This window comes from Furipterus horrens, unplaced genomic scaffold (assembly GCF_987537825.1).
Source record: "Furipterus horrens unplaced genomic scaffold, mFurHor1.1.pri manual_scaffold_6, whole genome shotgun sequence".
In the NCBI taxonomy this organism is placed as follows: Eukaryota; Metazoa; Chordata; class Mammalia; order Chiroptera; family Furipteridae; genus Furipterus; species Furipterus horrens.
Genome location: NW_028327176.1, coordinates 34957027 through 35029115, shown reverse-complemented (window position 1 = coordinate 35029115; position 72089 = coordinate 34957027). Strand labels below are relative to the sequence as shown.

General features: G+C 38.0%; 2 pseudogenes; both read right to left on the bottom strand.

Moving 5' to 3' along the window:
• Positions 1-2140: 2140 nt before the first annotated feature.
• Positions 2141-4913, bottom strand: LOC150005963 (nucleolar transcription factor 1 pseudogene; annotated as a pseudogene).
• Positions 4914-49816: 44903 nt separating this feature from the next.
• Positions 49817-50178, bottom strand: LOC150005962 (large ribosomal subunit protein eL34 pseudogene; annotated as a pseudogene).
• Positions 50179-72089: the final 21911 nt, after the last annotated feature.

Below are 72089 nucleotides of genomic sequence, written 5' to 3'. Positions count from 1 at the left end.
CAGTTGGGCTACACTTGTCTAGATGTTATCATTTGGGTGTAGGGTCTGGTGGTGGGAGTGGTCTGGTAGGTCCTGTTTTGTAAGTTCCCAGAGCACCTGTGCCTTCAGGGTGCATCCAGCAATGTTCTAGTCTGGAGTGCAAACACTCATAAAACAATTGGGGTCAGTCATGTTTTATGGGGTCCAGCCAACTCAGGAAAAGAGGGCCTGAAGAAGGGGCTTATGTCCTAATATCGTCGTCGTCGTCAGCAGCCGTCCGTCTCGAGAGACGATGGTGTAGCTTCTTAAGAGTCTATCTGCACCGCCGAGAATGGTTGCGCAGTCCGACTCGGGAGTGACACGGTATCTGTCTCCTCCCGTGTTGAATCGACATCTTGCGATGACGCTGGAGTCTCCTCTCCAGTAAAGCTGAAGCTACAGAGCCTGGGCAGGGTGATATGGAGGGTCTGCTGTTGCCCATGCAGCAGACCCCCCCTCTCTTCGCAGCTGAAGGGTCCAAGGGAAAGACGGAGTCAATACAGCTTGGCTTCAGGTGCGCCGCAGGAGTTGCCGGTATTGACTACAACGTCAAACCGCCTTAGGGACTCCGGCTCCGGATTTTCTGTCGGGGTTTACTCCCTTAGCCTTTCCCCTGAAGAGGTATGCCGCAAGGCAGTGGAGGTTTTTTGGAATCAGAGTTTTCCTTCTCTGATGTGCCCTGACTGGAAGATCGAACCAGCGACACTTAGCTCGCAGGCCGACGCTCAATCCACTGAGCCAAACCAGCCAGGGTATGTCCTAATATAAACTACTAAAATTCTGCGGCATACCAAAAAATGTTATTTTGCTGATCTGACAAAAAAAAAAAAAAAAAAAAAAAGATAGGTATAATTTTGAATGATTTACAAAAAAAAAAAAGTAGTTACCTACCCCTTTTGCACCAAAGTTTTTAAAATAACTCAGCTGCTTATATTTGTACGTAAGGATTTCTGGTGCTAAGAATTAAACAATCAGGCACAAACTTACTATGTGACATGGCCAATAAGATGCAAATCTATTATGCCACATGGTTCAAGACAGGGAATTCACATCAGACAGCAACTGTTGTATTTGCTGTTGTTATTTTTTTTATTTGACAATCTAAGGGAAAAAGAGGTCAGTGCCCCTGACTAAATAGTCAGGTTATTGCATGTTTAAAAAATTTTTGCAGCACATTGGTTGAACATCATTGCCCTAAACTCTCAGAAGTGGTGCACAGCTTCATTCTACTCCATGCTTACAGAGCAATTCCCAACATCAAAGCAGATTCGGGGGACGGGGGAATAGATTCCACCTCTTGTTGTGAAGAGCATCATAGTTCAAGGGCAAAGGGACAGAAGAAAGACTGTCTATTTTTGTAACTTATCACATTAGTTATTTGCTTATTTTTGGTTTTCAGCAGATTACCATTTGACTTTGATAATGATGTCATTGATGAAGTTATTTCAAATCTTTTCAAGGAGTGAACTGGTATGCTATATAAAAAATATTTTAATTAAACAGAAGACTGTTGAAATTCTTTGATAGCTAAAATAATTAAATTTTACATCAGAGCTATTTAAAGACTAGAGTGTAACATAGAAGGAAGCAAACGGTGACTGTTCATGTGGCACCTTGGTGTAGGACCCAATAATTAGTGCTGAGAAAAACATGTCTTTATTAACAATATTCCAACCTTGTAGGGGCGGCACAGCTATTATCTAGCTATCAGCTTGCCACAGATATGCAAAGTACCTTAAAAGCTGTATTATCTCCTTTCCCCATCCTCAAACCCTGGGCTATGTGGAATTTTGGGACTCCTCCCCTGCTCTGTTACATCTCTACATAGATAGATTTATCATAATTATTCATGGTTCCAATGAATGTGGATCCTGAAAATATTCCTCAGGAGCTCACTTTTCATGTGCGCTGCAAATGCATAGATATTCCAGCAGATCCAATCTCATATATTCTCTTAAAATATTTTTTGACTAGAAATTTGGTGATATTTACATGTAGACAGAGAAAGGGGAGGGGAGAGAGAGAATGCTTTCATATTTATGTTTGTATATGTTGGACGAAATAGGGCACAACATTTATCTTTTTTTTTTTTTCCGGTAGGAAACGTCTCGTTGACAGCTCAGAGCTTAAAATATATATATATACACATATATAAAAAACACCTCTGCCCCCTCCCCCCATGAGTGGGTCCAGGTAGCTCCTTCCTGCAGGGGGCAGGGGAGAGGTCTATGAGGCAGTGCCTATTTTCTCAGAGGCACCTGCCTTCCTCTCCCCATATTCCCTGCCTCCAGTTCCAATGTAGGCATCCAGGCAGCAAGCCCCTCTGGGAAGGGAGGGGTCCTTCCCCAAGCTTCCACCCCCGCTTAGGTTGGGATGAACTCTTGGGACTCCCCCCACTTCCCAGGCCCATTGTCCATGCCAGAACTGCAAGTGCAGAAGCGGGGTGGGAAGAGGGGTGGGACGGTCCAGTCTAGTCGTGGCTCAGTCCGATGGTTGCACTCCCTGGAGGGCCCCCAGGGCTGATGTCTCTGAGGCTGCAGAGTCCGGGCCTGGGCTCCTCCAGCCCCTCCCCCCACCGTATTTTGTTTTAAAAAGAAAGAAAGAAAAAAGTGGGGGAGGGCAGGGGACAGAACAGGGGGGGAGAAACAAAGGCGGCCAGTTGGAGAGGCGAGCCCCAGATGGGGCTGAGCCTCAGTTGGAGCCAGAGTCTGAGGTGTCCCCCGAGGAGGAAGAGCTGGAGCTGCTGCCCTCAGACTCATTGTCTTCATCCTCATCATCGTCCTCATCGTCATCATCCTCCTCATTCTCAGCCCCCTCCTCGCTCTCATCCTCGCTGCTGGACTCAGAGGAGTCCCCATTCTCATCATCTTCTTCTTCTTCATCCTCATCCTCGTCCTCATCCTCTTCAGACTTGGATTTGGACTGCAGGGTAGTCCGGCTGGACTTGGGGTTTGGGCCTCGCAGCTTGGTCATGCTCTTACGTTTATTGGAGATGTACTCTTTATATGCTGCACGGTCTTGGGGAGACAGACTCTTGACCCAGAGGTCCAGGTGCACTTTGTACTGCTTCTGCTGCTCCTCGGCCAGCTTTTTGTAGTGCTCCTTCTGGCTCTGAGAGATGCGCTGCCAGCGGCTGCCAATCTCCACCATGCGCTCTTCCAATGGCAAGTGGTTCAGCTCCCCATTGGACAGCAGCTCCTGGGAGAACTTTTGGTAACCGTTCATGGGAGGCTTCTTGGGTTCTCCCTGGAACTTCATCTTCTTGGATGAGTTTGCAGCAGCTGGGGGTGCCCGCATCTCATTCAGCTCTCTCTCATATCGCTTTTGGTCTTCGGCTGCCTTCTTAATCCACATGAGTTTCTCCTTCTTTTCCATGTTGTTCCAGGTCACCTCCATGGCTTTCAAGGCCTTTCCTCGATCATTCTTAAAGCGGGCCATGTAGTCACCGATGACGCTCTGTTGCCAGATCTCTTCCGCTCTCTTGGGTGACTCAGGTAGTTTGCCCTGGTCCTCGCGCTCCCCGCAAGGCTTCCTCTCCGACTGGGCCTTCAGGGTAGCTTCCCGGGCCTTGTACTTGGCCTTCTTCTTCTCGGATAAGTCGTTCCACATGCGGGCCAGCAGGCGGGTCAACTCACTTTCGGAGAGCTCTGGCCGTTCCTCCCGGAGCTGCCGCCGCTTCTCCTCAAAGAAGATGAACATGGCTGACAACGGCCTCTTAGGCTTCTCTGAGCTGCCCTTCCCCCCTTCCTGGGAGGGCTTCTTGGAGGCTGGGCTGGTGGTTTGCTTCTTGTTGATGTTTAGCATCTTTTCTTCCCCCAGGACCCGCTGCTGCTCCTCCTCTGGCAAGCTCTCTAGAAAACGGAGCAGTTCCATCTCATAATCTTTCTTTTTCTGGTCACACTTCTTGTGGTAGGCATCCTTCTCCTTCTGGGAGAGCAGCTTCCACTGCTGGCTGCATAGCACCATGCGCTCTGTGCTGGGCACATCCTTCATGTTGGCCATCAGCTCTGCGCAGTACAGCGAGTAGCTCTTCGGAGGTGGCTTGGTGGGTCGCCCATCAAACTTGTCCTTGAGCTGGCGTTCGGCCTTGGTGAGGGTGGACTTGGTGATGCCCTCCTCACTGATGTTCAACTCAGGGTGCTTCTGGATATAGTCACGCATAATCTCATCTGGCCGAACTTTGAGATACACCTTCTTCTCGTGGGTGTACCACAGCTGCTGGGGGGTTTTGGGCTTCTCGGGTATGTCCGACTTCTTCGCATTCTGGATTAAGTCAGGGTGATCCTCCCTGAATCGGGCCAGGTTTCGCTCGAACTCTTGTTTCTCCCTCTGGAAGTCCTGAATATATTTCATCTTCTTCTTCTCTGGCAGTTCCTTGTATTTCTTGGACAGAATCTTGGTCAGGTCCAGGTTACTCATCTTGGGATGAAGTTTTGCATACTTGGCCCGTTTCTCCATGAAGAAGCAGAAATAAGGGGTCAAAGGCTTCTTTGGGAAGTCCGGGTGTTTCTTGAGTTTTTTGCCTTTGTAAGGATTTTTAACATGTTCCTGAGCATCAAGGATCAATTCTGTCAATGTACGGAACTTTCTCACCTCATTAGAAATCTCTACCCATTTGAGCTTGCACATGTCTCCAGAAAAGTCTTTAAATGCGACTTTTTCCCAGTCCATATGTGACTCAGTGGTTTTGAACTTGGAACTATCGTTGGACGGAAGGTTGTTCTTCATGCATTCTAGCAAAGTCAGCATATCTTCCTGGGACCAGCGGTCTTGGCCTTTGGGGGCGGCCATTTCCAGGTCTGTGGGGCAGTCAGCTTCTCCGTTCATTCTCCAGCCGTCCAGCCACTTCCTCGATCACGGTGGCCGGGAAACCCGGGTTCAAAGCCACCTCACCTGCGGAGCCGTCGGGAGGACTGGGGGTGGGGGCTCGCGGGGCTGGAGCCGGCGAGCGCGGGTTGAAAGCTAGCCAAGCTCTGCAGTGCCCGACCTGGGCGTATACGCCGCCGCCAGTCCCCGCAGAGAAATCGTCCTCCTACCCCCGCCTCCATCGCTCTGCGTTTCTCTTCCAATCAACCGGCGCTTGGCGGCTCCTCCATTCTCCGGCCAAGCGCGCTGCCTACAGCGAGCTCCTCTCCATCTGCTCGTCCGGCTCCTCGCTCCCGTGCCGGGGCCGACGAGGCCAACATTTATCTTTAATGTTTCCTTGTTCTTAATATTTTTCAAACACTTCTCTCTCATGTAATAGGTATAAAAATTTTTTAAATATTAAAACTTCAAAAGTTTTTATGTTTTCCAAAACAATAAATAAGATTATATAATGTCTGCTTTAAATCTAAATCACATGATTAAAGAATTAAAAATTATCTCACCCAAGATTATAGAAATCCTGTTATGCAAATTTCCTATATGGCCATTTTTAACAAGTTTGATTTAGTAGAAACTTTTCATATCAATTGTTGTGACAATTAGAATATAATTTATTATCTGCAGCCCAAGGCAGCTCATCTACCTGATTATCTTTCATCTTGAGGATTATAGCCTTCACATGTTTTCTGCACACTTCTTTAAATATTCGTTGCTACTGTTACTATTGATATTAAGCTAGATGTTCATAAAGGAAAGAGCAAAGGAAACTAGATATTGACTTCAATGAACTGGGAAGCACAAGCCTATTTGCTTGCCCAGTTAAGAAGCTGCAGCTTCACATTCCAAGAGACCATAGCATTGTTCTCCACCAAGGGAATTAAAACTCCTCCCTTCTCCTTTCTGGTGCTGGATTGTTGAGGGGCACTGGGGAAGGTGCTGGATGATAGAGTCCTGTTAATCTAACCAGGAGGTGTGGACCCATCTGAAGCCTGTAAAAGTTTGGGAAGTTGATTGACTCTTTTAAGAAAGTTCCTGGTCTGTCCTAAACACAAGCTCCTGGTTTTAACCCCAGGGGAAAAAAAAGAATCTCTCTCTTGCTCCTGACCTGCACTTGCACCATGCACTGCCTATTCTCGCAATTGGCCCTAGTAGCCATGTGGCCCCTGGTCTTGCAACTTCACACGCAGGCTCCGGGAGGGAGCCTGAATACTGCAGCACAGCAACGGACTGCAGCTGGAAACATGCGCTTAGCCAGTCAGATGCTGGAATGGACAGAAACTCTGGGCAGTAGCCTTCATCCTAGCCCTACTGAAGACAAGATTGGACTTTTTCTATGGTGAAACAGATGGAGATGGGACCTTGGAAAGTCAGGAGGGGAACCCCTTTTATTGTACATTATCAATAAACCACACCACAAAGTCACGTCCTCCCGTGCATGTCTCAGGATGTTCTTTTCCTTTAGACACCGCAAGGACCCCACTAATACCGGTAACACTACCAGACTACTATGTGTCATTATTACTTCAAAGAATCCATTTTCCACATTTTCAACAGATAAATACTCCTTAACATATGTTGTTGATTAACTCAACTCAATTGCTTAGAAACTTTCAATGACTCCCTATTACTTGGGAAAAAAAGAAAAACCAAAAAGCAAACAAAAAACTCAGCTTTGGTTTCAAATCCAGTCAGGGGGGAAAAAACCTATTTTATTACAAATGCACTATTACTATGATAATGAAGTTATTTAGTTAACAAAGGAGTCCAGTTAAGTCAATGAGAAGTCTAGAAATCTCATTTCCATTACAATGCCAACTATGCTAAATATTCATGAGGGCTCACTTTTGGAGAGTATTCCCATCAATAATATTAAAGATAACACCTAAGTTATTTAAACAAAACAAAACAACATAGTATGTGGAAAGAGTGCACAGGATCTGAAACCAGAAAAGCCAGTGTTCATGCTGCCTGTCCTCTACCAGACCCAACAAGCAGAGGCAGGGATTGAATCTTTATGGGCACTTTATTCAGGTGGTTGGTGATCTGAGAAGAAGGTGGGTTTTTACCCTAATGGGCCATCTTAAATTCCATTACAAATGGACCCTTTTTATAAGAAGAAAAGTGTAGGTAAGGGGTTTGAAAATCAGGGAAAAGGTTAATCATAAAAGCTGCAGTCATCTTTCATCTGTGTCCTGGGTGGTGGTCCTTGTGCCCTTGTTACAGAGTGGGGGTCCCCCAAAATCCCCAGAGCCTGTGGGTTGGGGGATGGGGAAAAGGGAACAGCTTTTAAGATGCCTTTGCATGACTATGACTTGTAGCTAGTGTCTTAAGCTATGCAAATGGCTTTGGTTCTTCCAAGGTCCCAAGGATATGGGAGGGGTTTTGACTATGGAATGGTGTGGAAAGAGCACACAGAGCCTGTGCAAGGTTCTATGAATGGTCAGAAATGGTTACCACACCCACTGCATCACCAGATGCAGTCAGGGATTTAAAAATAGGTGGTGACCATTTTAGAGAAGAAGAGAGGAGGAGGAGAGGAGATCCACATGGTTTGCAGGGTTGTTACAGAACCCCTGGGCTGCTCCAACTGAAAACAAACCCACGGGCTCTTTAGTTAGGGGCCCGATTGCCCGCCGCCAAAATTATAACTCTCAATACCAGAGTTTAGTGAAAAAAAAAAAAGAATTGTTTATTTAACAGTTATATAGATTTAGTTATTTGCAGATTTCTGTTGCTAAGTCTTATATTCTTTAAAACACCTATAAACACATATCCTTGCCTCCCCACTACCAAACCAGGCTAGCTTTAGAAAAGTTAGAGAAACCATTTTCCTACTTTCCAAACACAGTTCAGCTTTACCAGCAGCTGCCAATCACTCAGTTCTGATTGGGGAGGTCCTTTCTGTGCTGTGGTGCCCTCCAGCTCTCAATGCAGAACCGCCTGGATTCTCAGCCTCCTTGCAAACTGCCTTCTTCCTGCAAACCACATGAATCTCCTCTCCTCAAAACTACATGGCAAGAGCCTCTTAAAGCAGCCTGGAGACCCCTTCTCCAAGCCACATGGAGAAGGCTGCTTCACCAAGCCACGTGGAGGGAGCACACGAGAGCGAGAGCCAGAGAGAGCTAAAATGTCCACAGCTGCTTATATATCCCTGACTGCGTCCTCTGACGCAGAGGGCATTGCGAACAGTTCTGACCATTCACAGAACCTTACGTAGGCTCTGTGTGCTTTTTCCATACCGTCCCCTGGTTCAAGACTCCTCCCATCTACCTGAGGCTTTGGATGCATTAAAGCCATTTTGCATAAGAAAGACACTAACCACCAGCCTCAGGCATGTGGAGGCATTCTAAAAGCTGCTTCCTTCTCCCCATCCCCCAGCCGCAAACTCTGGGGATTTTTGGACTCCCCTGTTTCTGTAACAGGGTGGAGAAGTCCCTGCAGCTTTGAAAGGAAAGGGAGAACTCCATGTGGTTTACAAGGAGGCTGGGAACTCCACGTGGTTCTGCATTAAGAGCTGGAGAGTGCCGCAACACAGACAAAACCTCCCCAGTCAGGCTTGAATGACTGGGAGCTGCTGGTAAAAGTAAACTGTGTCTGGGAAGTAGGAAGACTGTATCTCTGATTTTTCTAAAACTCACCTGGTTTGGTAGAGGGAGGCAGAACTATGTGTTTGTGGGTGTTTTAAAGAAAATAAGACTTAATGGCAGAAATCTGCAAATACGGTAATCTAAATCTATATAACCATTAAATAAACAATTCTTTTTATTTTCACCGAACTCTGGTATTGAGAGTTATGCTTCTGGCGGTGGGCGATCGGGCCCCCAATAACTGAACAGCCCGTGGGTTCTGTTTCAATCTGGACAGCGCATGGGTTCTTTTACACCCTGGGCTCTGTGGTCTTTGTGTCCTGGGCAGTGGTCACCCTGGAGCACAATGGCTAGATACCGTCTTGATTGTCTGCAGTCCTCTCGAGGCACAGAGATGGAACTACTTATGGTCTCCTGGAGTCAAGGTGGGTCATACATTTAGTTTCTCAAACAATAGCTTTTTAAATACATTGATTACTAAATTTATTAGCTGTTACCTAAAACTAAAAATTTCCAACATTTGAGTCCCCCATCAGATTGAGCCCTAAAGTATACAAGCCTTCTGAAAACTTACAGTTGTCTGAGGTAGAAAGTAAGTTAACAAGCTCTTCCAACTCTTCTCCCTTATATTTCTAAAAACTAAGCCCAGGTTATGATACACTATCTTTCATCTACAGAGATCAGAATGTTGACACATCCTTAGGACTATAGACTTTAGTAGAGGTCAAACAAATAGACTGATTTTAAAATATTTTCAAGCATAACAATTTCATTACACAGAGTCAAAAGGAAAGACATGTCAAGGAGGCCAAATAGAGGTGGGTTATACTGCTGAGACTACAGGTGCCAGCAAATGCTCTCAGGTGGTAGGGTCATTTTGAATTTATATTATCAGTCCTCTCATAATCTGAATCGAGATAAGTACTCACATTGACAGTGAGGGGGCAAATTCAGTCCATTGCTTGAAAATAGAAAGACATCTGAGAAAACAATGCTTTTATCAAAACATAATTTAGGCAAAAGTATGAGATAGAATAAAAGGATAAATTGCCAAAGAATAAACAAAAGAAAATATGTTCAGTGGAATGGAAACAAACAAGCAAACAAACAAAAGTACTGGATTTCATTAAGATTAAATATTGTAACGATGTAAATTGTATCTAAATTAACTCATTTGTTATGTGAGGTTTTATAAAGTGGGTAATAAAATAATAACCCAATTGTAAAATTATAGGGATATTGTATTACTGTTGGCAAAGATAAAGAGAATATAAAAATATCTTATACAATTGTTACTAACTTTTTAAAACTTAATTTGATGACTGGTATCAATAGGCTAAAAATCCTGCCTATTCTTTCTTCCAGTTAATTACACTTCTAAAATTTTATTTAAAAACAGATGTTCATAAAGATTAAACACAAGACTTATCTTTTACCAATAATGATAACAATAACAACAACAAAAACTGGAAACAAATCTCCTATGGATTGGCTAATATAATTAAAATGCATCCATATTAGGCATTAAGAGTTATGTTTAGAATTTAGAAGAATATGAGGAAATGATCAAATATAAGGTAAAAAAACAAGTTACAAGGTAATAGCGATAGTGTGATTTATCAATATTTCAGAGACTGAGAGAGAGAGAGAGAGGTGAGAGGAAAGAGGGCAAGAGAAGGAGAGACTAAATTATAAGAATGTTTTCCGTGGCAATTACAGGTTGCAAATTTTGATTTTATCAGTTAGGAATGAGTACAGAATGTCATCCATTGTGGAAAATGACACATATCACCTAGAAATGCTTTTTGGTTGCAGATAACAGTGATTTAAACAGAGTAAATGTGACTTCAAGAAATGTTTACTTTAAGAAGAACATCTGAACATTGGCAGTTGTTTCTGGCATTCACTTAGCCATTTGTCAGGGATCCTGAACAATGCTCTCAGGACCCCTGGTTATTTCTGTTTCTCTGCTTTGCCATAGTTACGTTGTGAGTTTTTATCCCATGCTTATCTCATCACAGTGCCAGATGGTTACAGGGCTTCAGCCATTATGTCTGCATTTAAGGTAGAAGAAAGAGACTAAGGAACAACACCAGCCATATCGGGTATCCTCAGGGAGGAAAGCAACAACTTTCACTAGAAGTGACTTTATATCTCTAACCAGAAATGGATCATGTGGTCACCTTTAGATTCAAAGCTGTGTGATAATGGGAGGACCTTGAGTACCACAAATGACTTAGAAAAATGGTTCTTAAATGTGGCTGCACACTTAGGTCAATGGTCATCCACCATCAGTTTAAAATACAAAAAGTATTTGTCAGTCTTGTGGCTAGGTAAGAAAAGGGAAACAGTCATTGGCAGAATTGTAAATTCGTTTAGTGGCTTCAAATGAAAAAATGGTCTTCCTTTCTCACTTTATCCTAGCCTTTTCAAATCAGTTGCCAGCAAGGCATTTAATTGTTTCAACAAACCATTTCCCTTATATAAAACTATGAAGGAGAACATTCATTTCAATTATCATGCTAGGAAAATGATTTTTTAAATTTATGAGAAAAATTGTGAAAGAATTTGAAATGGACCAAAATGATTACTCTAGTTTTTCTCTATGGAAAATTCAGTGTTGTCTAGGAATGCTCTTTCCAGATAACCTGATTCTGTGGATATCTATGCCTTATCTTATTTCTGAGCATTGTAAGTTATAAGTAATCGTTATGAATGCAAATGATTCTTGTCTACAGACACACAAATAAATTTTGTTTGATAGAATTACAAATGACATCTCTTCTTCCCCTACGAAGTAGTACATCAGCTTTCCATCTATTTGTAAGTTCACTTTTGATTTCCTTATCTGCCAATATTCATGTGGTATTTTGAATGCTTCTTCAAACCAGTGGTAACCATTTATTGGTTGACTTTTTAAATAATGAGTTAAAATCTTAGAGATGTGTTGATTTTATAGTAGTATAAGAATCATAATTATACTTTAAGTTATTCTTTAACAGTTGAAATATGCAGAGGTTAATTGGTAAAAAATATCTTTTTGACTTTACTGAGTATCTGGGTTGGTGTCACCAGGAATCTGCTTTATTATTATCAATAAAATATATAGTTGATTCCACTGAGTTAGGAGTAGGAGATATTTCACAGACAGTTTGAAATCTGAGATTAAAAAAATAGAAACAATAAAAACAACTTACCAACAAATCTGCAGAAAAAAGTAACTACAGAAAAATAAAATCAAATTTATCAAAAACTAATTTATATTTTGTACTTTATAGTCTTAAATTCAGACAAACATCATCCTCTTTCCTCCCTTCACTCGTTCTTTCACTCTGTCTCTTTTCTAGGTTAACAACAATGATAGCATAATAATTTTCAAAGTGGTTCAAACATTGATAGGTTGCCTTTCATATGCTCCCGACCAGGGACAGTATGCCCACTGGGGACCAAACTCACAACCCAGGTGTGTGCCCTGACTGGGAATTAAACCAGGGACTTTTTGGTTTGCAGAATGATGTCCAACCTACTGAGCCACACTGGCCAGGGCTTGGATTACTTTTTTAAAAGCTATTTTTAACTGTAGTCGACATATAATACTATATAAGTTTCAGGTGCTCAACAAAGTGATTCAATATTTATGTACCACAATCAGTCTAGTAACCATCTGTCACTGTAGTGGCATTAGTTTTCATGAAAAACAAAACAAAACAGAAAACAGGTGAAAAATCTTTAATTTTTGCTAAACTTAGAAGAAAAGATGATAGAATTTTACATTTTATTTAAGTCAAGGGTTTAAGACTTCTGTAGAAATTTAATAAATATACATTTATTGCCAAAATTCCATTTTTAAATGTTGTTCTATTTTATCAAGTATTTGATAAATGGAAAAAAATGTATTTATTCACTCTGAATTGTTAGTGACTAAAGTTATTCTTCAGTCTAAGAAAGGAGCTTTGAATGATTAACAATGGGATTTTAAGTACTTTGGAAGTTTAATGTCATTTATTTTGGAGGGTCAACATAGACATTTCATTAACCTTCAAATTACATCATATAGAATGCATATTCCAGGCAATATACAATCTCTGGTCTGTGTACTCACTCTCCGGTCTGTACACAGCTTTACTATTTTTATAACAAGAACATTCAACAGGGGTCTAATTTTGTCCAAAGCCAATGTGAATAAGCTTTAGACAAAATTAGCCAAACAACAAACACTATTGATTCTTCTGGCTTTAGCCAGTCAGCATGAAATTAAACTTACATCAATATTCCTGAATATTTGGTAAAGTATGAAATATCATCTCCATAGAGACTAATGTACACTATGAATTTTTCCCCATTTGTAAAATAGGAAATGATGGAATACTTCAATTATAACAAAAGAAATGCCATCATAGAACAATACCCCTCTCACACACACACACACAAAGGTAAAATTTTATCTTCATTGTTTATAACCTGCAGACAAAGTTTGGGAACAGCTGAGTCAAGGATCCATCTCGCCTTTAATGAAATCTGAGCCAGATCCATTGCATGCTGGGAGCATCGCTGTTGGAGATAGCTCTGTGGCAAATGAGTTGTTTGATTCACCCAAGTGGATCTAACAGCCATTTTCCTGAACAGTTGGAGTCATTTGGCTGGCCTCAATGAGGTTTTAAAAACAAAAACAAAATACCTAATAATAGCTCTACTTAACTACCTTGTCAAAAGTACAACTAACTGGCAAATCTATGTTTAATGAGATGAAAGATAGATAGAATGTAGAACCATGTAGAACCATTTTGAGAGAAAGGTACAAATTCTCTCTCAATAGCCATTTCTATATAGTTTTGTTGGGATCCTAGAATGAGGTAACTATCTCAGGAAGTTGGTGAGGGGTGGGGAAGAGAAAATCAAGTGGGTGTAGCTCTGTTTCCTAAGGAAACACCTTCATTTTTTCTAATTAAAAAAAATCAGTGTTCTATGAAATATTTAATTGTTCAAAGAGTTCCACTGATAAAAATACTATACAAGAATATTTCTCTAAACCAGTGCCTCTGAAAAGAGGCTATTTTGCCCTCTGGGGGCACATCTGATAATGTCTACAGACATTTTTGTTGCTGTCACAAGTTGGAGTGTTATAAGCATCTAGTTGGTAGAGCTCAGGAATCCTACACCATACACAGAATGGAATGGCTCCCCATGAGAAAGAATTATCTAACCCAAAATGTCAGTAGTGCCATGGTTGAGAAACTCATACTCTAAAACATAGCTATGATTTCCCTAGTGGCTCTAAATTCTCCTCAGAAGAGCTGGAGAATGTTGATTTACAATACCATGAGTTTATTTTTCTTTGTTTTCTATAAAAACCAAGGTGTTTTTTTTTTTTTGTTGTTGTTGTTGTTTTGTTTTTTTCCATTTTGAGAAATAGCTTAGTTAAATGAAGAGAGAAGATAGGAAGTTTTTACTTAAAAAAACAAACAAACTTGTAATTGCAAATTCTTTTCTGCTTATCTGAAATGTATATAAATCTCCCAGCCTCTTGTCAGTGTTGACAATCCAGAAATGTTTTTCTGGAGAACTTGGTAAACATCTTTTTGAAGTTCAATCATCAAGAAAGATAGAGCCCTATCTTCAGTTTCAGCAGGCAGGTAGGAACCTAACTTCAGTGGGCATCAATTAGCAGACACAGATGGCCTAACCACGGAGGTAAACATCTGCAAACTTAGAAGTGACTCAATGTGCTCAACTCATCCCATTGACCAACCTCCCCACTAATGTCATCCAGTACTTTGCAAGTAGCTCACCCTGGAACTTAAAAGTTATTTGCCTTTTATTTCAGTGGAGTTAAGTTTACTCTCTCTCTCTCCTTTATTGCAATAGCCTTGAATAAACCCTTCCTTGCATGTTTAACTTCGCCCAGTGCGTTATTTTTTTGTATCTCCCAGCCTTTTCTCAGCCCCTTATTTAAACCAGAGTGAGCTAAAAATATATTCTCCAGGGGCTGGGGAAAGGACTTAGAATGGATGACTTGAAGACTTGACTTCTCTGGGCAAAAAACAGCAGATAATAGCCTTGTCTAAGGAAGCAGAAAAGTCAAAGGTTGGTCCATTGCATCACTATTATTACATTTACAATTCTTAGAGTAGGTTCCAGCTAAGAAGGAGATTCCTGGAATTATTAACCCTGTCCTGAAAATGTCAGTCATCTTAGGACCCAATACTACCCTACAAGACTCAGCAGATAACAAACTACTTCGTGGGTTTTATCTCTCGCCTATACCAGGAGCTGTTTGTAGAAGAGCTTTACAGCTTTAACCAAGGTATTTCATTTCTCTTGAAAAACAGGACCTTGTATGTTATACAATATAATTTCTTAGACCTCACGCATATCGTATTTTACTCAGTCACTTCATTAAAAGATGATATAATGTAAAAAGAAAAACTAAAAACTCAGGAATAGAGTAAAAGTTTTATCTAGGAATCTGAATTGGCCATAGGACAAATATGAAGGCCGCCTGTTACATAAAATCCTGTTTTTGGAATACAGCCACATCCATTGGTTTATGTGTTGTCTGTAGCTACTTTCTCACTAGAAAGATTGAGGTGAGTCATTGTGACAAAGACCCTATAGCTTGAAAAGTCTAAAATGTACTAAAGTGTACTCATTGGCTCTTTATATAAAAAGTTTGTCAACTTCTATACGAAGGCACAAAAGCCTGTCGAGTTTCTGTAATTTAACTAGGATTACAGAGCAGGGCTCATTATAAATCTCTGGCCTGTAATGACCAGCTTACTTGGTTATAAATGGCACTTTTTTAGCCTCCCAGGGCTCTGAACAAGTTGAGACACAAAACTAAGAGTGGTGAATGGAAGCTCTTTTAGTGTTGATAATGATCCAGTGAGAGGGCATGGTTTAGGGTCAGCATCCTTGGACCTGGTAACTGAACTCTATGATTAAGTAGACCCACACCCCTACCACCACCAGGAGGGGCAGCAATACCTGGAGGTGGGAGTATTTGAGTTTAACATGCTGCTCCACAGAGAAAGTGAGGGAAGGACAGAAAGTGCATGCTGGATAAATCATCTCTCTGGGAAACCAGAAAAAGAAAGGGTCCCCTGCTAACAGAGTTCAGGCAAAAGTCTTACTAATTAAAGTGGGTGATGGGATTAGAGATGGTGGACAGTTTATGTAATGCTTAATGTTTTTTCACAATAAAAAATTATTTCAATAAAATGATTAAAATATGTAAACCAATGATATATACTAAGATTTTTCTAGAAGCTTTGTAAAGTTGAAACATTAAAAAAAAAAAGGTTTAGCAATATTTACATTTTCAAAATCTTGAGTAGGAAAAAATATTTTAGGCAATTTCTCAGCTCCTTTTTGTTCTTGTTATTGTGATGTTGTATGTAAATTTTGCTCCCTTTTAATCCTCATAACTTACTAACACTGAATGCTTTAACATTACCAAATGACAGATGAGGGGGAGATATAGAACTAAGGATAGTATTAATATATATAAAATATCATAGCCTCATGAGTTTATTAATCATCCCTCAAAACATTATTTTTTGTCTTGGAAAAGTATGATCTTATTCCTTATTTTGCTTAGTAATACTACTGAAAAAATTTTAAAGTATTTAATTATATTCTGCATGCTCCTGCACTTATTAGCTAATACTGACATATGCTGCTAAATTTCCCCAGGATTTAATGTAGTCTTCCTTATGTGTAATCTCTGGTGAGCTGTGCCTCTGCCTGAGGTCTACATTTTGCCCACACTCTTGCCTAATAAGAACACAACTCAGGGGAATTAATAGTTTCTCAGTACCCATGGATCCAATATTCTAGTAAAAATGGTTTTGCTTTACAGTGTTACTTATGGAAAAAATATATATGATGGATGATTTTCTATTATTTAAAGGAGAGTGGTGTTTACTATTGTATAAGATAAACATCTCATCCAAGATTATAAAAAACAAAATAAAAACAAACAACCAAAAAATAAAAAAGAACCCTAAAACTGAATAGTAATGCTAGTTCAAGTTCTTGTTGGATATATATGTATCTGACAAAGTAACTAAGAATCTGCACATCATCATAATCTAATACCTTTGCACCAGTGTCACGTAAATGCATTAATATAGTTTGGTGTCCTCTCACTAAATATTTTACTTGGGTTAATGATGTGAGTTGTATGAAAGGGATTTTTAGTCAAGTTTTATTTTATTGTATTTATTTTTATTTTTTAAATTTTATTCACTGGCATATTGAACAAAACACAAGTCCTTTGGCTATTGATACACACTATATGACAATATAAATGCTTTATTGGAATGTTCAATGTAAAAACAAAATATATTATTATTCCCAGGATAATCACAGGGAGAAACTGTTTTCTGGATATAAATAATGTAAAAAATATCAATTGAGCCATCCTTCCTCATTCCAATAACAACTAATTCCCAAACATGGAAATAATCACTATTATTATTTATTGTTATCATTATTATGTTAGATAAAAAGAGACCCTTTGCTGAAAGTATGAATCAATTTATTCATGCAAGGCCTCAGGAAGTTAGTTTGCAGTTCAATTTCTGGTACACTATATCTGGCTCAGTAATGAGAAAACAAATTATTCTTAAAAAAATCACTAATTTTACTCAGAGTTTGTTGTTACTAAAGACCCTCTTGACATTGTGTGCTTCTTTGGGACTTTGAATTTTCAGTTTCTTAGTCATGTCTTGAGAAATTTTCCATCTCATTTGTATTGGCTGAGCTTATTCTTGGTGTCCTGCCCTTGGATGGTTTGGCTGAGAGACAGTTTTCTTTTGGCAAATTGTCACCTCAGTTAGTCTAAAGAGGAGCCTTGACTGGTAGCATAGCTGACATTCTGATCTGATCCCAGCAGGCAAAGATAGACAAGCTGTCACCCTCCCTATAAAACGGCTGCTCTGCAGAATAATCCTGTCTGGTGGAAAAATGCTAGATTTCCCTGGAGAGTGACTACTGCATGTGGGTTTATATTTATTGCAGATTCACGTGATTTGGTAGATAGATTTGGATGGAAATTCTTATTATTAGTCAGCCCGATGTTTCTTTAATGTTCCTCGGTGGTATTCCCCCCGTAGCTATGTCTTGGCTCTGCAAACACAAAATCTCAGTTTAATGATTGGTATCCTCCCTGGAGATTTTCATTCTCCTCCCTATTCTGCTCCTGAAATTCTCCATAACCTTGTGGAGCAAACCAAGTCAGCACCTAGCACATGTATGCACTCAAGAGTTTCAGATAATTTACAACAATCTTGCCAATCAGAGGTGACAGGATATTTGAATATTCAAAAAATATGTGTATCTCAGTTGTTTGATTTTATAAGTGGACTCAAACTTTGCTAGAAGCATCTAAGTATGCATCACTTTGTACACCTAGTTATGTCTGCTTTGTGTCCTGCCAGTAACCCAATTATCCTGTCAGCTTTTTGGCCCACAATTTATGCTGTCTGGATTAGAGAGGATGCTTACTAAAAATTGCTCTAATGAAGAAACCGCAAAATTCAATAGTTCCAAGAAAACAAAAGTTTATTTCCCTCTTGCACAGTGGTCCAGTATGGTCGCCTGTGAGTGTTACAAGTCAGCTCTGCACAGTCATTTAGGAGCATAGGTTGAGGTGCCGCCAACACATGACTTATGATTGATGTGTCTATGGTTATCACCATCTTGCTATTAGAAGAGAAAAAATTAAGAACTAGTCTCAAAAAGTTCATCACTTTGGCTTACAGTTAATTGATAAGACCTTAATTACTTGGTTACCTACAAAAGGATTTAGGAAACTAAGCCTTTACCTGTCAGCCATATCCCAGCCTCAACTCTATGCCACAGACTAAAGAAAGACATGGTTTGCTGGACATCAAACAGTGTCTTCCACATTGTCTTCATGTCCCCTTATTCTGTGCTTCTTTGCATCAAACAATGGAAACAACTGGGTTTTTTTCTATGCCCTCCAAGGGACAGGAGAAATTCTTTTCCCTGGGCCCCCTATACTGTAGTTCATCATTGGTCCTATGCAGAAGTCTACCCCCTCAAGCCTTCCATCATTAGAAATCTCCAGCTGAGCAATAGGTACCACGCTCTACCAATTTACGTATATGGCCCTACATTTCTGGGAACATCGTCAAGTTCTTTAACAACACTATCACATCTTTCATCTGTCCCCATGGCTCTACCAACAATAACTCCAAAAGAGGCCCATAAATCTCTGCTTAGTGACCTTCCTGCCAAGTGTAGAGAGTCTGTCTTCTAATTTTACAGGTACCTCTATTTTCTACAAATTAATCTTTCAGAGATCACTCTCAGCTGGTTTGGTGGCAGGTGGGGTGGAGAATTCTCTAAAGAAGATCTTATTTCCTATAACTACATCAATTCCCCAGAAGTAACGCTCTCTATCTCCTTGGAGACTTCAACGCAAGAGTAGGAGCCGACCACATGGCCTGGCCCACCTGCCTTGGAAACTTTGGGAGAGGAAAGATCAATGAGAATGGTCAGCGACTGCTTGAGCTTTTGTGTCACCACGGCCTGTGCGTGACAAACACATTCTTCAAGTGCAAAGAGATCCACCAGGTGTCATGGAGGCACCCCCGCTCCCGCCATTGGCACCAGCTTGACCTCGTCATCACCAGAAGAACGGATATTGGCAACACCCTCCTCACCCGCAGCTACCACAGTGCAGACTGCGACACGGACCATGCCCTCGTGGTAAGCAAGGTGCGCATAATGCCGAAGAGGTTGCACCACTCCAAGATGAAGGGTCGCCCACGCATCAACACCAGTTGTGCCAGCAACCCAGTTAAGACCCAGCAATTCATCAACAAGATGGAAGATGCACTCGGCGAGGGAGTGGCGGCAGATGACATTATCGAATCCAATTGGTCACGTCTCCGCGACGCCATATACAACTCCGCCATTATTGCTTACGGGAAGAAAGAGCGGAAGAACGCTGACTGGTACGAGGCTCACTGGGAAGAAATGGAACCCGTGATCGAGGCTAAGAGGAAGGCCCTACTGGCTTACAAGGTCACGCCCACTCCCAGTACACTTCAAGCTCTACGGGCTGCCAGGAACAAAGTCCAGAAGACTGCCCGCCACTGTACCAACACCTATTGGCTAAACCTGTGCAGAAGCATTCAGGAAGCCGCCGATATAGGCAACGCACGAGGAATGTATGAGGGTATCAAGAAGGCAACAGGCCCAATCCCCTCCAAGATCGCCCCCCTTAAGTCCAAGACAGGTGAGGTCATCACTGACCAGGAACAGCAAATGCGGCGGTGGACCGAGCACTACCTCGAGCTGTACGCAACGAAGAACACCGTAACAGACACTGCTCTTAACGCCATCCCAGACCTACCAGTCATGGAGGAGCTAGACACCCCACCTACTGTGGCAGAGCTCAGCAAAGCCATCGACCGCCTCGCTTGCGGGAAAGCACCAGGAAGCGACGGAATCCCTCCAGAAATCCTAAAGAGCGGGAAACCAGTCCTGCTACAGCCGCTCCACCATCTACTCTGTCTCTGCTGGAAGGAGGGTTACATCCCCCAGGATATGAGAGACGCCAACATTATCACCATGTACAAGAACAAAGGAGACCGCAGCGACTGCAACAACTACCGGGGCATCTCTCTCCTCAGCGTCGTCGGCAAAGTATTCGCCCGGGTCGCTCTTGCCCGCCTGCAGACCCTTGTTCCCGCGTCTACCCAGAGTCCCAGTGTGGCTTCAGAGCTGGCCGCTCAACAGTGGACATGATCTTCTCCCTACGCCAGCTGCAGGAGAAGTGTCACGAGCAGCATAAACCACTCTACCTCGCCTTTATTGACCTCACGAAGGCGTTTGATCTGGTCAGTCGAAGCGGACTCTTCAGCTTGCTACGGAAGATTGGCTGTCCACCACATCTGCTTGCTGTGGTCATGTCCTTTCACGACAACATGCACAGCACGGTGTCCTACAACGGCGCAACCTCTGAGGCCTTCCCAGTCAGCAGCGGAGTAAAGCAGGGCTGCGTCCTCGCGCCTACGCTGTTCGGAATCTTCTTCTCCATGCTCCTCCAATACGCCTTTAAGGACTGCAGCGAGGGTGTCTTCATTCACACCAGATCCGATGGCAAGCTCTACAACCTGGCCCGTCTACGAGCCAAGACCAAAGTCAAAGAGGTGCTCATCCGTGAGATGCTCTTCGCCGATGACGCAGCTTTGACATCACACTCCGAAGAGGGACTCCAGCAGCTAGTCACTTGCCTTTCCCACGCATGCAAGGAGTTCGGACTAGCCATCAGCCTGACGAAGACGAACGTTATGGCTCAAGGCACGGGGACTCCCCCATGCATCACCATCGACGGATACACCCTGGAGGTTGTCAATGACTTCACTTACCTCGGGTCCACCATCTCGAGCTCTCTGTCAGTCGACTTGGAGGTCAACCGGAGAATCGCCAGAGCAGCCACAGTTATGGCCAGACTGAACCGGCGAGCGTGGAACAATTCCAGCCTCACTGAGAAAACCAGACTGCGCATCTACCAAGCCTGTGTACTCAGCACTCTCCTCTATGGCAGCGAGACGTGGACCACCTACGCAAGGCACGAAAGGAAACTCAACAGCTTCCACATGAGGTGCCTGCGACGCGTCCTGCATGTCACCTGGCAGGATAAGGTCCCCAACACCGAGGTGCTGAAGCGAGCCAATATGAGCAGTTTGCATGCAGTTCTTAGCGAGAGATGCCTCAGGTGGCTCGGCCATGTCAAAAGAATGGATGCAGGCCGTATCCCCAAAGACCTCCTCTACGGCGAGCTAGCAGAAGGCAAGAGGATGACAGGGCGCCCAAAACTGCAGTTCAAAGACATCTGCAAAAAGGACATGACACAATGCTCCATCAATCTCAACACATGGGAAGTTCAAGCAGACGACCGCCTAGCCTGGAGGCTCGCGGTCAGGCAAGGTACGTCACGCGCGGAGGCTGCGCGCAACGAGGAGGCGGTCCAGAAAAGATCGAGGCGGAAGCAGCGTCAGCAGCAGCAACAACAGCCATCTGCCTTCACCTGTACCAAGTGCGGCAGGGATTGTCACTCCCGAATCGGACTGCACAGCCATTCTCGGCGGTGCAGATAGACTCTCAAGAAGCTACGCCATCGTCTCTCGAGACGGACGGCTGCCGACGACGACATCAATTCCTCTCTCTGCTTTGCAGTAGTTTTGGAGAAATGAGGCAAGGTATGGTTGAGGTGATGGTTGGGGTTCCAGAAAACTTTTGTTTTCTTGGAACTCTGAAGGAAACACCTGGATTCAGTTGTAGATTGTGGGGAATTTATCTTTCCTTGTTCCTCAGCTTTGGGCATTAGCTGTCAATTCTGGGATAAGAACACATACTCAAAGTAGCTCCTTTTACACCCACGCATTATTTTATAGAGTTGTCATCACAGCACAGATCCAACTTTTAGTTAATAATTGGTAATTGTTCAATGGTGTTCTACCTTAATGATTATTTAAATCATATTACCAATGTCATATGCCCTGGCTGGTTTAGCTCAGTGGATTGAGCGTCGGCCTGCGAGCTAAGTGTCGCTGGTTCGATCTTCCAGTCAGGGTACATCAGAGAAGGAAAACTCTGACTCCAAAAAACCTCCGCTGCCTTGCGGCATACCTCTTCAGGGGAAAGGCTAAGGGAGTAAACCCCGACAGAAAATCCGGAGCCGGAGTCCCTAAGGCGGTTTGACGTTGTAGTCAACACCGGCAACTCCTGCGGCGCACCTGAAGCCAAGCTGTATTGACTCCGTCTTTCCCTTGGACCCTTCAGCTGCGAAGAGAGGGGGGGTCTGCTGCATGGGCAACAGCAGACCCTCCATATCACCCTGCCCAGGCTCTGTAGCTTCAGCGTCATCACAAGATGTCGATTCAACACGGAAGGAGACAGATACTACCATGTCACTCCCGAGTCGGACTGCACAGCCATTCTCGGCGGTGCAGATAGACTCTTAAGAAGCTACACCATCGTCTCTCGAGACGGACGGCTGCCGACGACGATTACCAATGTCATAATCTTTTAGGAATTTTGGAAATTATAAAAAAGGAGGTCAATTTTATAATTACTCTTTATAAAAACTGAAGCATTTTGAAGTTCTCTTAATGATTTAAACAAAAAAATAAAATTAAAAAACAAAACTCATGAGCCATGGCAACACCAAAGAACATTTCCATTTTGATTCAAACTCTGTTGCTGACACATTAAAATTTTTAATTAAATAGCAAGTGCTTTTAACTGTAGAACAAACAGTATTATGAAGAAATTGAAGTTCAAGATTGAAGGAAAAACAAATAAGACAGCTTATCTAAGTTTATGTCTCTATATCAGACAAATTATATTCCACAATAATGAAGTCCTTTACAGTGATAATAAATTTAACAAAACATAGAGAAGATAATAGTATAAATATTGTAATAAGAAAAATTTAGGGAAATACATTTCTAAAATACTTGAAAAATAAACCCTATCTTCAATTCCTGTCAAAACTCCAAAAATATAGTCTTGATTTTATTGAATATCTACATGTTTATAATTTCCACATTTTCAACTTTTAAAATTCTTTAGTATACTATCAAAAGCTACATTAAAAGTATATAAACAGCTTATTGAATTCAAATAAGGCAAACACCCAAGAAGTCACTACCATGCTATTATCGATCTCAAAAGCCCTCAGTGGGCCTCTCCAATCATAAGCTCCTCTCTCTCACTAAGGATAGCCAGCATTATGACTTCTGTGGAGATCACTTTAATTTACTTTATAGTTTTTATCACACAAATGTGCATGTCCAATCTCTGTAACTCATTTTTATAGTTGCATAGGTGCAATTGATATACAATAAGCTACACGTACTTAGCGTGTGCAATTGGTGAGTTTTCCCATGTGACTGCACCCATGAAAGCATTACTATAAGCAACACAACAAACATAGCCATGAGCACCAAAATTTACTTGGTGTCCCTTTGTGACTGGCTCAGCTCCATGCTCTTTCCTGCCATTCCATCTCCTGGAACACGCTGTTGTAAATATTGGTCTCAAAGTTTCCAGATCTGACAATGTTATTTCATGTAACCACATATGTGAATTCTGTGTCTCTACTCCAACATACGGGGTGGGGCAAAAGTAGGTTTAAAGTTCTGATTATGTGAAACACAGTTTATTCTTATATTATTATTTATTAATTATTGCATTATTTTTCATACAAACTGAAAACCTACTTTTTCCTCACCCTGTATATTTTAAGCTCCTGAAAGTACTAGTTAAATGGAGTAAGTTGGTTTGTAAGATTTTTATACCAAGACCAAGTCCTTCAAGTTGTTCTAAGGATAATAAAGGACTACTTTCCTATGTGATACTGAATTCCATTAAGTAGCTAAAGTCCAAATACTACTGGGAAATTCCATTAAGTAGCTAAAGTCCAAATACTACTGGGAAATTCCATTAAGTAGCTAAAGTCCAAATACTACTGGGAAATGTTTTGAATGAAAGTCACTGACATATGTTTAAAATATGCATACTGTAGGTTCTAGATTAAATTTAGCACCTGTGAAATGTGTCATTGATACAACAGCATCAGCCTGACTTTATCTTGACCCCTTGAGAACACAATCCCACACTAACCCAGTTCATACTAGTTTCGATTATCTCTAAAATTCAGATTATTTCTATAGACATCTAATTGTTCTTTATGGAAGTACTGTATAAATATGTTTTAAGTCATGGGTATAAAACCACTGTTTTCATGACTTTCACCTGTTTTACAGATACTCTGTGCTTCCTTAACATTATTTTGTCGTCGTCGTCGTCGGCAGCCGTCCGTCTCGAGAGACGATGGTGTAGCTTCTTAAGAGTCCATCTGCACCGCCGAGAATGGCTGTGCAGTCCGACTTGGGAGTGACACGGTATCTGTCTCTTCCCGTGTTGAATCGACATCTTGCGATGACGCTGAAGCTACAGAGCCTGGGCAGGGTAATATGGAGGGTCTGCTGTTGCCCATGCAGCAGACCCCCCCTCTCTTCGCAGCTGAAGGGTCCAAGGGAAAGACGGAGTCAATACAGCTTGGCTTCAGGTGCGCCGCAGGAGTTGCCGGTGTTGACTACAACGTCAAACCGCCTTAGGGACTCTGGCTCCGGATTTTCTGTCGGGGTTTACTCCCTTAGCCTTTCCCCTGAAGAGGTATGCCGCAAGGCAGTGGAGGTTTTTTGGAGTCAGAGTTTTCCTTCTCTGATGTACCCTGACTGGAAGATCGAACCAGCGACACTTAGCTCGCAGGCCGACGCTCAATCCACTGAGCTAAACCAGCCAGGGAAAACATTATTTTGTAAACTTCTATTTATTATATATCACATTACATTTTTATAATTATGGACTCTATCTATAACTTTCTATTATGATTTTTCCTTCCAATCCACACCATCTGTAAATGTTTTGTTTTATAATAAATTTTAATATCATCAATATTTTTAAGTTTATACTATTGCAAATAAGTAAAAAACAGTATCTTTTAGGAAATGAATATAACAATGTTCCTCCATACCTATCAATATTTTTACTGTGTATATATTTTACCTTATAAATGTGATTAAAACATTGTATATTTTAAATAAAAATAGCAAATTAAATCCCTTACTCTCTGTACTTTATGATTCTTTCCAATTTATTTTCCCATGGATGTTTTTTATTTTCATAGTCAGCGAATATATCATTTTATATTCTGTCTTTTTTTAAACTTACCAAACCTATCATAACTATTTTTCATAGAATTTCTTATGTTTGAAGCCATAATTTAAAATGGTTATTTAAAATATTGTTCAATGATGCATGTTAATTGATATTTGAGAAATTCCTAATTAATATTTGGTCTCATGTATTTTTATTAACATGTTTTTATTTCACTGTCAGCCTTACAAACTTACGTTCATTCTTCAAGACTCAACCTAAGCATAATTTCCTCCATACGGAGTTTTTCTGAAGCCCAGACCCCAGTTTATCCTCCCAGCAGAGTTTGGCACACCTTTTCTGCATTTCTTTAACTCGGTATGGTTACTGTATGGACTGAATATTTGCACTTCCTCCAAATCCATATGTTGAAGCCCTAATTCCCTGTGTCATGGTATTTGTAAGAGAAGTCTTTGTTAAGTATTTAGATGAGGAGAGTCCTAAAAGTAGAAAGTAGGACACTCATGATAGGATTAGTGCCCTTAATAAGAGGAAAAGAGAGACTAAGATCTCTCTCCTCTCCCTGTGCGGCATGTGAGCACAGAAAAAAGGCAGCAGTCTGCGAGTCAGGAAGCAGGTTCCCAGTAGGAATGAGATCTTCTGGCACCTTGTTCTGAGATTTCCCAACCTCCAAAACTGTGAGAAATAAATGCTTGCCCTTTACCCACTCAGTCTATAGTATTTTGTGATAGCAGCCTGAGCTAAGTTACCTACCTTTATTTCCTCAAGCATCATGCTGAACTGTAACTGGCTTCTCATGTGTATCCTCCTTCAGAGGATAAATTTCTATGGAATCCGGAATGTGCTTAATCATTCTTTGCATTACCGATGTTGGCTAAGTGCTTATCAGAACAAAATTTTCATTCAATTACAGTAGTTACAGTTATAAACACTGTAGCACATTATCTATCTTGAAATCCTGGCCTAGCTAATTCTTACCCATTTGACCTTGAAGAAGTCATTTCCCTGTGCCTTAGTCTTCTCACCCATAAAAAAGGACAATAAAAGTGACTACTTAATAGTAGTAGTAGCAGCAGTAATAATAATAGTAATAATAATAATAATCACCTCATAGGTTGTATTGAAGATTAAGTGTATTATATAGCTATTGCAAAGTTCAAGAAACAGTGTCTGGAACACATTCATTTCATATCAGCTATTATTGTAATTTCCATTGTAATTATTATTTTTCCCCTTAATCAAAGATCTCACCTTTAATTTAAGCTTAAGGATCAACTTAATCACCACAATGTGCAGAGTCTTGTGCAGCCAAGCTTCAGGTTGATCTCACTCTCTTCTCTACACATGTCACTTGTATCAGCCAAAATAGATTTTTCATTGTCCCTCAGAAAAATCATGCATGATATTCCTTATGTGACTTTGCTCCTGTAACTGTTCCTCCTTGTCTGCAATGACCTATTTGCTTCTCTATACTTGTGCTAGGCAAACTGAATTCAAGCTCCATAAAGCCTGCAATAAATGCTCTCTCTTTCAGTAATTTTTTTCCTTCTCTGAAATTCTGTAGAATTCATTGCCTCAACCACTCTCTTGGCATTTTGCCCTGCATTTTTACTTATCATTTTATGTATAGATCCTGTCATCCCAAAGAGCCTGTCAAGCCTTTAAGAGTAGATAGAAACCATGTCTCATAACTATTTATCTTCACTGCCTAATATAGAAAGCCCTGTGGGTAGTGTGCTCATGATTAATATTTGATACTGATGATTTAAAAAATTTTTAGTTATGCAGAGATCATATGTTACACTTAAGTTCCTCATCTCTCACAGTCTTGGCATTAGGTGGAGTTTATTTGTCATAATTATATGTTAACATAGGCAAAGCAACTGTAGACGTTATCGTCCACAATAATTTTTCTTATAATGAACTATTAAATAAAAGCCAACAGGAAGAATTCTGGGCTTAAAAAACAGCATAACTTGATTGAGTTCAAGGTAGAGGGAAATGATCTGAAACATAAAATATAGGACTGGAAATGCTATGGAAACAAACCTCTGATTGGTGGAATCCAGGTTTTCTACTCTCTCCTTACATGTTCTTTCTTCTGAAGATCTAAACACTTAAAGGTCTGTGGTATTATTTGCTATTATTTGCACAGATTGAGCTAAAACCTATGGGGAACTGACTGTTTCCTCCACCTCTTGGGACAGATTCTTTTCATGTGTGAATGTGTCAGATATTCTCTTCGAAAAATATATCTAATAGTCTCTTCCTCTAAGCACCAAAGCCTTAACTAGTCACTCCCATTTTAAAACCTTTGTTATGTTATGCATGACTGCCTAACTAATATTCCTTAAACCATTCTAGGGCAGTATCATATGCAGAATAACAGTTTCCTAAACATTTCTATATTTTAATTCCAAGAATCAAAATATATATTAGGTTATGTGACAATGGGGAAGTAGTATTGGAGCTAGAATTAAGGTTGCTAATCTGCTGATTTTGCAATGAAAAGTTGATCCTGGATTTTCTGGGTGGGCCCAATGTAATCATGAGAATACTTGTAAGTGGAAAAGAGAGGTAAAGGAGAGAGAACCAGAGAGATGGCAGGACTGGAAAGACTCAGCCCAATGTTGCTGGCTTTTGGGATGGGAGGGTTAGCCCCACGAGTCCAGGCATGCAGTTTCTGGAAGGTGGGAAAATGTCAGGACATACATTCTCCCTCATGGCTTCAAGGAGGAATGCAGCCCTGCCAATGCATGGATTTTAGCTCAATAAGATCCAATCCTGACTTCTAACTTCAAGAACTGTTAGAAGATAAATTTGTGTTGTTTTAAGCAACTAAATTTGTGGGTATCTGTAATAGTAGCAATAAGAAACTCACACAGATGGTAATTTCATTGATAGGTTGAATAGTCTCCTACTAATGGGAAGAGGAAAGATGCTTAATTCCTGTTTCACAGAAGGTTCTCACAGATTGGCATTTTCCCCTTAAATCCCAGTTCCTCATTCTAGGCTTAGTGCTTTCAGCTTTTTAAAGTTCTTTCACATCCATTATCTGATGAAAATCTCACGTCATGACTGTCCAATTGCTATTACATAGATTATTATCTTCATTGACCTGATAAGGAAATTGAGTGTCTAGAGGTTCAATAACTCATGTTTATGATACAGTAGAGGAGACATAGCACAGTCTAAATCTGAGAGCAGAGAAATAAAACAAACATCTTGGATCTGAAATATTATTTACTCTTTATCTCCAAGTCACCTTAGAATGAATGTACAACCCTTTATCATTTCTGTGCCATTCTATGGTTATGCCCAAAATTAGTGTACAAGCTACTTTTAGAAGATGTGACAAAAATCATTTTTGTAAACAGTTTTAAAAACTGGAAAGGGAAATGAGTAAAATGTTAGGACCATCCCATCTACCTCTTTTTTTAATTCATTTTTTAATAATTTACTTATTTGTTTGTTTATTTTATTTTTAGAGAGAGGGGAAAGGAGAAGGAGAGGGAGAGAAACATCACTGTGTGATTGCCTCTCACTCGCGCCCCCAACTGTGGACCTGACGTGCAACCTAGTTATGTGCCCTGACTGGGAATCGAACCAGCGACACTTCTGTTCACAGGCCCATGCTCAATCCACTGAGCCACAGCAGCCAGGGCGCCCATCTACCTCTTAAACCATACTCCCTCTTGTCCTTTCTTGAGTCTCCTTAACCTTCTTCCTGTGCTTTGACACACTGAGTGCTTTCCCATCTCAATGTGTATATACTTACTATTCATTTTGTCCAGAATGCTGTCACCCAGATTTTTCCATCCCTGACTTTATATTATCATTTAGCTTAGATTTCACGTCTTGGGCCTTTTCTGATCACCCAATTATAGAGTGAATGGTACTTTCTGGTGCATGCTTAATTTTCTTTTTAGCACTTCCGTTTGTTTCTTTATCTCCCCCTTTTTATTAAATGAAAACTCTATTGAAGCAAGACTCTTGTCTATGCTGTTATTCTCAATACTTAGAATATTGTCAGGAAAATAGTAAGTCCTTGAGAAAAGGAATGAATGGTTGCCACACATTCTTGATGCCTCTGATACTATCGTTAGATCTCACAGACTGAGCTGAGAAGCAGAGCTCTTCAGAAGAAAGACAAAATCAGACATTAATTGTTATTTTTCCTACTGAAAGTCCATCGGCTTAGGATATATAAAATTGGAATCTCTTAATAGTAAGTATGCAGTGAAACTGAGCTTGGACATTAGAAACAGACACCTCATTCATTTCATTCTGTTTTGTCATGTACTGAACATTTAACTTGCTATCAGGTGTAATGGTTTAAGGGAAAAATTTAATGTGTGTGATATCCAGCACAAACGTGATAGATGTTGCTCCAGATGACATTGAACTAAGGACTAAAGAGACTGTGCATTTGTTCATGGCAATTTGCCATTCTGTACCACATGAACTGCTGTCATAGGTGAGTGATGTTATGATTCATAGGTTATACTGTCTTCATCTCAGAATGATTTTAAAAATAATAACTTTCTTTGAGTTTCAAAAATAAGACATCCTTTTGAAGGTAATTCATAAAATACAATTATTTAGAGAAGAAAATACACCAATCACAAATAGCCTAGTCTAGTGATAATTGTTATTTTTTTAATGCATATTGGATGACGTTTTCTCTGTATATATGTACATGCATGAAGAAATACATTTATTTATACATAATCTTTAATAAATACCTAGTTTTTATTGAATAAGTAAATGAAAAAAGGAAAAATGATTACTGATGACTTCAATGTAAATTTGAGAATATAGGTTGTTTAAAAGATTAGTTATCTGTTCTATTTAAACTGTTGCTAACATTTTACTAAATTGCTCTTCTAATTCTAATTTTCTTTGGCTACTTCACCAAGTCTTAGGCTTTTACTTTGCCAGTCCAGTTCCACTTAAATGCAAGAGGTTCCAACCAATGCTCAATTTGGAAAGAATAAAACCTACTAAAATATGACAAGTAATAAAGTTGGATTTCTTCTCTTCAGATCTGTTCTAAAGAAAATATTTATTTAACATTTTAAAAAACCTCAATAGATGCAAAATTGGCATTTTTTAAAAAGTCAACATTCATAATACATGTTCTCAATCTACGTGGGAATACAAAATAATTCCCATGACATAAAATAGGGTATATAAAACTTAGAGCTAACATCATTATTAGTGGTGAAACTCTTAAAGTCTTTCTGTGGAATGGGCAGGTCCCACACCCACAGTGTAGTGATTAAAAATTGGGAGGGATATCTTGTCTACAGTGTACCTGCTGAGGAGCAAGTGGCTCCCCACTGGGCTTCCCAGACTGGGCACCGATGCCAGGAAGAGGAGTCCCCATAACATCTGGCTTTGAAACCAGTGGGGATTGCATCCCAGAGAGAAAAAAGGCTATGGGAATTGGAGGCACAATGCTCTTAAATGGCCAGTGCACAGACTTACTTTCTTACAAAATCACTTCACTCTAAGCTCCAGCACAGGGGCAGCGGCTCAAAAAGCACCAGGGACAGATGCGGAGGAACTGAATTGACTAATTTCAGGGTGATGGCTGGAGGGGCAGGGATCAGGGCCACACTTGCAAGAGACAGAAGTGCTGGGAGGAACCTAAGTTCCTTTGTTGAGCTTCCCTTTCATCCAGCCAATCAGTACAATGAGCTACAAATCCATGCTCTCCATTAAGTGTTTGCCCTCACATGGTGATTCTGTGAGACCCCTGACTTGCTCTCCTGGCCTGAGCTTCTTCCAGTGGCTCCTCCACATAAGCAGCCCGCCTTGTCTTGTGCTACAAACATTCTCAAAGCCTCTCAAAAGTCCACAAATCCCAAATAAACAGCAGTCAATTTTGGTATGCCTTGTAGCTAATGCTAAGTCATCTCAAGCCCAATACTAGTGGTGACTGGTCACAACTTGTATTGTAACCCCCATCACGTGACTCCATGCCTGGCATAAGCAGCGGCAAGTCTTAGCCTGAAACAGAGCTTTAACTAAGTGACCACAAATCCAGCCCAAGAGGCAACTGGCCTCAGCTTACACTGTGGTTTCCCCCAAAGGGTCCCAAGCATGGCATTAATGGCAGCCAGCTTCATTTTTGCAGCATGGCCTCTTCCAAGTGCCTCCAAGCCCAGTACAAGTAGTAACTAACCACAGCTTGCCTCATGGTTTCCATTAGGAGTCCCCTAACCAGACATAAATGGCAGCAGACCTTGGCATGCACCAGAGCCCCTCCCAAGATCCTCAGGGACCACCACACACTGTGGCTGGCTTTAGACCACACCAGAGCAACATACAGCCAGCTCCACAAGTGATACCACAGAGGGTAGACTGAGGTGACACCAGAGCCCTGTTAAAGCAACTCCTGCCCTGTGGGGTCAACTTTTGCACAAGAGCTTGTCAACTGTAGTCACTGTCAGTCCTCAAAGACTATCAGTCTGAGGTTCAACCCCACCCACTGACATGTCAACAGAAATTGAGGCCAAACTACTACAGGAGGGCACACACAGCCCACACAGGGGCACCCTCAGAGCACCAGGCTCAGGTGACCAGAGAGATTGTGCAACGCATCTCACAGGACACCTGCTACATAAAGCTACTCTATCAAGACCAGTAGATGTAGTAGGTCTACCTAGTATATAGAAACAAACACAGGAACTCAGACAAAAAAAGAGGACAAAGGAACATGTCCCAAATGAGAGAACAGGACAATGCTGCAGAAAAAGAACTAAACAAAATGGAGAAAAGCAGTCTACACTGAAAACTACAAAACAGTATTTCCAAGAGATATTAAATAAAGCAAAATAAATAGAGTGATATATCATTTATGGTTTGCAAAACTCAACATTGTTAAAAAGCCACTTTTTCTCTACATTCATTTACAGAGATTACTTAATCCAAAAAAGATAACCAGGGTACTTTTTTTGTGTGTGGAAATTTACAAGCTGATTCTTAACTTTATTGGAAATACAAAGGATTTGTATAGCCAAAATAATCTTGAAAATAAATATCAAAGTTGGAGGATCTATGTTGGCTGATTTCAAGACATTATAAAACTACACTAATTAAGCCAGCATGTCATTGATGTAAATTTAGATAAATAGATAAATGAAACAGAATGGAGAGGCCAAAAATAAACTTACATGTACCTAGTCAATCAATTTTTTCACAAAGGTGTGAAAACAATTCAATGAAGGAAAGGAAGAAAAATCTCTTCAACAAATGATGCTGAAACAACTACATACCCATATCCATATCCATATGATGTCTAGCTTGCATCAGACAAAAAAATTAATTTGGGATGGATCACTGACATAAATGATTAAAGTATTAGTATTATGGAAGAGAATATAAGAAAATGCTTTCATGATATATGGTTAAGAAAAGTTTCATAAATAAAAGAAAATAAGTAGGAGAAAAAATTAACTAATGAAATGATAACTTGATCAAAATTTTAAAGTTTCTGCTCATCAAAACAAAACACCATTAAGAAAGAAAGAGACCAGTCACAGACTAGGAGAGAATATTCACAATACATATAACTAACAAAGAACTCATTTGCAAACTATATAAATAACTGCTACAAAATAACAATAATTCAATTACAATGAGCAAAGGGCTTGAACAGACCCTTCATAAGGGAAGATTAACAAGTGGCCAATAAACATACTAAAAAATGTTCAACATGGTTTGTCATCTGAGAAATACATATGAAAATAACAAAATGTCACTGCACACTCTCCAGAATAAATAGTATTCAAGTGACTGATACAACCAAATGTTGGAAAAGATATGAAAGAAGCATACAGTGCTGAAAGAGAGTAAAATAATACAATCATGTTGGAAAATGTTTTGACATTTTCATATAAACTTAAACATACAGAAATCTCGTGACCTAGCATTCCATTCTTAGCTATTTACCGGAGAGAAATGTAAACATATGTTTTCAAAAACACTGTTGTACACTTATTCATAGAAGCTTCAGTCTTAGTAGCAAAGAGAGAGAGAGAAAACAAACAAATGTTCCCACAGGTAAATACATGTAAAGACAAATTGTGGTATATTTGTACAAAGACACAGTTTTCACAAACAGGTATGTACAACAATATGGATGAATCTCAGAAACTTTATTCTGCTTGTAAGGATCCAGACCCCAAAGACTACATATTGAATGATTCATTTTATATGAATTTTTAAAATAGACAAATTAATCTATGGTGCCAGAAATATGAACAGTGGTCACCTCTGGGTGCAGGGAAGAGGCTGAACAATAAGGCACATGATGGATATTCCTGGGGGTGATGAAAAAATTCTACATCTTGATATGGATAAGAATCTATGGATATATGCATTTGTAAAAACTCGTCAAAAGTAAATTTAGCATTAAGAAATTTCACTGAATTTATATTATGCCTCAGTTTATAAGAAATTAAAAATGAGGGTGATATTTCAAATGAAGAGGCTCAAACTGTCTCTACTTGATATGCTTCAAGACACAATTTGATTATGGAATTTTAAGTCATCATGTCTATGGATTATTAACTGAACAACAATATGGTTCAAGTAGTTGAATATATTGCTTTCATCTGTATCAGGAATGCTTTCATTACAAGTATCAGAAAACTTGCTTAGGAGTTTATTAACAATCAAGTAGCATTAGTTTTTCCAAATTTGATCCAACTTGAAATCTCACTCTGTCCTTTCCGAAATACGATTGGAACCCTTCCAGGCAACCGCATCAAGAAATATGGATTAAAATAAAATTTTTTGATTGTTTTTATTTTTATCAAGGAAAGGAAGTCTTCAGGAAAAGAAAAAAAAATTTTCACATCTCATTGGCTAGAAGATCTTTACCCACCCCTAGACCAATTTCAAGTTAAGTAGGAGTATTGTGACTCATCTGAATCATCATTTCAGGCCTGTGTAGGAGCTTCCCTTTGTGAGATCAGACATCTCTTCATCCGACCTGTCAAATCAGGTTCATTTCTTAGGGAAGGATATGAAAATGGCAATAGTTGTTGGCTGACAATGAACAATGTTTGACATCTACATTCCTGTCTTAACTTCTCTTAAGATGAGATATTTACTTCCCATACTCCTGCTTTTTTTGTTCCATGTGCAAGGAGTTTAACTATATAACCCCTTTCTACTCTGTGTCTTACAAGCATCCTGCCCAATATGGCATGAAGTGGTTTAGTTTGGTAAATTTGGGAAGAATAAACAGGCAGCAATGAGTAATCTCCTTTTTAGTGGAGCTAACTAGAGGGAACACATGCCCTGTTGCTGCACCACAGGAAGTCTTTGTCTCAGTGGGGAAAGGATATGGAAATACAAAAGTCTTCTCCAGTCTTCAAGTATTAAGACTGTTTGACTAACCACCCAACTTTGGAGTTCAGTGTTAGAAAGCCTACTATGCTCTGACACCCAAGCGAATTTCCCTAACACTATGTTTATAAACAATAAAGCTGATGACAGCTACCTTCTATATTAAAACTTGAGTGGGAGGATGAGGATGTTTATTAAGTCTCCTAAAAGGTCTCAATATTTGGTGCATTGGCCAGAGGCATCGAGAACGAAACAAGGAGTAGAATTTTAGAGGAAAAAGTATATTAAAGAAGATTTTTATGGGATCATGACTGTATCTTTGGAGCTTGAGCTTTTACATATTACCATAGTGTTCTGAACTTACAAGGGTTTAGAGGCTTATAATCAATTTGTAGTTGTTACAACTTGACCTCATATTGCCAGCTAGATTAAGGTTGGCTTAACTTTTCTTATCAAGCAAAGACACAAAAGGGTCTAGCATAAGCAACAGAGAGTCCTAGCAGAGGTGCATGGCTCCCATGGACGTCCTCAGCAAATGTACATGGGAATCACAAAGTTGACTGGGCAAAGCTTCAGTTCTGCTACAGGTGGCCTGGATGGGCTTCTAACAGGTATATGTGACCACGGTTTAATTCATAGGCTGGATTTTTCCTAACAAACAAATCCGTGACAAATATTTATATTATAGAAAAAAGTGAATCTTTACATGTGTCCTTGGTATTGGTAGGTATGAAATATTTGCTGCATTTAGACATTAAGAAAGCCAAATTCCCATAGTTCTATGATTCACAGTTCACAGAATCTAATTTAAAGCCTTAGTGACATGAATAGATAGGCATTGCCAGCTCACAGTTCCAAAATCTATCCTGTACTCAGAACTAAAGAGAAACAGTTGAAGGAATTAATTTGATCTTTGAGGCAGCTTTTTAACATACACAAGAATGAATAATTCTCAAAAAATTAATGTTATGTATTTCAACATGATTGAATTATTATGGTTGGTACGTCTGTGCCCTGAAAGAACATTTCACAATATATAAAATTGAAAAGTGGAAGAAAGATAGTGTCTTGAGGGCCACAAGGCAGAAGTTTTGCTCAGTTTTAATCCCTTGGAGCAGGAGTCATCAAAGTACAGCCAAGAGGCCAAAAAAGGTGGCCAACTATTTTTAAAAAATAAGGTGTCATTGGAGGACAGTCATGCCCATTAGTCCAAGGCAATATTCTCCCACAGCGGCAGAGGGAGTAGTGGTGACAGACATTGTATGGCCCATTGGCTTCTTAGAGAAGTCTGCCATCCCCTCCTAGAAGAGGGCAATTCGTTACCCGGAGGGCTGGTTAATGTGCTGATTGCTGGGCTGCACCTCACAGTCTCCGGTTCAGATGTTTCCACAGGGCTCGTAATTTGCATCTCTAGCAAATTCCCAGGGATGCTGATGCTGTGGACCACACGTTGAGGACCCATTCCGAAGCACAAGCTTCAGAAGCAACAACAGCAATTTCTATAATTTGCAAGGGGTGACTTGCAGTTAAACCAAATGTGGAGATGTGGTGAAAGCCTTAGGCTTAAGTATCTGTCTCAAGAAGTAGTGACAATAAGTAAAAAGTAAAGAAAATAACATAACACGAAACAATAGAAAATAATAATTAATAAATAAAACAGTATGTCATTAGAGTTCACTCTTATTAAAATACCAGGTTTCAAAAATCATGTAGCTCTTAGAGGAAACAGACATTAAGCAATTTCAGAAATATATATTGCATGAGAAAGGATTTCCCCATCCATATTCTTGCCCCACATATGGTGTATTCATTGAGACAAAATGAATCACATATTCTGATTGATTTTTCTCAATTCATTTTTTGAGGGAAGGGGTACCAAATTATTTCATTTGAAGAAATGGCACAAATGACGACATTAATTAATGCTCTGGTACAACTTCCTGAAATGATAAATGTAAGCCCAATATGCATGCATTGCGTTGGTGACTACAGAGAGTCACCTGGTAGCTATGGAGAAGCCAGCCTAGGCTTAGCTCTGGATACCAATGTCTCTCAGGGTGCATCTGTCACAGACACCAGGCTCAGCCAGCTTCTAGGGTCAGGAGCTGAGGTAGGAGAGGGACATGAAGGGGTCAGTTGCTTCTCCTTCAGCTTGGTTACAAGGTCACCCGATTATTTAATGGCTTTCACTTGCCTGCTCCTTCAGACCCCGAGTGTTGTTTTAGTTGGTGGCCAGTTTGTGAGGTTTCAGTAGGGACTGGTGCGCACCTGTATTCAAGTGTGGCACAGACTCGGTTGCCTTCAGCTGCTGTCCCTGTCCCTGAGCTCTGCTTCCTCCTTATCCTCAAGGAAAATTAGGCCACATCTTTCATTTACAGCTTCATTCATCTCTCAGTGTGTTCCCTCTCTTCATGAGATGGGCAATGACAATACCAGGCAAAGTCCTTCAAGACACGGCATCACTGTCAAAGTTGGAGTGCATGGGCAGGCACTACTGCAGCCCCCAGTGATGGTGGTTGACGGTGGTTGGTGGCGCATCAGAACAGGATTCGATGGCAGCAAGCAGACGTCTCACACACCTGATGAAGCAGGAAACACGGGCTGCTGTTCACAGGGAGCTTCTGGCCTCCCCAATCATCTTTGCTCCCTAGTTTGGGATTCTAGAGATTGTGGCATCGACCAGTGATTGACATCTCAGCAAGACTCAAAGTGTCAAGACCTCCACCTCCCTTTGAGGTGGTCTTTTCAACACTAGTTGCTGACTTCTGGGAACTTGGTTCTGCTGGGTGTGGCTTCTTTTCTTTGATTGTGGGGTTAGGATTCCGCAGTCATGTTTGCCCATTTGCTCATTTTCTGTTGAAATACATCAGGGAATTGACATGGCAATTTGTGATCCCAAAGGAACGATGTTCCTTTTCTGAGAATGCTTAAAAAATACATTTCCACACAGCTGAAAAAATGGGGTTTGGATTTAACTTAGAAAATTAGAGTTTTGGATTCTGTACTCAAAAGGAAAATAACTTGAGTCCAAATATTAATGCATTGAAACTTTACTATTTTGGAGTTTTATTTTGCAAGATGACTTAACCACTCTCTCTCTCTCTCTCAGAATTTGATCATGGGAGAGTGTTTTAATTCACATTGGGATGTTCCCTTGTAATGGGTATAGATTTATTATTGGAATGTTTAATGTTGCAGAATTTCTGGAGTGCTATGTGGATAGTGTGGTTCATTGTAATTTAGGATGATGGTAAACTGTCTAGGCAATGGGTTTTTACTCTTGGGTACAGGGTGGCCTTGGAACTGATTTAGATAGTACGTTTTTCCCACTGATTTTAACAAAATCCAGTGACTACCAGTGGTTATAAGATGATTCCCAAAGGGCAGATGTTAGTAAGGAAGAGGGAGCCTAAAGAAGGTACGGGCCATGTTTCCCTCTTAGACCACCGGACTCCTCTCCCAAAGAGGACAGCCACACTCCCGTTTGACTACAGGCTTTATAGAAAAAGCTCGCTGAAAGTTGAAGAACAAAGGGAAGGCATTTTCACTCTTCATGTTTCTTGACTATAAAAGAAACTTGGAATCTGTCTATCCCTTTACTTCCTGCAGCAACTTGGGGGCACTGGTGTGATGTATCTGATCAGTAAAATTAGAAAGAAAAAAAAAAGAGTTATCTACTATTTGCTCAGCTCCAAGCGACTACTTCCTCCTTTTAGAATTGAGTTTGTTTGATTTTTCCAGAGGTAGTTTCTGTTCCCTCTGACCATGAGAGGCACTGGGTGGATAAGTCTGCCTAATTTGGGGGTTAGTGTTAGGGGTCCATTTAGTCCCTGCAACTAAGCTACGGCCTTTAACTTAGTGTTAGAATAAACAATTAATACTTTGGCCTCCATAGATTCCCTCTGTTTTTCTTCAAAATATGTTTAGAAACTAAGTGGTAAAGAAGGATGCCAATTTGGGGAGGAAGAGAGATACTCGCTCAGAAATTCTTAACAGATTTTACCCCTTATTACATTTTTAAAAAAATATACAAGCAATAATTTTTCTGTAATAAGCTGATGGATGAAGAGACTGTCAAGTAAAACAACAAAAACAAATATGTGAGTTACAGATCCCTGTGGAGACTTATTTTATAAACTTATTTTCACAATAAATTAAAGTGTCAGCATCACTTTGAAAACAGGTGTGTAACATTTACATTAAATAAATTATTCATTTGCTAATATTGTGGAATTATAGTACACGAGAAAAAAAGAAAGCCAAAATAATCTTCATCCCTTGCATTACACATTAGAAACTAATTTTTTTTTTCAGGAAATAATCAACAAACAAGTTTTCTTTTCAGTCCTTAAGGAACTATAGTAAGCAACAGAATAAAATCCAATACAAAATCTTTGAATTTATTATATTTCTTTTTTTTTTTTTTTGTCATCACCTTTAGTTAATGGTATGTAGGTTTCAAGTTCTAAGCATGTGAAATATGATTTGGCTGGATTGAATGTTATTATTTTGCTTTCCTTTGCAAAGCTTAAAGTATGTTACTGTTTCTTTTCTTTTATTCTAGGCATTTTTGTTAACATTTGTGCTCATAGTTTTTCCCAGAGCTTAAAAACACCCCTAGAGAGTCTTTGGCCCTATGCCTACATACCCTTACCTCCATGGAACATCTCCTGCTCCTTCATTCTAAACTCACTGATTTTTCTGTCCTAAGCTGCACCCTGGGATAGTTACTACTTGTCCCACTCAGTTTGGTATTTAATATTTTCATTGTTATCTTTATACCCAAAAGTCATATAGCATGAATCTAAAGTTAATCTCAGATTTCTTAAGATAAACACCACTATTTAACACTTTATACATCACTCAAATCATTGTTTTGCAACTTGTAGGTGCTCAAATACTTTTCAATGTACCCAGCTTTCCTAACTGGAAGAAATCATATTAAACGAAGATAAAGAACAATTTTGGAGCTTCTACTAGGGTACAAAACAATTTTTAATGTGTTTATTTTTTAAAATCTATAACATTTATAGCAGATATTAAGCCCAAGATGTGGACAATTCACATGAGCATAATTTTAGGTGTTTTTCATGTGTTTGAAATTAATAAGCCCTGTTTAAGAACCACACTATCTTTTTTTCTCAGTGTGTACTTTTTTGCTTTTATTTGTATAATCAGTTGTATTGAGGTAAAATATGAAATGCATCCATTTAAAAGTACGATTCAATTAGTTTTGAATTATAACTCACATAACAATCACTACATTCAAGATATAGAACTTTCCCTCAACCTAAAATTCCCTTGAAGCACAAACTATTTGTGCATGTGGCACTTAAATTTACTTTTACATTACATTAATCTGCCATAAAAGTAACATATTTTTGGTGTATTGCTTATTTGTTGGGGTTTTAGACTATATCTTTGTGTAAATTTATTTGGGGGGCAATCACCCTTGGGATTACAATATGCATACTTAAACTTTTCAGAGTCTATTTAGAATTAATATTTGATCACTTCAGTGAAATGTAGATTCTTTAAACCAATTAAGTTTCTTTACTCTTCCTCCTTGCAAGTTCTAGTTGTCATGCTTTACATCCATGTACATTGGACATCCCTACGCACACAATGATACAATGTTTTTCTGCTGTCATGTACATTCTGAAGAATTTAAGGGGGGAGAGGCCATTATATCTTCCCATAAATCTAGCATTTCTGTTACTTTTGCTTTATTCCAGAAGTTCCCAGATTCCCTTCTGGTATCATTTACTTTTGCCTGGAAAACTTGTTTCAGTATTTCTTTTAGATAAGAAATTCTGATGAAAACTTTCCTTCTTTTTCTGCCTTTCTTTTTGTCTTCAATTGGAAAGAATGTTTAAACTATATATATTATTTTATATTTATCACTTTTTAATTTTAGCACTTTAAAAATATTCCATTACTTTCTAGTCTCTATAGTCCTCTTAAAAAATTAGAAATTGTTGAAATACTTTTTCTCCTATATATTATTATTACTGCCTGTTTAACATATTTTTTTTATCTTTGGTTTTTATTACAGTACATCTGGTTATGTAGTCTTTGAATTTTTCCTAGTCCCAACTGAGCCTCTCAAGTCTCTAAATTTATGCCAGTTACCAATTTGGGATTATTTCTGCTCTTATTTCTTCAATATTTTTCTACAGCACACTCTTTCTCCTAGACTTCTGGGACTTATGTGACACCAAATTTAGATTTTGTTATTTGTCTCACAGGTACCTGAGGTGGTGTTTTTTGTATTGTTTTTTTCTTTTTTCATTAAAAAAAAAATCTCTCTTGTTCAGATTAGATCATTTTTACTGATCTATTTTCAAGTGCACTGACTCATCAGTTTTACTGTTGAGTTCATTCCATGAATATTTTAATTTTCTTTTTTGTATTTTTAATTATAAAACGTCCAGTTCTAAAACAGTTATTTTAAAAATATTTCTTATTTCCCCGCAGAAACTTCCTATCTTTCAATTAGTTTCAAGAGTGCTTGCCCTTAGTTCTTACAGAATCATTAGAAGAGATCCTTTAAAGTCTTTTGTCTCTTAAATCCAATATCTGGGTCACTTTGGGTTGATTATCTTTTCCTTTGAGAGTTTGTCAAACTCCCCTGGTTCTTTTTACATTGATTATGTTTTTGCTGTACCCTGAATTATTTTAAATATAATGTTATGAGCTACAGATCTTGTTTAAACCCTGTAGAGAATACAGTTGTTATTTCTATAGTAAGTAGTTAGCCCGGTTAGTTTTGGGCTAGAAATTCCAAACCACATTCTGTGGACAATGATTTCAATGTTATTTGTTTTCAAACCTTTGCTGTGCTCTATGTACCTGTCCACAAATATATGCCCTCAGGGTCCAGTCTCAGACCAAAGTGGTGATTTATTCCATCGTTCTTTCTCAGAGGCTTCAGTGTGTTTTTAAGGTCAGATCCATGCACATGCAGCTCAAGGGTGAGCCCATGAGTTCATACACAATTCTATGGAAACTTTCTCAAGCTTCTTCCCTGCTCTGTTTCAAATGCTCTCCAGCACTGAGTCCACCTCTCTTTTATCGGTTCTTTGACAAGAGCACTGGAGATTCAGTGTTTCCGCTCTGTTGTGCACTTCCTGCAACAGCAGCTTAAGAGAAAAGGGGGAAAAAAGACATTTTCTCTACTCTGTAGTCCCTCTTTCCATTCCTCAGACCTGTGCAGAGTTCTGATAGGTACACTGCTTTTGGGCATAGGCTGGAAAATAGAGGAGGAAAAGAAATAGACAAATTCACCTCCAGATCATGTGTAAATTCCTTCCCCATTTTTTCTTCCCCATTTACTTTTCAGAGTCTTCAGAGAGTTGTGTACAGTAGGAGAGACCTGGTGGCACATGCTTGCTCTATTTTAGCTAGAACTGGAACATTTGTGATTTAAAAACAAGATTTATGTGTTTTACTCTGGTTGCTATGGAATCTCAATTTTATGTCCAAATTAACTTATTTAAAAAGGAAACCAAAAGGAAATTTCTTTTCTTTCTCCCAGGCCATCAAGTCCCTTTCCTCTCAGAGGGGAATATGCAGTATGTTTAAGCAGTATTTCACTGCACTCTTTCTAGAACAAGAATTCTATTTCTAAAGGATAAACTTTTGTCTGCTAGAAATCCTTTTTCTGGAAAAGAAATAAAGGAAATGTTCACATTTGGTAGTTCATTGTATCTTCTTTTTTTCTTCTCATTTTCAGAATCAGGGGAACGAAAGAGATGAAAAGTGAGGTAACTGCAAATAATAATGTTAGAGAAATGCAGTATGTGATTCCTAGAAATTGATTCCCAATACTGTCTTCTTTACCGTTAGTGCAGTTTAATGTTTATCTCTGTTCAAAAGAAAAAAAACGAAAGAAGAAACCAGGCAACATAAATAAAACATTTGAGAAACTAGCCTGGTGGACATTAAAAAAAAAAAAAATTACAAGTCTGGCTGAGAGTAAGTTATGACAGTAAAAATCACACAGTGCATAGACAAAGCTTGGGTAACCGCATACCAGAGCCGCAACACAGCCCACCTACCACCTCCTTTTCCAAGGCTCAAGTGCAAGTGAGCTGATGAGGCTTCATTCTTACACCCAAACCCTAGCATTGGTTGTCTGAATAGTATCTTTTTCAGACCCTTCAAGTGCTTAATCCAATACCTGACACATTAGTATACTATCTCCTACATTAAATTAAAAAAAAAAAAAAATATATATATATATATATATATATATATATATATATATATATATATAATGTTTTCCTTTCTTTTGTTTCCCATCTTTCCTGGAAAGGTTTATTACAAATCAAAACCCGACTACAAAATTCCTATTTCCAAAGCTGATTTGCTTTCCATTATGTTAAATTGGTGAGATACTAGGTACTGCTCCTCGAACCAGCTGTGCAATTTTGGATAAGTCACTTGATATCATTGAACCTTCACGTTCTCACTTATCAAACAATTTCCTTAAATGATTATAGGGCTCGAGGACGTATTGACATTATCTACATGAATTTTCAGGTAAGAGCTCTAAAGCTCAGAGGTTCAGAGCAGTTTTTCTAATGCACACAACTATGGCAGTATGGCAGGAATTAGCCAGGTCTCAATGAAGTATCACTTTTAAAAGATGAACATCATAGTATTCTAAGTGGATAATAATAGAAGTTCAGCTACCCCTATGGCAAGAAAGTCTTAGTTACCTGGTTGATTTTAGTTTACTTGCTCTTTTCGTGCATGAAGACACGGCAGGGGAAGGGAAATCAAAGTGATATTGAATACAATGGCATCTGGGCTGATGGCAAGCAAAATAATCAGGTGATTCTCCCTAATCCTTATCTAGTAGGTTGCTGAGGGTTTTTACCAGGAAGTAAATTATTTTACTGTTAATAAAATCAGGCTCAAGATATATGAAATTCTCACTTTTCATCTCTCTTTGATATGTCATGTCACGTGCCGATTTGCTTTAGTTTAGTGATCTACTTTTCACTCATCAATACATTAATGCTAATGCAGAAGTCTTTGGGAATATCTTCTGGTCATTGGGTTGAGACAAAATGTTCAGTTTTTCATTCGGCGATGTGAAGACAGAAATGAATGGGCTGTGGAACAGATCTGTGATGCACCACTGCTATTCTACTTTACTAAATGTTCCCAGTTTCTTGGCCTTTGTGGGTGTTCACTTTCAGAGACAGGGTCTTGTTGTACTGCTGTTTTTCTTTTTTTCCTGTTAATCAATAAAGTGAAAATAAAACTGCTAACATTTGTTGTCTCCCCAGGATCACTTCTTTCTTTGGATGCTTCAGATTCAGAGACATTAGAGTCTCCAATAAGGACTGTTTAGCTTTTTTCAAAAAGGAGCTGTACTTCTCCTGAAAAGAAAGTTAACATTTCAAGGTAGTGCTATGAACAAAACATCTGCTCCAAAACCTTCTTTGTGGTTGCTCTTTAAAGAATCATCAGGATGGCTGAAGATCTGGGAGAAGATGAAGCTGCATCTATCCAAAATCACTGTGTGCATGAAGACAACTGACACCTTCAGCATACTTTAACTTTATACCTTTTAATTTTGTTATCCAAGTGCCCTGTGAATTACCCTATTCCCTTCAAAGTCTCAGAAAAGGATCTGAAAACCTATCTCACAAGAAGCTTTAAAGGACTGATTTAAATTTAATGTTACCCATAAATGATATACCTGAACTTAGACAACACCTCAAGTGAAATGAATGATGCTTCAGTAGTATATTCGGAGCCATATTTTAAATCTTTATTTGGCAGAATTAAAAGATCCTTAAGATCATACATGTCTGTGTTTGTGTAAGAATACTAGATTTGAATCATTGCTTTCCCTGACAGTCCTTTCTAATGAAATCTTCCTCATTCACTGCTGAAACCATTGAGTGATTCTACTCTCTTCCTTGTAATCACAGCCGGTTGGACCCTAATAAGGAAATGTTCCAAGTCTTTGTTTATCAACTTGGCAGTAAAAATGGGTTGTCCACCCTGGCACACTAGAAAGAGTTGGGCCAAGCAGATTCCTCTCTGAGATGGAACCTTCGTTTCTTCTCTTACTTCCCCACAGCAATACTGAGTCATCTTCCAGAAAGGTCAGACAGTAGGGCACATCAAATTTGTTATCATTGTTCTCACTCTAATTTTTAACTTATTGATTTCTTTGGCTGAGATATGTTCCCATAGTAACAACACAGGCCACTTGAGTTAACAAACTCAGAAAGAGGAATGAAACTTGAGGGGAATCCAGTTAGCTTTTTGTCTCCACTTGACATCATTTCCAGATGCTACTGACTGCCTCATAGGTCAACCATCCTTGAGTCCCGAGAATATCTTTGATGAATTTTAAGACTGTTTTTATTGCCTTCCCCATTTAGAAAGAGCACTTCACTTTTCCTGACACAGTAAATACTTTTACTTACTCAGAAACCTTTATTTCACATACTTTGATTCATAATTCTCAGTTATAAAGCCCGTAAGGATGAGCGAGGACAAGAATTGTCTTAAATAAATCACTCCCTCTGAGGGGCCTGTGTGTGGGCCAGTTTCCCAGTTTTGTGGACTCTCCCTCTGTCCAGCCCTGCCCTTGCCTTCCTCCATTTCTTTAGCTGCATCAGTTCATACTGATGTTTCTTTCTCAGTTCCATGTTGCTTCCACAGAGAAGCCTACCCTAGCCACTCAGACTGGACTAGACTGCTTTTTCTGCCCACAGGTCCTTTAATTTCACCTTCAAAGCATTTGTCACAGTTTGTAATTATACATATTTTTGTGATTATTTAAATGATACCTTTTTCCTGACTTAGCACTGGGCTTCCAAAAATAGGGTACCTGGCTCTTTGGTTTATCACTGAAATCCCAGCAACTTGTGCACTGACTGACAACATATAGGCTTGATACATATATACTTATTAAGTGAATAGAAGAATCTTTAATTTCTCCATTCTTAAGGCTAGAATTCAAGTTGGCCGTTTCTCCAGATATAGTGGTTAGTGCAGGCTGCCATAAACTGGCTGGTTTAAAAAACAGAAACCTATTTGTCATAGTTTTGGAGGCTAGGAAGTCTGAGATAAGAGTGTCAGTCACTTTCTCCTTTGTATCTTCACGTAGTGGAAGAGGGAGGAGAAAGAGAGCAGAAAAGAGATATCTTCTCCTTACAAGGCCACCAAGCCTATTGGATTAGTGCCCCATGTTTAAGACCCCATTTAACCTGTGTCACCTTCTTACAGACCCTATCCCAAATGCTGTCACATCAGTGGTTAAGGACTTCAACATATGAATTTCGGTGGGGACACAAATTTGTCCATTCAACTGGGTTAAGCTTATTTGACCTGAAGTTGGGTCTCAGTCCTCCCAGCAGTTGATAACTTATTACTTTATATATTTTTTCTTTTCTCTTTTGCAAGCAAACCATTATGCTTTTGAAAGAGAGTATAGTCATGCTAGACTACAGTTCTCTCTCACTCTTTCCCCCATCGCTCCCTTTCTCTCTGTTGCAGCTTGGCTTTCAAGAAAATAAAAATCTTTTTTTAAAGTTTCTTATTTTCGCTGAATTGAAAACCATGGTGCAGGATGCCAACAGAGAAGTATATGAATATAATAAGCAAGACTCAGGAATTATTATTGATGCATTAATACAGTAAACGTATTTCCAGTTAAACCTGCAGTGTTTGCCACTGAATGTTCTTTACTCCTCTGTGGCTTTTATTTTCCTCTAGCTCATATCCTTGACTGAAGGTGAACCCTGGCTCTCTACAGTCTGCCTTCACAGAAAGGTCTCATATTTGTCTGCAAGGGTATATTTAATGTTTAAAATCATTTTTATTACCCTGTACAAGGAAGTAGTCTGGAAATAACATTCTTTAAAAACTGCCCTTGACAATCTTTTGTGTGTGTGTGTGTGTGTGAAAAGCTCCTTTTCCTGTTTTAATTCTTTAAATAGCCATTGGCAATTCTCTGATGGAAACTGTGAGACAACCAAAGTAACAGCTCTTGCCAAGGGAGAAGAGTTTATTTTTTAATCCCCCTGCTTTTATGTAATAGTTAATCAAAAGTGCACCATTTTATATTCTTCCCTTCTCTCCTAATTTTGGTTTAAATTACTTTCCTGTAATTGATTTTTCAGTTTTCATTGAACTTGCAAACAAATGCAAAAATCTGTTAAAAGAACTTTTAGTTATTAATTCATTGCTGGGTTGGTCAGTCATTTCTGAGGGACTAAGGAAGTCGTATCAGGTGTGAACCAGGTGTGTGAACAGGGTACATGAATACTGATTTTGAAGGTCTACAGTTAATAACATCCCACTTGAAAAAGCAGTTTCAGGTTAACAATGCATTAATGAGACTGTCATATTTGACTAGACTTGTGAAACAAAAAAATAAGCTTCCTACCTTGCCACTGTACCCTATTTGAATTTCATGCCAGTCTAGATACTTCTAAATGTCCCATTTCAATGGAGGGATTTTACATCTTTATGATTCATTCAGAGTAGAGCCAGGGGCATTTATGACAAAGGTGACCAGGTAAATGGCAATAATATAAAATAGTATAAAATCACATCACCTGGCTGTGCTGATTTATTCCCTGCCTATGTGGGTCCATTTATTATTTAGACAGCATAAAGGACCAATTTATCTATTGAAGTGTTAGTAAGTGTTAGTGCTAAAATGTTATGTATTCTTTTTTACCAAAATGTATTGAATACCCATTTACATGAATGAAGTCAAATTGATAATCTTTTCTACCTTAAAGGATGTTATAGCCTACCAGAAAAAAAAATAGATAATGGGTGAATAATGAGAGAAAGACTATGATTAAGTGCATAAAGATTCAGAGAAAGGAGTGATGACTGTCATCTCATTGGTAGAAATAGGCTTTCCAGCACTACATCTGCGGAACAGATGAGAGCTGGACAAAAGACAGAGCTGGGTGTTCCAGGCAGGAGGAAGAACAAAGCCCTAGACAAAAGAAATAACACAGTCATTTGCTCCTAAAGAGATTGGAAAAGCAGGACTGGAAGAGAGAATAGAAACCATTAGGTGCCATTAGATTTTAAATATTATTCTGAAGATCTTGGGGATCTGCAATAGGGTAGAAGAAGCAGAGAGGAGGAGACAGCAGAAAGTTATATTGCATAGGTAAAATTGATTATACTTGAAAACTTACTAGAGGGAAAGAGGCTAGCAGTCGAATTTGAGTCTGTAGTTTTGATCTTGGATGACCAGGAGGATAATGTTCTTTTTAGAGAAACTACAAGGTTAGGAGAAGGTGTTTGGAGAAGGAAATTGGATTTCAGAAGTAAAACGATGTCCCTGTAGAATTTCTCCAAACCCCAGGGTTTTAAAGGAATATCTAGGTCTCAGACAAGGTATAAAGGCTCAATACTTCCAGATTTTAATCTAGATATAATTCCCAGAATTTCATCTTTGAGAAAAATTGGTAAAATCACCTCTGTGCCAGTTGATAGCCTTTGCTGCCTTCTACTATTTTGTTAAAAGCCCCCAAAGTACCATATACAAGAGCACAAGAGCTTCATAAGAAACAAGCAAAAAATAAAAAATAAAAACAAAAAACATCGAGGAAGCGAATCTGGACCAGGATGAAGATTGCAAGTGATGGTGATAATAGAAAATATTGACAGACTGGATTCATCTGGCGGTTGTGGGCTGGGAGGATATAAGATTCAGATATACCATTTCAAGGGAGTCTCCATGGGATCACGTTAACAAGCCTAGAGAGTTCTAACCGGTGTCAGAGCTCTCTGTTTTCTGAGGATTCTGGTCCATGGTCTATCTGGCTATGAGAGCCCCACGTAATGCAAATGCGGGAACACTGAAAAGATACATTGTTCTAATTCCTCCTCAATTTTTTTTAGCTTTTGACCTAAACACCAGTGAAATTTTCTTTTTTTAAGCACAAAGACTTAAAGCGTACTTGAGTTATTTTCAGCAAGATTTCTTGTATAATGCTCAAATTCAATTGTCTTTGAGAAAGTGGTAAGGATAGAGGATCAAGTACTTCTTTCAATTGCTCATAAAATATGATAGATGGACTAGATATTGATGGTATTATGAAGGTATAAAAGCTATAAACTGTCTTCAAATTTGTCGATCTCTTACTTTTGTCAAGTTCTGAGGTTCAGCTGAAACACATCTAAGCTCATGTTTCCCCACCCAGGCTATATGTATTTAAAATCTCCATTCATATTTTGAGCTCTGCAGCAAGTGCCTGAAACCTAATGGAAAAAGATCATGAGAAGGTGCTACCTGCTAAGCTTCCATTTTTCTTTCCTACATCTAGTAAGTAGATTTAATCTAAATTTTTTTGCAAGTAGAAGAAAAGCTACATAGATTAGATTGAAAATCTCAGACAAATTCTCAACAGACAGCCTAGGTGAATAGGGATCTAAATCCCAGGTGAGCAAACTGAGGACTAATGGGTTAGAAATATGAGCCATGAGACTGGTTAATGATAAATTTATCATAAAGCCAGGTAAGGATTGTGTGCAACAAAGGAACTTGGTTTTACAATGTAGCTATCCAGGTGGGTAGCTTGGCAAATACTTTTTCTTTTTTTGACAAAATTTTTTATGTCAAAGGAAGCATACATTGTTCAGAATGCGACAATGTGATTTGAGGGCAGCAAAATGGGGAAGAAGAGAACTAGAAACAAAGTGATTGCTGCTAGTGAGATATAATCCTCTTAAAATTTAAAATAAAAATTGTATATACTTAAGTTGTACAACATGATCATTTTACATACGTATCTATAGTGAAATGATTACTGCTGTCAAACTCATCATCTCTTCTCACACAGCTACCGTTGTTGTGTGTATGTATAATGAGAGCCCCTGAAATCAGCTCTCCGAGCACTTTTCCAGTGTTCGGTACAGTGTTACCAATAGTCACCATGCTGCACATTAGATGTCTAGACTTATTCATCTTGCATAACCTCCACTTTGAATCCTTTGACCAGCATCTCCTCATCCTGTGACCCACCTGCTTGCTTTCTGCTTCTATGTATTTATTTATTTTGATTCTACATTTATGTGAGATTATGGGTTTGAAAAAAAATTTTTTTTTTTTTTACTGTGTCTGGCTTATTTCACTCAGTATAATGTCTTCTAGGTTCATTCATATTGTTAAAAATGGCAAAATCTCCTCTTTTTTTCTTTTTCAAGAGAACAAGCCTTTTAATTATTTTTATTCCTTAAAAAAAGTTTTATTTTTATTTAGCTTTCTGCCTCTGTGCTTGTGACTTCAATGCTTTCACAACAATTTTCTGCTCCTCAATAAGGAAAGCACACTTGATCTTGTCACGGACACATTTAGCACACATGCACACATGGATCCACCGTAGGCCCCGCTGATATGGTTTTTCATTTTAGACAACCTCATTAGAACTTTAGGCCTCATGGCACAGACTCCGTGAAGTTGGCCTGGGCACACACCACATACAGATTTTGGTGCTTTCCTGACCTTTTTGGTATAAAAGTAAACAATTCTATTGCCAGGGGATCGGGACAGCCTGGTTTTGTCAGAGGCTGTATTGTAGGACAACCTCCGATGGTATGTCAAATGCTGGACCATTGTGAATGACTAATGACACCATTCCCAGAAGAGGAGGCTCTTCTCTTTTAAGGCTGAATATATATATATATATATATATATATATATATATATATATATATATATATATATGTTCATGGCCCTGGCTGGTTTAGCTCAGTGGATTGAGCGTCGGCCTGCGAGCTAAGTGTCGCTGGTTCGATCTTCCAGTCAGGGCACATCAGAGAAGGAAAACTCTGACTCCAAAAAACCTCCGCTGCCTTGCGGCATACCTCTTCAGGGGAAAGGCTAAGGGAGTAAACCCCGACAGAAAATCCGGAGCCGGAGTCCCTAAGGCGGTTTGACGTTGTAGTCAACACCGGCAACTCCTGCGGCGCACCTGAAGCCAAGCTGTATTGACTCCGTCTTTCCCTTGGACCCTTCAGCTGCGAAGAGAGGGGGGGTCTGCTGCATGGGCAACAGCAGACCCTCCATATTACCCTGCCCAGGCTCTGTAGCTTCAGCATCATCGCAAGATGTCGATTCAACACGGGAGGAGACAGATACCATGTCACTCCCGAGTCGGACTGCACAGCCATTTTCGGCGGTGCAGATAAACTCTTAAGAAGCTACACCATCGTCTCTCGAGACGGACGGCTGCCGACGATATATGTTCATATATATATTTATGAGCTTGTATATATATGATCTGGGGGGCAAAACTAGGTTTATAGTTGTATGTGAAACATTTTATTCTTGTGTTATTTATTAACTATTGTATAATTTTCCATACAAACAACTATAAACCTACTTTTGCCCCATGCTGTATTATGTGTGTATATATAATACGTGTGACATACATTATATATATATATATATATGTATATATATATATATATATATACCCCTGGCTGGTTTGGCTCAGTGGATTGAGCATCAGCCTGCGAGCTAAGTGTCGCTGGTTCGATCTTCCAGTCAGGGCACATCAGAGAAGGAAAACTCTGACTCCAAAAAACCTCCGCTGCCTTGCGGCATACCTCTTCAGGGAAAGGCTAAGGGAGTAAACCCCGACAGAAAATCCGGAGCCGGAGTCCATAAGGCGGCTTGACGTTGTAGTCAACACCGGCAACTCCTGCGGCGCACCTGAAACCAAGCTGTATTGACTCCGTCTTTCCCTTGGACCCTTCAGCTGCGAAGAGAGGGGGGGTCTGCTGCATGGACAACAGCAGACCCTCCATATCACCCTGCCCAGGCTCTGTAGCTTCAGCTTCACTGGAGAGGACACTCCAGCGTCATCGCAAGATGTCGATTCAACACGGGAGGAGACAGATACCGTGTCACTCCCGAGTCGGACTGCACAACCATTCTCGGCGGTGCAGATAGACTCTTAAGAAGCTACACCATCGTCTCTCGAGACGGACGGCTGCCGACGATATATATATATATATCACAATTCTTTCTTTCTCCATTTATCTGTCAGTAAACAATTAGGTTGCTCTCATATCTTGCTATTGTGATATTGCTTTAATGAACATGGCAGCACAAATATTTCTCAAGGCACTGACTTCATTCCTTTGCGTGTATACCCAGAATAAGGGATTGCTGGGTAGTTCTATTTTCAGTTTTTTGAGGAAACCCCATACTGTTTTTCATAATGGCTGTTCCAATTTACATTCTTACCAACAGTGAACAAGGGCTCCCTTTTGGAACAGCCACAGTTATCTTTTCATTTTTAATAACAGTCATCTTAACAGGTGTGAGGTGACAGCTCATTGTGATTTTGATTTGCATTTCCTTGAGAATTAGTAATGTTGTATAACTTTAGCAATTTGCATGTCTTCTTTGGAAAAATGTCTATTTAGATCCTTTGCCCAATTTTTAAAATTGTGTTGTTTGAAGAAATGCATTGCTATATTCATCCAGATAAATTTTTATCTATGGTAAAATTATCAAATGTTCATATAATTTAAAAAATTGGTAATTCATACTGTAACTGATTGAACAACTTGGATTCTAGTAATTATTCACATTTGGCAATCACAGCTTTAGCATGATCTCTTTCAAGTAATTCCCTCACACATACATCAAGCTACAGAGACAGAGCTATTCATCTGCTGATTCTAAGTGACTAGGGAGACATATCCACCAGAAGATAAATGACTCTGGTTCTCAGCAAATGTCTCTGCAAAAAGGATGTTTTGCACATACTAGATCATTCAATTTTTGATCATGCTAACTGCCTGCCCACAGTTGTTGATCTCTGACACTAGCTGATGTTGCAAATGATGGTAGAAGCCAATCCCAGGCCTATTTTTACTGCCTGTGATGCAACCAGTAGCTGACTTCACAATTCAAATACTTGGTAGCAGCAGGCAAAACAGTAATCATGTGCTTGGAGTGATCAGTAAATATTTTACCCATGGAGTTGAAGGGAGGAAAATCCTTCCTTTCCATGAAAACTAAAACACTGACCCAAACACATAAATTACAGAAGTTGCCAGGGTCATGTCTTCAGATGTACATGTTAATTCACTAAAGCTACACATTTTTCTGCCTCTGCCCATGCATGGTTCAGAAGCCAGACTTTTGATTATTGGCTGAAACAATAAGAGAATGCCAGTTTTTCACCTTGCAATCTCAGACACAACTATATGTAAATCAGTGTGTACCTTTGTTGTTTAATATATTGTTTCCTTTGTTATACTACCATTTTGAATTGAAAATAATGAAGTTTTGTCTTATTTCAGCAGAAGGAGCTCGAGGTAATTACTTTTGATTTTGGTAGCTCAAAAGAGGTAGTAGCTTGAGGGGAGGGAATTGGTTAATTGTTATTACTGGAATAAAATTTCTTAACAATTTCCTCATAATATTTGGCCTCTTATTATATCATAGAAAGGCCAGCTATTGTGTGCTGTACTACAAAACCTATTTAGGTAGAACAATTAGAGCTCTGGGTAAGAACTAAACCTGTGCTCATGGACAGGTTTAGAATATCAACCTTAGGGTGAAGAGGAAGATGAATCCTTTCCCCAGATAGTATGCCGTAACTCCTAAGAACAGTAAATCACAAAGACCCAAGAGATGAGAAATATAAACTTCTTGAGGTTCAGAAAACTGTGGAAAGGTAAAATATTTTTCTATTTTACAAAAAGAAGTAGGAGACTTTTCCACATAACAAAAGTGGGTTTTGCCTTTCAGGATAGCATTTTTATCTTCTCCTGGTGCTATTCAGAGTACTGGACTATTCCCACCAACTCAGTGGTATAAAGATCCTTGACTCCACCCTTGGCCACTGCCTGCCTTGAGCCTGACCCTGTCATGTGTCTGCCTCCTATGGAAATTACCAGCCATCAATTACACCGATGCTGCTTGAACAATCAATAGTATTAAAATCTGACCAGACCTTTCAACTAATTTCTTTGTCCTGCTTTCTGTCTATAGTCAGTAGAGATAAGGGAACATTATTAGAAGTGAAGGCCAGTATTAGAAGTGACATTCTTAAACCTAACCTGAATTCCTAATAGTATATATGCTATCGAATAGTCTAATGATCTCAGCTGAAAGAAGTTTGGACTGAATTATTTCTAAGTTCACCTTAGGAAAAATTCTGAATATGTTGTGGCTTTGGTTATGTACCTTCTCTATGTCTAAATTCCCTCTTTTATCTATAAAATATTAACAATCAATTGAACTCTTGCTGAGTCATTAAGTTGATAACATGTTTCAAAATTTTCTGCAACACTTGGGAAGGAGTTTTAATGTAGAGGCCAAATTCATAGAATAAAAATGTTATTATTTAGCCACTATCCATTTTATCAAAGACAACAACCACATGTTAGCATCTTGTGTATTGATCTTTTAGATGAAAGGATTGAGTACTTCTACTTTGACAGTGTTAAAATGCTGAAGCTATTTTTCACACCCAGCAATTATTCAGAATGCATTTTCCACACAACTGGCAATCATAGCCTTGCTGCATGATCAAATCCATATGCTAAAATATCAGGAGAGCTGGTGAGACCACCCATACTAAGGCAAGCCTGAGAGTTTTATTTTCAAAGAACTGCACCTCTTCCTCTTGGAAGGATAATTATTGAAACTAGGAGCACAATCCACAAAGGAGTTTGATTAATACTCAAAATGCCACTGTGGCCCACTCAGTCATTTGTCTCTCTTCTTTTATTAAAGCTCTAGAGATAGTCCTTGTTAGTGCCTTTTTGTCCCATGAACCTGTCCCATTGTGATTCAGAATGACAAAGTGAAAGGCTAAAAGCAATTTATTGAACTAGATGAGCAAGTGATTCCTCAGGGATTGACCCCTGACTTTTTAAAAGGCAATTTTCCATAAAGAAATTGGGACTTTTTTTTTCATTAAGATAACTAATCCAAACTTTAAAAACATTTGAATGCTAGAGTCACTTTACTGTTCTTATGTTTTAATGACTTATATTGAATGTCATTGTTCACTCAAGCTTACCAGGTAATTGAGCAAATATGTGCTTTATTTGATGATATGGTCATAGCTCTTTAAATACCAATGACTGTGAATTTAGAGTATAAAATAATAATTTACAGATATGTAATCATTATGAATAAGAGACACAACGCTATAGAATACATTATTTTAAAATTTATGGGTTTGAACATTATTAACTTAGAATACATTGTATATTTTAAAAAATTATAATTATATAATTATCAGTACTAGATTTCCCTTGAAGAGCAAAGTACTTTAGGAAAATATAGATTAAAAAAATTTTTTTTGTAACAAGAGTAGTTATTTTAAAAATAATTGCTTTATTTCTTTAGTGAGGTTTTCTGCCAGTCATGATACATTTTCTTATAGTCTTTTCATATTTTATTATTTTTCGTAAGTTCATTATTTGTATTGTTAAGGAATAGATGATCCTCCATAAGATACGTATCTTTAGTATTTTTGGGGGGTGGGGTAGGGTTTGTTTCTTTGGTTGGGTGTTTTTAAAAAATTCTTATCTGAGGATATATTTCTATTGATTTTGAGAGAGAAGAAGCGAGAGAGAGAGAGACAGAGAGAAGAGAAAGAGAAACATAGACAGGTTGCCTCTTGCATATGCCAACCAGGGATGGAACCCACAACCTTCTGATGCATGGGACAATGCTCCAACCAACTGAGCTACCTGGCCAGGCTGGTGTGAAGTATTTGCTTGTTTGTTTTGTGGGTGGGAATTGGGTTAGCTCATTAATTCTCAACTTGTTATTCAGACTTCCTAGCGAGTCCTTCCTTTGTGCAGTGGCTGCCCAGCTAAGTAGTATACCTTTGATCGTGAACCAATGGGAAAAAGAAACAGGGAAGGAAATAGATGTTGCATGGCTTCAGCTCTGTGAGTTAGTGGGGTGGGTGCTTTGACTACTTATCACCAACACTATCAAGATGATTGAACACTGACTGTGTGCACCATGCTTGGTACTTTAAATGCACATACTATTCTTTTAAATAGGCATTAACATTTCCAGTTTTGCAAGTGAGGAACTTAAAGGGAGAACAGACTATTAAATAGCAGAACAGTGATTTGAACATAACCTATATTTCCCCAAATGTGTTTTGTAGGACATAATCCAATGAGACAAATTCTAGAACAATAATAAGTACACACAACAAAAATTTTTTGTGAATGAATAGGATTATGAGAACTTATTTTATTCATATTCAACTAATATTAATCATGTATTTACTTTTTGGACTGTACTGATTATTTCCACATATGATGATTCATGTAATTCACACATTATTATGTTGGTGAAATTATTCTTATTTTACCTATAAAAATATCTGAGCTACAAAAAAAGTCAAGCAAATTTACAAACTTCACACTGTGGCTGAAGATGTAAATTGATACTGTGTTTCTGCCAGGCAGTTTGAAAAATGTGTCAAAATTTAATACAGTCAAGATTTTTTTACCTAACAGCCCCACTTGAAACCTATCCTATAGAAATAATGATATATACATGTAATTATGTTTAATGTAGTGCTGTTTATAGTTGTGACTACATAGAAGCAATATTAATATGCTAAAAACAGAGGATGGTTAAATATGTTATAGTACATGTATTCAATGTTTCAGTATAATGATGTAGTTATTCAATATTTATGATGAAAGTAGTTTATGATAAAACTTTGAATAGAGGAAGAGGTCACAAAATAGTGTATATTTTTCCAAAATGTTCAAATTTGTTAGCAAACATTTACCAAAATGTTCAAATTTGTTAGCTCTGGTAGTGACATAACATTTTATCTTAATTTTATTTTCTGTACTTTTCTTGCATGCTTTTACAACAAGAATATACAGATCTCAGAAGATAGCATGATACAGTATATAGATAACCCTAAAGATTCCACCAAAAACTATAAATTAATTCACTAAATTAACTGATAAATTAATTCACTAAAGTAGCCTGATAAAAAATAAATATCCAAGTATCAGTTGCATTTATATGCACCAATGATGAACTATCAGAAAGGGAAACTAAGAAAACAATCCCATTTACAATTATATTAAAAAATAGCTAGGAATAAGTTTAATCAAGGATGCAAAAGACCTATATTTGGAAAATTATGATACTGAAGAAAAAAATTGAAGAAGATACAAGTAGGAATTTTTTTTCCTTTTTCCTTTTTTTTTTTAACTGTATAATGTCCCTCAAGTTATGGCAGTGTACCTTGTGCCACTGAATTTCCAAAGTGTACCATTTTTTTTTTTACTGTGCTTCAAATAAATAGATAAAAAAAAGAGATACAAGTAAGTAGAAACCTGTTTATGAGTGGAAGAATTAATATCACTAAAATATCCATACTCTCCACATTAATCTGTAGATTAACACAATTCCTATCAAGATGTCAATGGTGTATTTCACAGAACTAGAACAAATATTCCAACAATTTATATGGAACAACAAAAGAACCCGAATAACCACAGCAATCTAGAGAGAGAAGAACAAAGCTGCAAGAATCATGCTACCTGATATCAAACCATACCACAAGGCCATAGTAATCAAAACGATATGGTACCAGCATGGAAACAGATATATAGATCAATGAAACAAAATAGAGAGACCAGAAATAAACCTATGTCTTTATGGTCAATTAACATTTGACAAAGGGGGCATGAGTATACAATGGGACAAAGAGAGTCTACTCAATAAATGGTGTTGGGAACATTGGACAGATACATGCCAAAAAAGGAAATTAGACTACCAACTTATACCATGCACAAGAATAAACTCAAAATGGATTAGAGATTTAAATGTTAGACCTAAAACCATAAAAATCCCAGAAAGAAACAGTCAGGAAAATTTCAGACATTTCTTGCAGCAATATTTTTTCTGATATGTCTCCTAGGGCAAGGGAAACAAAAGAAAAAAAAAAAAAAGCAAATGGGGCTATATCAAGCTAAAAAGCTTTTGTACAGCAAAAGAAATCATCAACAAAATGAAAAGGTAACCCATTGCATTGGAGAACATAGCTGCCAATGATACAGCTGATAAGGGGTTAATATCCAAAATTTATAAAGAACTTCTACAAATCAACTCCAAGAGGATAAAAAAACACAATAAAAAAAAATGGGCAAAGGGTCTGAATAGGCATCTATCCTAAGAGGACATACAGATGTCTAATATACATATAAAAACACACTCAATGCCACTAATCATCAGAGAGATGCAAATTAAAACCACAATGAGACATCATCTCACACCTGTCAGAATGGCTATCAACAAATCAATGAACAAGTGCTGGTGAGGATGTGGAGAAAGGGGAACCCTCGTGGACTACTGGTGGAAATGCAGACTGGTACTACAGAAAGTAGTATGGTGTTTCCTCAAAAAATTTTAAAAAGTATTGCCTTATGACCCAGCAGTCCTACTTCTGGGAATTTATCCAAAAAACCCTGAAACGCTAATTCAAAAGAATATATGCACCCCTATATTTATTGCAACATTATTTACAGTAGACAAATTTGGAAACAGCCTAAGTGCCCATCGGTAGATGAGTCGATAAAAAAGCTGTGGGACATTTACACAATGGAATACTATGCAGCTGTAAAAAAAGTAAGAAATCTTACCTTTTGCAACAGCATGGATAGGCTTTGAAAGTATTATGCTAAATGAAATAAAGTAGTCAGAGAAAGACAAGTACCATATGATTTCACTTATATGTGGAATCCAATAAACAAAATTAAAACAGAACAGAAACAGATTCATAGATACAGAGAACAGACTGACAGTTGTCAGAGGGGAGGGGGTTGGTGAAAGGTTTAAGAAAAAAAAATCAAACACAGACAATGGTATGGAGATTAACAGAGGGAAAGGGGGCTGGGGGGAGGTAGAAGATGGTAAAGAGGGAGGATGGTGATAAAAGGAGACTTGACTTAAGGTGGTGAACACACAATATAATATACAGATGATATACATTTATAGGATTGTACATCTGAAATTTATGTAATTATATTAACCAATGTCACCCCAATAAATTCAATTAAAAAACTAGAGAGACTAATACAATTAACCACCAGCTTCAGCAATTATCAAAAAAAAAAATAAAAAAAGAATAGACAGGTCTCCATTCTCTTTTTCAAAACCAGTATGGGCTAATATATTTTAGAATTGATAAATTTTTGAATTAGGGGATACATATTCTTTATATTAGGATATATCTTCATTGGGGTCTGACACAGCCCCTGTAACCAAGGTCATTAATGCTTTGCAGGAAAATTTATGGATATTCACAATACATGGCACTCTAATGGCTTTATGTCATTTCAAGACAGGTCAACTTTTGTCACAAAATGTGTTGCAAAATCTTTTCATTTTTAGAGCTTTACTTATTACTTTTTGGAATTTCAGATAAGGAGCTTTTATCTGTATTAATTTTATAATCATAAAATACAGTGTAAAAATATATTTCAAAAAAATGGCATCTGTCACCCTATCTGAACCATTAAAGTGCTTCCTTTGTTAGTGTTGGCATGTCAGTTAATAAGCAGGTAGATAGATACATGAGGAGGCTTTTTTCTTCTTCTTTATTTTATTTTATTTTTTTTCTGTATCTTTAGGATGCAAAAGGTATATAAAACCTTTCAGTTTCTAATCAAATATTACTTAGGGCAAGTTAAATCAGCTCTCGACAGCTGTCTTATATTGGTTTAAAATTGAGGGAGAAAGAGTGTTAATTAAGTATGGGCTATTAAAAAGAAGACAGTATCAGTGATTTTGGAAAACTGTCTTTTGCAACTGACATGTCAACAAATTGTCTCCTGGGAAGAAAGTAGTTTTGCAGGTTCTTCTCCAGCCTAACTGCATGCTTAGCAAAGTGGGGGGTTAATAAGCACCATCTGAGAGTGGCAGTAGTGTTCTGCCAGATATCTTACCATTCATTGCAAGATTATGAAGCATCTGTTTTTTACTGGGATCATTTTGCTAATCTCCTTTTCAAAATAGACCAAGGTCTATAAACAGAAATCTCTTTTTCACACTTAGAGATAAAGATTAGATAGAGTTTTGGAATGATTTTTATGTTGCCATCTTTACGTTTTAGGATAAACCTGAAGTGGTTACTGAACTCAAACTGTCCCTAAGTCTTAGGGAAAAAAAGATTGATCACGATGTTTCTCTTTGTTTTGTTGCTTCACCACTTTAAGACATTTCTTTGTAGACACTTTCTCGTGGAATAGAAGGAAAATACAGAGAATAAAATGTAATAGAATATGAAGATTATCCACAATATTTCCATGTAGGATTTTCATATGTACCCATTTATCTTTTGTTATTTGAGTGTGTGTGTGTCTCAGAGATAAATGTGAATATACGGTTCTAAACATATTGCATATATTGATATTAATATATTTAAGTTTCCCAACATTCCCATGAAGTTAATATTATTATTATATTTATTTTAAAAATAAATGATGAATGTATAAAATTTTGGAATCTGTTGTAAAGCTATAGATAGTATTTCACAATCTTTTTTTACACTTAAGGCTACAGTCTCTCTGATTTTCTATATCATTAATTATTTTTTGAAAACCCTATTTTTACAGTTGTATAATACACTACACTACTGATCTACCATAATTTAATGAACCCACAATTATTCTATAGTAAACAACTTTTAATTCTATAAATGATGCAATAAATAATTACATATTAATATTTCTATAAGTATCTGATTATTCCCGTCCAAAAAATTCCTGGAAGTGGAATTATTGGTCCTCCTATGGTAAACATATTTAAGGTGGTGGAGCATGGAGTTACTGAGTGCAGGTTCTACAGACAGGAAGTATGCATTTAAATCTCAGCAGCTCCATTTACTAATCCGGAATGATATACTGAGCACTTCAATTTTTCAATGATGAGAATGGATAAGCCTCTTAGGATTCTGTGTGGAATTAAGGGAAACAGTATGTCAGAAATATTCAGCAATGGATGAAGGTGTAAACAAAATGCAGTAGACTCATACAATGAGATATTATTCAGGCATACAATGGAATGAAGTACTTGGCAACATGCTATAAGATGGATCAACTTTGAGACACTAAGATCACAATGTGAAAAAGCCAATCACAAAAGACCACATAGTACATGATTCCAAATATATGAAGGTCCAGAACAGAGAAAACTATAGAGATAGAGAGAGTAGATAAATGCTTGTGTAAGTCTGGGGGATAGGAACAGGGGATATGAGGGTGTAGCTAAGTTACTAGACTTTTTTAGAATTGTTCTAACATTGACTTTGGTGATGGTTGCACTTTTCTCTGAACATAGTAAGAACAATTTTAAGAATTGTATTCTTTAAACAGGTTAATTGTATAGACTGTGAATTATATTTTTATAAAGCTGTTAAAAAATTCAGCCAATTGCTACTTTCTTATACCATTTTTAATTATATCTATTTTAATTTAAAATCTCTCTTTCCTAATATTAGGGCAACTTTTTTCAATTTAAGATATTTTTTACCAGTTAGTTCAAATATTTTATGTGTGATTTCTTTCTCCGATATTTCTTCATCTATTTTCTATAATTTTAACTAATTAATAAAAGCTCGATAAATTTGCAATATTAACTAATTTTCTGTGATGTATATTGAAAATAATTTTTTGGATATTGGCATTTGCCTAGAAATTTTTATAGAGTATTTTTTAAATTATATATGTTAGGAGAGTAAGTTTTAAATGTTTTTTTCTCTGATTTTTTGCTTGAAAGCTTTTCCTTACCTTTACATCAAGTAATATATATATAACTACATTTTTTTTTCTAAATATATAATCCTACAAATTTATCTGCCATTTCAACTTCATGATGATATAAGAGGGGTAAATATTAATTGACATCTTTTTCAACAAAAATGTGCTTAGCATTTTTATGGGAAGGGAAATAATTTGTATCTTACAATTTATTTCAACCGTATCTTGGAATTTATTTAATTTTTTTCTTTGACTGATCATCAAAGTCTTTTTCTAAAGTCTTCTCTCTATAATAAGGATGTTGACATTTCTTATTTAATAGAAACATATACAATTATGAAGCATTGTCTATTGTCTTGAATGGATCTATTAAATACCAATCTTGGCTTTGAAATTAATTTTCTATGTTCATGCTCTTTAACCATAGATTCTCTTTTTATAACTCAACTGACATTCGAAGTGGTACCCAAAGGATTAGGTAGGATCTTAAATCTCTTGGAAGACTGATACAACTATTGGGTTGGCCAAAAAGTTTGTTATATTTTATTTCCATAAGATGGCTCTAGTAGTGCTTTGTTGTCTTTAACTTCATTCAAAACAATTTTATTAGGTTGTATTGTGACAGCTGTCATATCAGGATGCATTTAAAAAATACATCAAAATTGGTGAATTTTTGTATAGCCATTTTAACATTGAAGATGGAAAAATATACAAAAATTTTGGCAGATTATACTTTATTATTTCAAGAAAGGTAAAAACACAACTGCAGTGCAAAAAAAAAAAAAAAACTTGTGCAGAGTATGGAGAAGGTGCTGTGACTGATTAAACATGTCAAGAGTGGTTTGCAAAGTTTCATGCTGGATATTTCTACTTGGACAATGCTCTGAAGCTGATAGCAATCGAATTAAGACATTAATTGAGAACAATCAATGTTCTACCACATGGGAGATAGCTGACATACTCGAAATATCCAAATCCACAAAGTTATTGGTTAAAATGAAAAGTGTGTCTTTTATTTTACAGAAAAAACTAAACAGACTTTTTGGCCAACCCAATATTTGACATAACATCATAGTGAGTCTCGAATGAATTCCATCAAGCTTCTGGCCAATATCTATATAAATGTTTCAAGCATCTCAGTTTCATGTTAATACCACAGTACTAAAAGCATCTTTATTACTCTAGATAGATGTCGTACCTCTGCTATTGGTATGAAAAGAAAAGCAAACACTGGTCTCAAATGCTGCTAGCATTTGAATGAAGGCTCAGCTCATTTCAGTGACCATTATCAAGGGTTTAATATTGACTATTTATTTTCATTTGACATTTATCAGATACTTGTAAGATAAATAATACTATTATCTGCTTTTTCAGGAAAAATATAATAAAAGATTAAATACTCTGTTCAAGGTCATATAGGCAAAATTGTTATTTAAATCCTGTTATTTTACTTTTGCATCTCTCAGTCTTTTTTAAAAAAATTATTTAGAAAACAACCTGCAATACAATTGTTGTTGTTTTAACTTGTAGCCTCATATCATATATTTTCTGAAAGGATTTTGGTGACCATTATTCCTGGAGAGATCTTAGTGAATTCTAATATTCCAGCTATTTAAAATAAGTTGGTAATGAACCCTAGATATGGCTTGGATAGAAACCTGGCTATCTGCTTAGAGATAGGATTTAAACTTTATGCTGCATGTTCATAGCCTTGTAGATGATTTAAAAGGTTATGTTGAAACAAATCACCCAGGCATCTAAGAAAACAACTCTACTCTCCTTATTGGTTTGCTTTAAAGAACTTTGGGTTGAAAAAAAATCTTAAAACTATTATATGAGATATGAAGAATGTCATATTCTGATGTTAGGATGGAACCAAAAATCCAATGAAAATCCCCCCTATTCTTCTGCAAAGTCATGTTAATTCCCTAAGGTGACAGAGATCCAGTCACTGGAATATACCAAACAGCCATGCAGTCTTTCAGTTTTCTTCTCCATTTGTCTTCATGAGGCTAAACATATCATTTTATGGGACAATATGGGTGGTTAATAAAATTATTTTGATTTTTAATCCAGGTGTTTTGGTCTTAACTGGAGATAATGTAAAGAAAATGTAACTGTCTATTTAAAGAGTCTCAGATTCCAGTAATGTAGTTAATTACTTCTGAGTTTGTTAATGCATTTTCCCAATAAGTTAAAACATGTAGAAGAAATGGACATTTACTTTGATAACACCATAACCATTTAAAATGTGCAATTCAATATTTTGATATATTCATAAAGTTGTGCAATCATCACTACAATCAATTTTAGGGCAGTTTTATCACTGTCAGAAGAAACCCCATACTGATTAGCAGTTACATTCCATTTTCCCTTAAGTCCTTCAGGCCTAGGAAACCATTAATCTGCCTTCTGTCTCTACAGACTTGCTTATTCTTGACATTTCATATAAATGCAATTGTATAATATGCGGTCTTTGGTGACTGACTTCTTTCGTTTAGCATAGTGTTTCAAAGTTCATCTATGTTGTAGCATGTATCACTACTTTATCCCTTTTTATAGCTGAATAATATTCCATTGTGTGGATATGCTACATTAGTTGGATTGTTTTCACTTGTTTGGCTATTATGATAATGCTTCTATGAACATTTATGTATAAAATTTTGTATAGATATGTTTTTATTTCTCTTGAATATATATCTAGGAATACAATATTTGAGTCCTCTGGTAACTCTGTTTTGCATTTAGAGGAGCTACCAAACTGTTTTCCAAGTCAACTGCACTATTTTATATTCTCATCAGTACATATGAGCATTCAGATTTCTACACATTCTTGCTAATACTTGTTATTATCTGTTGTTTTGATCATAGTCATTCTACTGTGCATGATTGCCAGTAACTTTATTTTACATTTTTTAAAATTCCCAAATTTTAATAAACAATAACAATTGTAATATAAAAGAAATGTTGTTAGAAAGAGAAGTGTTTTTTTTTCATTTTGAGCCAATAGTTTTTTAATAAATTATTTTTTATATAGATCAAAATGTTTAGATGACTTTGGTGGTGTGAGGAAATATGGAGAATTCACTGGGATTCAGAATCTACTATTAATATTTTAGGTCCAAGTTCTTCTCAGGGACTAGTTTTTTCCTATCAGAGGCATCTTGTTTTATGGTCCAATGGTGAGTTTGAGATAAAGCTAGCAAAGTGTTTATTTTCCAAGGAAAAAAGTCATACTATCAGTACATAGGATAAGTCAGCCACTGAACATTTACAGAACATACTTTTGTTTTCTTTATTTCCTAATCTCAATGCTATATAAAAAATATGACTTCATCCTGAGACATGAATACTCTTTGACTGACCTAAATGGATTATTTCCATGGTTACATAATTCTATTTACTTCTCAAATCTATAGGACATATATTCCCAATAAGGTTGTAAACTGATTTTAATTTTTACATATATTATCAGTTTCATTAGTTTTAAACTGACTAATGCCCATAAACATGCAGGAATTTGGTGGTCTAGATTTGTAATATTGCTGCCTTTGTAATTGCATGTGGATTTAACAATATTTATCAGGCTTTGGTAATTCATGGAAAATGTGTTGAAGTAACAATTAGACATGAGAGCAAAAAAGCAAGCTTTAATTATTGTTCTAAATAACTTTCTATTAGTTTCTGGAACCATTTTAAATAGCCCCAAAGAAGGCAGATTCCACCTTTAAAAGCAGTTGGTTTAAGATATAATCATTTTAGCATAATTTTTCCATGTCAGCTGAGTGTAGTATAAAAGGCAAACATTATAGAAAGGGCCAGATCAGGGACTGAAAACATCATCAGCATTCATCAACTATAGGCCTCCCTATAATAATGCTTTTTAAACCAGATTCCCACAGCCTCAGAGTCACTTGAGGAAGTTTTGGAAGCCCAGTGTGAGAAGAAACAATGGGTTAAGGCCAAGGCTTCCCATCCCTGTGCAAATTAGTGCAATTCTTGAATTTGCAGAATGTTTTGAGATTCTACATAAGTAAAAATTACATAGATTAATATTATTTGAATATTCTTGTTATATTTGATAAAAATAACTCTAGGCCAGTAAAATAAACTAGTCTTCTTCTTACATTCAATTTTGTCATAGTCAAGACAATCAGTTCCATACAATTGAGACAAATGACAAAACACTGACACACTTTAAAAATATGTATTAAAGGAAAATACTAGAGCAATAGGTGTTAAAAAGTTTGTTTATATCTGATAGATATGATTATCACCAACTTATGTTCCATTTATTGTTTGAAATATTGTTAAATCTCTAAATTTAAAAGAAACATAACTTTTGTAATATGAGAGAAATATTATTAGACTAAGAAGACAGCTGTATATTAGCCACAAAGATTAAGAGTTCCAAGGTACTAATTCTGGATCTTTGACTAAGAATCTGCAATCTTGATCAAGTCAGTAAATATTTATGATTTTATATATAAAAAAGAGAAGACTGAGCTAATTAGTTTAAACAATTTGTAAAGTACCTACTAGATCTCAAATTCTGATAACTATCATATTAAGAAAAGCATCTGGATATGTTTAGACTCAATGTCATCAAATATATTGTTCTTCACACGAGTAGCACTTTGAATAAGAGAAATATTAATCATCTGTAAAGCAGACAAGGTGTGATCACTTATTTCTAGAGTGTGGAACACACATCGCATAATCAACATACACTTTTTAAAATAGGCTTTTCATGGACTTAGAACTACCCTGTATATTTGGTGGTACAAGAGAAATACAAAATGAATTTCTCAACAACAAATTAATAATAAATTTGGGTAGAAGTCATATTGCCATATCAACAAAGAACCATTAATAAAATAATAAAGTATGTAAAAGAACTAGTATAAATAACCCATGGACATATACAATGAGGTGGGAATTGACTGTGGGAGAAGGGGTAGGCTAGGTGGGGGGGAGCAAGGGGGTAAAAGTGGGACAACTTTAATAGAAAAATAATAAAAAAATTAAGAAATAAAATAAAATAATGAAGTTTAAAATGGCATTTTGTGTTATGATATAGATGACAGAATAGGATAATTTATGAGGTTATTGCAATCAATAAGTGGAAAAGCAAGATAAACATAAAGATATATGGGTATGTCCAAGGGCAGATGCCTACGAGCTTTAGGAGTAAATTATGGAAAAAAAAAAAAAAAAAGAAAACAGGTCCCTTTTTAGGTTTGCTATCTCTGATATAAATCTTGGAGACCTGAAAATGATAAAACAGAGCTTGGAAGGACCCACCAGAAATAACCTGCTTTCTATCAAGAAGGTTGAGAGGAGAGAATTCTATTAGAGAAAGGAAAGCCTCATAGAATGGGAAAAATAAAACCGCTAAATGTCTTTTCTTTAAATATTTCTCCTTCTCCAGTGTCTTCTCTTTTGGTTTTATTAATTTTTTCTTTGCATGCTTTCCTCATAAACATGGTTTACAGTCTTATATAACTCGCAGAATGACTTGGCTTGCTGGCTGCATTTCCTTAAGTAAGGATGATAATCCTTTTAGAAGCTGAAATGCCAGCCTCTCCTTATTCATTGATGTTTTTCAGTGCTGTCCTTGTTTAAAAAAAAAAAAAAAACTTATTAAAAAATGTTGAAAATTAAAGGATGTGTCAAGGAAATTCCATGTATGTATGCCTTTCACTGTTTTAGTTGTTTATAATGGGGATAGGTGCAATTCAGGAAATATCTGTCATGGCAATTTAGTAGTTTGTGTCTGGGTAGAGTAAAAACCTGGCTTATGCTTCATTACTGACTGGCTTCATTATAGCAAAACCATGCACGTGTGTCTGTCAGTTAAATCCTTGTTTGCTTTCTCAGGCACTAATTATGAACTCCTTATCATTCAGGTAAGGATAAATAATGGAAACAATTATTGGCAGATATAGATGTATTTAGTAAGCATAGACAACCTAATGCCTACTTTTGGTGACACATTTGACTTTCAGCTTCAGAGTCAGAGGCTCAAGTTTTCATGTGAGTGAAGGCTGACATCAAGAGTTAGGAGAGTGGCTGCTTTCTGTCCAGCTCTTCCTTAGCCAAGCAACTTTCTTGGCCTTATTCCTTTGTGTATGGGAGAAAACTACATAGAAACTATTGGAAATGTCATTGGGGAAATGAACTTTCTTACCTGCACTGGTATCTGAGTTGGCAAAACTCATATCCGATCTAGAGCAGACCAAGTACAACTTGCGGAGGTTTTCTTAGAAACATGTCAAGCAACTAGCTGGGACAGTTGGATTGCTGATAAGTATCTTTACTTTCTGAATTGATTTGACCTTATTTTTTATACATAGACTCCTCTAGTTCCTCGGGGTCTTATTCAAATTCAAGTAGACCTATGTTTTCTTTCAAGCTAGCCTAGATATATATATTTTTCCTAACTGTTGGATGACAATGGCTAGTGTCATCACTCAGCCTTCCACAAATTTTCTTGCCTCTGTAGTAGGTTGAAAATGAGTAAACTGGGCCAATCCACTGTGAATTACAATGGGACACAGTAAGAGAATTCATGCTTCTGTGGTAAGACTATTTTTCATAATGCCACGTCATTTTCCTTAAAAACACACCACTAACCTGGAAACAAGAGGTAAAACTGGATTGGAAAATGTATTGTTTGCTAATGAATCTAACCCAACTGGGTGTTTTGAGTCTACAGAAATAATGTAATAAATAATCTCAGCACATCTCACTTTAAATTACTTAAGAATGTTTTAAATTAAAAACAGCAATTTCATACTTGAAATTTTCCAAGTATAAAGAATGCCTTTATATCTATGATTTTTCTCATATTGGTGGGAAAAGGAAAGAATAGGGGTTTTTATTTAAAAAATGAAAACATTTTACAAATATATGAATGATAGCTTAGATAAAACCTAGTGACAGCCTTTGCATGAGCAATTCTTAAAACATGGTTGTGGATATTTGATTATATATAGATGTTAAGAAAGGACAACATTGATTAAAGAGTATGCAAGGAAAATTGCTACAACATGAAAAAAATGGACACATTTATTTTATGGAAAAATAAGATAGATGAAGGTACCTTAGCTTCCCCTCCTTATTTTGTTTTAATTCACTAGAGTTCTAGCTTGAACAAAATACACAGAGGTTGGAAGTATTACAGAACACTAGAGTTAGCTAGATCTGGCTTCCAGTCCTACCTCTGCCATTTGCCAGCTATGAGTACTTCCTGAGAAATGTATTTAACTATTTTAAGTCTCAGTTTTTGAATCTAAGAATTGTGATAAATTAAGTGCTTTCTTTACAGGGTTGTATTAAAGAACGTTAGTTTTCCCTTGTTAAATGTGTACAATGTGCTTGGCATTTTTCTAAGCCTATTACATGCAATCCATTGAATTTCCACAATAATCCTGTGAGGTAGGAGGAGCTAGTGTAAATTCTATTTTTCATATGAAGAAAGTGAAATTGAAGTACAAAGATTTCATGGAATTTTCTCCAATTATAGAACACTTGATACAAGAGATTTGAACACAGACTTTCTGTTTCCAGAGTCTGAGCACTTAGCCACTATGTTAATATAATACTGAGTATTCAGTATGGTATTTAGACAAAGAATAGCCCATTAATGTTAGGTTTAGGTGTTTTCACTGGTAAGTCTTCAGAGGCCCATATATAATACTCTGTTTCATTCCTGATTTAGAATTAATTAAAAGGTGAGCATCAAGGTCAAATGGAAATCTGAATGTTAATGATAAACTGATTGGAAAATATGACTGTAGAGCTATAGTTAAATAAAGTGTAATGATATTTTGTTCCTTAATTAATTTAATTCTCCTCTTGGAACTCCAGACAATAAATACCATCACCCCCCTACCCCCAGCAAAGGGGCAGTCTCCTCTGACACATCAGGGAGGGAACCAGACCACTTTCATTCTGTGTATAGGTCAGCTTTAACAAAGAAAGCCCAGTTATACCAACTCAGCTTCTATTTCCAAACTCTCCATTCAGAGAGGACTATTTTTCAGAGAAGGAACGAATAAGAATTGGAGCAAAAGACCTCCAGTATCATCTACTGTCCCTCCACTGGAAAAGGAAGGCCAGAATTGCTTCCCTCCAAAACCCACAACAATTGCTATTTCTGTTACTACCACTGTAATTTCTGTTATAACCATTATTATTTCCCAAGAAAAGACAAAAATAGTGATTCAAGGGTATCTTCTTGCTTCTCATCCTGGACCAAGAGCTGCTAAAAAGGAGATAACATCGCCCTTGTCGTAAGCACAGACAGCCTCAAATTTGCTGAAATGCTGGCCCAGCTAAGGGAAGAACCCATGCTCCACTTTTGGCTGCCCCTTGGCTGCCTCAAGTGGGTCAGGAGCACTCCCTTTTTTTTTTTTTTTTTCAGATTTAATGTGTTTTATTGATTAAAATATTACATTTGTGCCAATTTCCCTTCCCTCTGCTCCCCTCCACCCGGTGGCCCCCCTCCCTCCAGTTGTCCCCCCCTTTTAGATTATGTCCATTAGTTGTGCATACAGTTCCTCCCAATCTCTCTCCGTCTATTCCATTCCCTCCTACCATGATCCCCAATTCCTATATCATCTCCCTCCCTCTCCCCACTCCCCCTCCCTGTTGACCTCCCCCCACTATGCTTCCCTTACCCACAGTTCCTTTTCCACTCTCGTTGCCTGTTTCGTTTGCCTTTGTTTCATCTCCCTAGCTTCTGTTTTTTAAACCAGTCCCTTTAACATCTCATATAACAGTGGTTTGGATCTAATGAACTCTTTCAGTTTTATTTTGTCCTGGAAACACTTTCTCTGTCCTTCTATTCTGAATGACAATTTCGCTGGATAGAGTATTCGTGGTTGTAGGTTTTGGATTTTCATTACTTTGAATATTTCTTGCCAGTCCCTTCTTGCCTGTAGTGTTTCCCTTGAGAAGTCAGCTGATAGTCTAATTGGGACCCCTTTGTACATAATTCTTTTCTTCTCTCTTGCTGCTTTTAAGATTCTCTCTTTATCCTTAATTTTTGACATTTTGATTATAATGTGTCTTGGAGTGGTTCTCCCTGGGTCCAGTCTCTTGGGAACTCTCCTTGCTTCCTGGACCTGCAAGTCTATTCCCTTCCCCAAGTCTGGGAAGTTCTCCTTTATTATATTTTCACTCAATTTTTCAAGTTCTAGTTCATCTTCCTCATTCTCTGGCAAACCAATGATTCTTATGTTGGGCCTTTTATAGCTGTCCCAGAGGTTTCTGATCCTCTCATTGTTGCTTCCTATTTCCTCTCGCTGCATTGGTTGACTGCTTGTTCCTTCTACATATTCCAGTTTGTTGAAATGAACTCTGGATTCCTCACCATCTGTCTCGTATGTGGTTTTGTTCCTTTCGTTATGAAAGTTTTTCGCTTCTTTCATATCTTTTTCCTGCTCTTTTGTGAATTCTGTAAGCCACCTGATAACAATGGCCCAGAACTGAGCCTCTGACAGGTTTCTTATCTGTTCATCTGTCAGGTTCTCTATCTGCTGTCTGGTGAGTTGTGCCACCGGGATTTCTATAGTTGTCTGCCACATTTTGACAGATGCGTTTTGTTTTCCTGGGCTGGCTGTCCGGGGCGGTGCCTGTGTACGCGTCACAAATTAGCGACCAGTGCCTGTCTGCGACCTATTTCGCAGCCCTGTGGTGCTTTCTGTGGGGGCGGGGGTCCAAGATGGATTCACACAGTTATTCAGCTAGGAGACCGGGATCCGTCCTCCCGCCCCCCTGGGCCTCACTGTTCAAGGCGATGCTGCGGCTGCTCTCCCCAGCACCCGGAGTCGCGCACGCCAGGGGCTTGATTGGAGTCGTGCACGCCAGGGGCTTGATTGCGTCTGGGATTTTTCGCCGCCCCGCCCGCCGCTCCGCAAACAGCTTTGTCTTCTTTAACTCTTACCTGCCCAAATGGCACCGCTGGTTTATAACTTCATATGTTGGGCTTCCGTGTAGTTTTATTTTCTGGAATTTCTAGTTATCCTTTGTTTTGAAGTAGTTGTATTCCTCTATAGTTGTTGAGGGAGACCTAGCGTGTCCGTCTAAGCCTCCATCTTGGCCGGAAGTCCAGGAGCACTCCCTTTTTAGGACTGCAGATATCAGAGGTGAAATCTTGCCCCACCTGGACAGAAAAGAGGAAGAAGAGCAGTTAGGATGCATTGTTAGAAGGCATCCTCCTCATTAACAGGAATTGCTCTGTTGGGGATGTTAGCACAACTGTCCTTAGAAGTGTCATAAGCACAGAGTGAGATGTGCTTTCCTTGGAGTAATTCCTGAAAAGGAACACACACCAGAATCTACTGATAAATGTTTTCATAACTGCCACATTTTCCAAAGAAATGAAAGTTTTCACAGGAAACTCCAACAGTGACCAGAGGGAGACAAACCCAGGAAATCAGCCATGGTGATGCTAGATGGTATCACTATAATGATGATGTGGAGCAGGAGGCGACCTGATCCCTGTCTCTAAAGTAGCTGAAATAATAAGCCACTTAGTAAGAGAGCATATCAATGGTAGACTTAAATACTATATGCATTTTCAAAGCCTAACTCTGGTGGATTTACAAACCCTAAATTTAATGCTGCTCTGTTTATTGAAAGCCTTGCCCTAAAGTTGTCAAAACAACTGGTTAACCTTTAAAACAATTATTCGCAGATGCATTTAGTTAAAGGCATCTGAAGTGGAACTAA